Here is a 69,201-nt window from a genome sequence, read left to right on the forward strand (position 1 = left end):
CCAGGGAGGAAACTCTTGGGGTGCGCCCTCCAGCTCCACGATTTCAGTCTTTGGCGAGGAGCCATGGGATGGGGGAGCAGGCGACAAGCCAACTGAGGAGAGACGCCTGCTCCCCAGCGAAGGCACCGGGGCGGGGCTTCCTCGGTGGGGCGCGGGCCTCTCTGGGTTTCTCCCTCCGAAGAGCGCCCCTCCCCTATCCTGGCCCCAACTTGCATAAGAGCCGAAGAGAGAGGCTGCGCACGCGCCTCTGCAGCCACAGTGGAGGCTCCCATCCGCTGGGAGGCGAGTCCACGGGAAGCTGGCCGCGTCTCACTTCGTCTCCGAAAAGAACTGGAGGGAAGGGAAGGGAGCCAAGGGCTCGCGCAAAGGACGAGGAGGCGAGAGCGGACGGAGCGAGGGTGTCGAGGGACCAGGACCAGGACCACGACCCCCGCCTGGGCCTCAAGCACTTTCGCTCTCAAACTCTCGAACGTCAAGGAAAACTCGGCTTCCCAGGCCCCCGCCTCCCCGGCGCCCCAGCGGGAGGGCTGGACCGTGGCGAGGAGTCCGTTGCGCTTCTAGTTACATAAATATGGGGACTTTAAAAATACACGCGATGTCTCCTGTACACTATGTATAGGCTCGGCCGCCCGCGCCCCGGGCTGGCTGGGCGGGGAGGGCGGTGGGGACTTGGGGCGCCGCCTGCCCAGCCGCGCCTCGGGGCCGCTGGCAGCGAGCCGCAGCGCGGAGGAGCGCAGCGCCAGGACCGCGGCGGCGTGGGAAGGGGAAGGGGCCGCGTGGATGCCGGGGGTCCTCCGGGCCCCAGGTCCTCTGCTTTCCGCACCTGCTCCCGACCCTTACTGCAGCGTCTCTCCGGCCGGGCGAGGCCGCGCTTAGAAAAGGGCAGCGCAGCCGGGACGACAGGGCGCTCGGGCGCCCTCTCCGAGTCAGCCCCGACGGGCGTGGCCTCCAGGCTTCAGGCAGCGGGGAAAGGGGCCAGGGCACGGGCACAGGGTCTGTGTGTAAACGGTGACAGCGGCGGGGGGCGCGGCGAGGGCTCCGGGGCCGCGGCCGGGCGCGCTGGGGCCCGGGTGGCAGGTCCTGGCCCTCAGGAGTAGATGGTGATGACCTCGCGGCCGCCGCCGCGGACCAGCATCACCCGATCCAGGTGTTCTGTGAGGACCTCGAGGAACTCCATGTCTGAGAGCCCGTCAAGGAGAAAGACTCGCCCCTCCCCTCCCGGCAGAGCCGGGGTCTCCGGGGACCTCGCGCTCCTGCGTCCCTGTCCGAGGTGCTGATCCTGAAGCAGGACCGACTCGGACCTTCCATCCCGGGACTAGGACCAGGTTCCCGGAGGTCACCCCCCCCGCCCACCCCCGCCATCTTCAGTCCAGGATACAGTTTTCGTCACCGTTGCGGTTGCGGGGGGGCCCGGGCATGTTGAGCAAAACGAGCTTGGCGTCCCGGGATTTCTTGACGATGACCTCGTTCAGCCGCACGGCCGTGTGCATGCGCCGCACGTTGGACTGGTTCCTGCGGAGCCAGGGGAGCAGAGCGTGGGCTGCGGAGGACTCGGTGCCCTCCCGGCAGACCGCGCTGCTGGGGCTGGCCCTGGCAAGCCCGTGACACCCACCCCAGGCCTCTCCAACTGAGCAATTAGAGACTCCGGAGGCCAGAGGCACCCCTGGGGGTCACGAGAGAGCAAGGAGAGGGGAGACCTGGCCGGCGGGAGGTAACAGGAAACATGCTGAAGCACTTACAAGTTCTCCCACTCCCTTCAGGAAACAGAAGCAACGAGAGAAAGAGGGAAAGGTGTCAGAAAAGGAAGAGGCCGGGTCCTGAGATGCCATCACCTGCTCTCTCGCCCGCATCCTTCACCTCCCCATTTCCTGAACCTGGAAGTCCCCGCCTCAGCATCAGGCCAAACCCTGTGAGTTCTCAGGTGGGAAGGGAGCCGCCCCTGGGGCTTCAGGCAGGACCCTGCTGGTTCTCTGCCAGGCTGAGCAGGGCCCCCCCCACCCCAGCCCTGGGCCCCAGCCCATACGGCTTCATGCTGAAGAAGTCCTTGATGCCCTCCGAGGAGACGGGACTGGGGCCCTTATTCTTCTCTGCCACGGACTTGTCCTTGGTCCAGGTGAGATGCACCTTCTCGGGATCTGTCTCGCCCTCCCCCTCAGGCTCCTCCCCTGGGGACGGGGAGCTGCTGGGGCAGCTGGGAGCACTCTGGTCGTGGATCAGCTGCACCTGGGGGTGAAGGAAAGGCGAGGGGGTGACTCCTTTGGCAGCCAGAGGTCTTGCTCCCACTGGCTGAGGCCGGACCACTGCCGCTGCCCACCTCCTCCTCGGGCTTCTCCTCGCTGTCACCAGCCGTCTCTTCCGGGACATTGAGGCGCAGCCGAGTGTTGGCTGGATTCTTTCTCCGGATGGAGCCTCGAGACTCATCTGTGATACTCTGGATCTAGGGAGTGACACAAGTTGGTGCCAGCTCTGCTGGGAGTCACCACTCATGCCCTGCCAAGAGCTACCACCAGTGCCAACATTCAGCCAGGAACCAACCAGCAGTTCAAACAGCGCCGGACTTCCCGTCCAAGAGGACTGCACACTGACCTGGCCACTCCTCCAGAGCCCCGACCTCCCGCCATCCCACAACCAAAGTGCAGCACTGCCACAGCAAGGCTCTGCCACGCACTGTGGCCCACATCAGTTCTGGCTGGTACGAGCAAATGCCATCTCTTATCATTTTTACTGCCACCCCTGGGTAACACCCCCATCCTTGGAGGTCCCTCCTTATCTGATAAAGGGGTACCCGTTACTCATTTCCCTGAGGATCCATCAACCACAGTCTTTCTGGGGGGAGGGGGTACTGGGGATTAAACCCAGGGACAACTTTACCACTGAGCCACATCCCCAGACCTTTTTATTGTTTATTTTGAGACAGGGTCTCACTGAGCGGCTTAAGGCCTTGCTAAGTTGTGGAAACTGGCCTCAAACTTGCAATCCTCCTGCCTCAGCCTCTCACGTTGCTGGAATTACAGTCGTGCACCATGTGCCTGGCCATCAGCCCCATTCTGAGAAATGTATTAACCACACCTGGGAGACTCATAACCCATGGTTCTGTCACCTTCTCCTATAAGATCTGCCCCGATTCCCCAAGCAACCTAGCCCCACCTCCAGGAGTTTGTCCCCAGTCCTGGGTATCATCGCTCATGACCCTAAGGACTCCACTCCCTGGGGAGGGTCTTTCATCCACAGTCCTGGGACCAGTGATCCACACCTGGGAGGTCTCACATGCACACTCTTTGGGAGACCCATCACCCTTAGCCCTGGGAATATGGACCACACCCATGGCTACATCTGTGAACAGCCACCTGCCACCCACTTTCTGAGAGTCTATTACATGAACCCTTGTCTCCCACCCTGGCAGCCCACACCCCTGAGGACTCATCACTGTTCCTATTTAGCATCCATTACTCTCCCTTGGGCCCCCAAAGTCACATGCAGAGGACAATCCACGCTGCATGCCAAGGCTCCTCTGCCCTGTGGCTCGGGGTGGTAGTGTGTCCTCCCGCTGCCCTGCCAGGGAGCCCGGTGCCAAGAGGTGGAGTTGGGGGAGTAAGGGTGATAGGGTGAAGGCAGCAATGCTGGTGGCCAGACCCAGGCCACCCTGTGCCTGGGCAGACCCAGACCCGCAGCAGGCTCACCTCCCGCTCGCGCTCGTTCTTGGTCAGGTGCATCTGCTTGAGGATCTGGGAGCGCTGCTCCATCACCAGGGTCTTCTCGTAGGTGTAGGCGGAGATGTCGCTCTCGTGCTGTGGGCAGGGGCAGGTGCAGTGAGAAGGGCAGGGGGAAGCCGGCGCCCGGGCAGCTGCAAGGCCCAGGGAGGGAGGCCCAGGGAGGGAAGCCCAGGGTGTCCCTGCCCAGGCCCAGGACAGTGGGAGGCAGGGCTGGAGCAGAGAGGGCAGCAACCTGGACACTGGGCAGCTCAGCACCAGGCGTGTGAATGATGAGCTAATGAAGGAGTTGAAATGAGTGACCTGGTGAGTGAGGAGGCCGTGGAAAAGAATGAAGGGTGAGTGGACACACAGGAATGAGCGCACCAGGAGCAGGTGAGTCCGCCAGCGGCCATGTGGGTAAACCAGGGGACACAAGGGGGACAGGCGCAGAAAGTCACTGCGAGGATGGATGAACAAGAGGCTGGGCCGTGTCACCACAGGAACACAGGCTCTAAAGCCAGCCTGCCTGGGTTTGAATCCTGGCTCTGCCATTTACTGTGGGTTGTGGGAGAAATTACTTAACCTTTCTGTGCCTCGATGTTCTAATCTGTAAAAAGGAAATCCTGATAATCACATTAATAATTCTGATAATTACATCCATCTCGTGGTGGCTGGGGAATGACTGAACATGCAACGCAGGAGCGAGTCCTGCCAGAGGGCGCGCACGATCAGCCTGTGGTTACCAAGGGGCGCGGGTCGAGGTGGAAGGAGGGCGGACACCAGGATAAATGCGCGAGGCTAAGAGGTGGGCAGAGGGCCAAGCCGGCATCACGTGCTGTGGGTGCTGGGTGGCCCTGGATGGTGCTGGGGCCCAGGGAGAGGCCCCGGAGCCTCCAGAACCTCCAGGAGCTCCGGGACTCACCATCTCCACCACCTCCACCTCCGCGGTGATGCGCAAATGGTACAGAAACGTGGTCAGGTCCTTCTTCATCTGGATGCTGTTGTCGTCCATCTGGGCCACAGTGAAGATTCGCATCTTGCACTTCCGCCAGACCTGCACGGGGACCCAGAGAGGTCGGGCGGGGATGTGTCCCCAACCTTCCCACCCCTCCTCGCACACACGCGCGGGCCTCGGGGGCCAATGCTGCAGCGTCTCCTGCCCAGCTCTGAGGCTCCCGGTGAAAACGTCACCGCTGTCCTTTACAGCAATGCGCTCACCTCCGGCCTGAAGCGGGGAGCAGGGCCCCTCCCCGGGAGTCCACAGGAGAGGCCAGATGTGGAGGCCGGCCGCCCCCGGAGGTGCCCACGCGCACGCGCACTGACCTTGTGGTGGCGCAGCAGGAAGGGCAGCAGCATGAGCATGCCGCCGTCGTGCACGATCCACCAGACGTCGATGCTGCCCTCGGAGAAGCGCTCGGGGTTCCCAGGGAACATGGACACGTTCTTGGTGACCAGCAGGGCCAGATGGCCAGCTGTGGTTTCCCGGACCAGTTCTGATGGAGCCCAGGGAAGGAAGGAGACCGGCAAACGTGACTCTGGCCCCCCAGGGCTAGTAGCAGCCAGGGGGCTCCTGGCACCCAGCACCTTCCCCGAACCAGCATCCACCCGGCCTCCTCACGTTCCGTTTGGATCCGAAGAAGTCCCCCAACCTCTCTGGACTTCAGCCGTCCCATCTGTCAGATCACAGTGAGGCCACGTGCCCTTTCTGATTATCAAGAACCCACCACCACACGTGGCCTCCCTGAATCCTTAAGGGAGACAGAGCCCCTTGGAGTTGGAGTATGTGCAGGCTCTGGGGTTGTTGTTAAACTGTGTGACCTGAGGCAAATTCCTTAATCTCTCTGTGCCGCAGTCTCACCAATAAAAGAGAGAGAAATGCCTAGTGCTCAGAGGACCCTGATGAGATTAGAGAAAGCCTCCGCTTGTCTGGCACACAGAACGTATTCTTAAATGTTAGTTATCCTATTGCTATTTCCAACTGTCACCAAGGAGTCAGATGCTCAGAGAAGGCGAGTCACTTAGGCACTATCACACAGCTAGGAAGGTCACTGTGGCTTCAAAGCTGGAGCTCTTTCCCCTGCTCTGCCCTGTCTTTCCCTCAGGCCTTGAGGGCCATGAAGGAGCCTGGACGGTCTCATTCACATCTGAGTCCACAGCACATAGCAGTGCTGGCACGTGGCCAGCCTTGGCCTGTCATCTGCGGGTGCCGAGCGCACACATGTGCTGGGCCTGGGAAACTCCTCGGGCCCACGGAAGCAGAACCCACCCCTGCCTGGCCCAGCCGCCTGCAGGGTTACCGATGAAGTTCCGCCACGTCTGATGGTCCTCCTTCTGCCTCCAGTTTCGGGGCCAGCCCACGAGCACCGTGTTGTGCTGCAGGCCCCCGAGGCCCCCAGACTGAATCAGGTGGGACACGCCGTCGCGCAGGTTGGAGGAGATCACCACCTGGCAGAAGCCTTTCACCTTCTCTGCCTCCATCAGGCGTCGGATAGACTGGGGGTTGGGGGGACCAGCCTCAGGCCTTCCTGGCCCTGGCTGAGGCCCCTGCAGCCCCCTGGCTCCGTCCCCCTCTCCGCTCGTCCCCGTCCTGCTGAAGCTCAGCCCTGAGCATGTCAGGACCGTGCCTCCCTCCTGTCACCTAGGAACCCCATTCCTGCAGATGAGTCACAATTTGCCCAGCCTTCCCACCACCCAGCACATCCCCTGCCCCCGCTGGACACCACAGCCTGCCCTCCCTCCTGAGTGCCACCTTCTCCAGACACCTCCCTCCACCCAGGCTGAGATCAGACTCTCTGATGGGTGGACCACCTGTTTTAAGAACTGGGGGGATATTGGGGATTGAGCCCAGGGGCTCTACCACTGAGCCACACCCCAGAGTCTTTATTTATTCTCTATTTCCAGAGTCTCACTCAGTTGCTTAGGGCCTCGCTAAGTTGCTGAGATTGGCCTCAAACTTGCAATCCTCCTGCCTCAGGCTCATGTGTTGCTGGGATTACAGGCGTGAGCCAGGGCACCGCCTGGCAGGGACCTTTTTTAACGCAGTGTAACAATAAGCATCTTAACTGCACAGTTGATGGGCACCATACGGGAAAGTTCTTCTCACCCCCATCTTGTCAGTGAGGAAACTGAGGCTTGAGAGACTAAGACTGGCTCAAGGACACAGCTGATGCCCGCGTGGGCATGTTGTTGGCACAGCCTCCCTGCAGAGCCCACCCCCCCCCCAGCGGCTGTCCTGGTGATGTCCACCTCCGCCACCCTGGCACGACCTCGGCGAGCCATCTCACCTCCACTTCTACCTGTCAACGGGGGCCGACAGCCACCTCATCTGGGGGCAGGGAGCACTTCGTGCCACGCAGCGTGAGGGGCTGGGCCCTGCCTGGCGTGCTGGGACCCTGGCCCTGTCTCCCTCCACTGTTCTTGCCCTAACAGCCCTCACTGACCGCTGAGGGTCTGAGGCCTGCTGGACGTCCCGTCTCCCAGCCCTGACCTCCTCGAGGGCGGCCACGTGCTCTTTAGCAGCTGACCCGCCTGCGCCCGGCCCGGCGCTCAGCACACAGCTCGCCTCAGCCGATGCACATTGCGCTGGACCGGCCAGCTGAAGCCTCCAGCCCTGGCCCTGACAGATCGGTGTGAACGGCTCAGTGAGGCGGAAACAGAACTGTCACAAGGCATTAGGGGTGTCCTGCCTGCCCCCCTTCCTGGAGCCCTTTCCTTCCTCCAATGCAGCCACGGCCTGGGGAGAATGGCCCCATCATGGGCCGAAGGTTCTTCCTCCGGTCCCCACTGCCCACCAGGCTCCACCCGGCTCGTCCTGCACCTCGCGCGCACCCAGTGGCCCCGGCCCACACTGGACGCTGCTCTGAGGACATGGGCCAGTGGATGGAGACGAGCCCATGAGGAGGAGCCACGGACCCATTCCCAGTCCTGACAGCATCTGTGTGACTTCCACCAAGCTGCTTTCCCTCTCTGGGCCTCAGTTTCTTCCTGGGCCGGAGGTGAGTACGACACATGCCGAGTTCATGCAGAGTGGGACGAAAATGGCCCACGAATGTGAAGACAGTTTGGAATGTTTGTAGTTTGGCAGGAAAATGTCTGAGGTAGGAGTCAAGTATCCGAATTTGAATCTCTTTTTCTGTCCTTAGACCTGGCTTCTCTATGCCTCAGTTTCCTTATCCACCACACAGGCCCTTCTGTTTCGGATGGGCTTCGGTTCAGTGGGTTGAATTCTAAGGGACTGGCTACCTGGGCCCTCAGGCTCCTCTTCTAAGGAAGAAGATGGGAAAAGCCGAGGCCACTTGATCCCAGAGGTTTCAGGATGGGGGGCAAACACTGTCTTCCTGAGCACCCTGGCCCGCCCCCACTCACCTCCTCTGCCCGCTGGGCCTGGGGGTGGTTGTCCAGAAAGGTGCCCTCGAGGACCGAGCCCACGATGGTCAGGCCCTTCCCCGCCTTGAGCTGAGAGGTCAGGGAGAGCAGCTGGGGGTGCACCACGTTCTGGTCCTGGTCCACGCGCACCAGCACCAGCAGCTGAGGCCTGGCGGGGGGACAGTCACATGACCCCCGTGTCCGCTCCCCGGCCACTCACCGCACACCCATGACCAGTTCCCTTACCATCTCCTCGGTCCCCACCGCCTGTGCCCATCACCTGTCCCTCTGAACAGTCAACCATCCTTTCTCCAGCCATCCCCCCATGTCCATCCCTCCACCCCCGCCCAGCTCGCCGTCCACCGCTCCGCTCTGCCTGTGCCGCCACCCACTCACCGTCTTCCCCTTCAGTCCCCCGCACACCCAGGCCGTCCACCTCTGGGTGCACCCTCACCCCACGCCCCCCACCACCATCCATTCCCACTCCCACCCTTCACCACCGCCCTCCGCCCGCAGGGCACCCTCAGCCTTCACGTGTGTGCTTCTCTCTCCGTCCACCTCCGGCCAGTCCCCCAAGCCCTGCTCTCCACCAGACCCTGTGCTGATCGTCTGAGGATTCAAATAACGCCAAGCCCTGGGTCCGGAGCTCGCGGCTGGACCGGCCCGCACGTCTTGGCAGAGGGGCCTGGGGTGAGCCAGGGTCTGGGCCTGCAGAGCAGCCAGGCAGAGGGCAGCTGGCCGAGAGGCTCGGGGACAGCTCTGGTTGGGTTTTGCCTTCTGTGACCCCCAGGACCTCTCTGACCCCTGACCTTCATGTGAATGAAAAGGAGGGACTGTCACTAGTCCAGAGTCCGGAGAGCTCCGTGCTCTCTAAGTGAGAGAGCAACCCCACCTGTCTCCGTGGCCTTCCCCGCAGAAGCGTGAGCGCGCTATATCCCAGAGACTGGGAGGCCCGGCCGCGCGTTCACCAAGTGTTTGAACCCACAGCTGAACCCGCGGTCGGGAGGCCAGCAAGCTCAAACCGAGTGATCAGAGGAGGCCACGGAGCAAAACCAGGTGAGCGGGGAGAGTCGGCCCTGCGCCCTTCCAGTCCCCCCAGCACTCACCAGGCGCCCCCCGCACTGACCTCCAGTTCTTGGTGTGCGGGGGCCCTTCCTCCAGGCGCAAGAGGGCATAGCGAGCGGCGCTGAGGGACAGGCCCCGGATCCCATCGCCCCATTCCTTCTCTGCCCTGGGGGCAGGAGGGGACCACGTGAGGCCAGAAATCCCGGAAATGGCAGCGAAAACCTTGCACACAGAACTGGCTGCCCCAGGGCACAGACATCCCTCCCTCTTCTCCCCGGCTCAGGAAGGGCTCCGTCACCCAGCCACCGAGCCGAGCCGCTGCTCCCTTGGAAACACTGCTGTCACCACCCATTTCTCAAAGCCTCCACCCATCTCCCGTCTCCCAGCCCCACCCCATCACTGCGCCCTCCACTCCAGCCCTCCCCCCATCCCCCACCGGCCAGCCCCCACCACCCCGCGGGCCTCCGGCTCACCCGCGGTACTCAATGTACTTGTAGATGAGCCCCGCAATGAGCATGGCCACCAGTGCGTAATACCAGGAGCAGATGAACATGAGGGCCAGGCAGAGGCTCATGCCCAGGAAGGAGAGGGTCCTGCACGTGGAGAGAGACCGGCGTGGACAGTGAGAGTCCGTGGAGCAGGGCCTGACCAGACCTGGGTGACTGCGGCCAGGTCTGGGAGCTCACTAGTTGTCACCGTGAGCACCCTGGAGATCCGAGGCCGTCTGGAGGGAGAAGCAGCCACAGACAGGCACCACCCATGTCCCCGTCAACTCCAGAGTCACCTTAGCCCAGGCTGGACAGCCCCAGCTACCTGGGCTCTGAGATGGGGTCCCTGAAGAGGCCACCAGCAAAGGGGAACAAGGGAGTGGAGGTGGCAGCCCCGGTACAAGCCCCATGATGCCACAGTCTTCCCGGTGGCCTTGGGCCAGTCCCTTCCCTTGTTTGAACTCAGTGTCCTCTTTCTAGAGTGAACAGGGTCATCCCTGCGGTCCTACTGTGAGCATGAAAAGCCATAAAGTAAAAGAATAAGAGGAACTGCGGGCTCCTGGAAGGGGGGTCCCCCTCTGCTGGGCAGGACGGCTCTCCAGAGCCCAGGAGAGGGGCAGCGAGCAAGCCCCTCTTACAGCAGGGGACAGGTTCAGATTGCCACGTGCTCAGCCGGGAGCTCACAGCCAGAGTCACATTTTGGATTTGCATCGGCTGCATCTGACCCGTCCTTAAGAAGCTGAGCACCCTGGACTGGGCGGGGTGATGCCCAGGCTGCTGCTGACTAGGCTTCACGCCTCTCCAGGATCGGCCTCCCACCAGCTGGGCCGCGGGAGGGGGGACAACGGGACGTGGCATTCAGGTTTGGGGTCCTTAGACCTGAAGGAGCTGGCCTTTGGGGTTGGGTGGGGTAAGACATGGGTGGGGCGGGCTGGTGGACAGGGCACCCACCAGTGGTAGTATCGAAAGCGCGGCCTCCAGTTGGGCGTCCTCAGCAGCGTCTGCACGGCACAGGCCAGGTTCACGAACATGTAGCACATCAGGAAGAACCTAGAGCACACAGAGCCCCGGACAGACAGATGCACAGGGAGCAGAAACCGAAATGGAGACATGGGGAGGGGGGCAGGGGAGAGACCACGGGCGCCTAAGGGGTCCCAAGGCCAAATCCCCTTCTCACACACTCTGATATTACGGGGTGGATCTCTAGATAACAAAGGACGAGCTTCCATGACTGACAGGAAGTCCCCGGGTGACCAAAGTGCTCAGGGCTGGTCCTGGGCCACGGCTGGAGGACCCAGGGAGAGGCACGCACATGGACAGGATGGGGGCCACCTCGTCGAGGGAGGCAATGAGGATGCCGATCTCGCAGATGCAGGCCGTCAGCAGCAGTGCCCACGTCGGCTCTCCGTTGGCTTTGCCATGGCCAAAGACCTGGGGACAGAGCAACCATCTTGGGGAACTGAGACCGGGCGGTCTTCTGGTCTCTGTCCTCCAGTCTTAGAAAACAGGAGGAGAGGCGGGCATCCTATAGACAGGAGCCGTGGGAGAGGGGCTGCATTTTTCATCCTCTGGGGCACCCGAGGGAACGGCAGATTTTGCCAGGTCTTGCCCACCCTGACATTGGCACCCTAGTGCCATGAAGTTCCAATGACCGCTGATGGGAAAGGAAGTTCCAGTCAGATGGGCAGATGGGAGAGGAGCTGACCGGAGGCCAGCAAGTGACCGTGGCATGTGCTCCATACTGGTTTTTAAGCACCCTGGAGAGCTCCCCACGCCACCCCCACCCCCGCCTTTTCTTGCCATTTTTCTGCTTCTCTGAGTCCTTGGCCAACAAATGGAGCCAGGGAAGGGCCATTTATTTTCCCCTGAGAGCAGAAAATTCTCAAAATGATGGCACTGACCACAATCCAAATCCCAAATGAGATCCGCCCATCCCTCTTCATGCAGTGTCAAGCCGAAGGGCCCAGGAGCAGCCCAGGGTGGCCCCAGAGGCTCCGCAATCTCCTCGGCAGCCCCCAGGCAGGGGCCTGGCTGGCTGACCCGCTGGGTGGGGCTGCTCTCCTGCCCACACTGACCTGCAGGAAGGGCACTATGCCATCCCGGGAGATGGCCTGTAACAGGCGTGGGGCCCCGGTGAGGCTCTGAAGCCCAGCCCCACAGGTGGAGAAGAAGGAGCCGATGACAATGACCCAGGGAGATGGCCAGGCCAGTGTGCCCACCACCAGGTTTCCATTCACAGCTTCACCAAACCTGGAATAAAGCAGTAGGGGAACAGACGACGCAGAGTGAGCCACGTCACCTGGATTTCCAGGCTGGGGTCTCCCACGCCAACCGCTGGGCTGACCAACGCATTAGGCTCTGCAGGCGACTCCTAAATATCCTGGGCACCTCCTGCCCTGTGTGACCTTGAGCAGATCACTTCACCTCTCTGAGCCTCAGTTTCCTCAGCAATGGGAACAATCATGAGCCTATTCCCTATAATGGGTGAGAGAATCCATATGTAAAATGCTCACTATGGTGCACAGAGCACGGCACTAACAAATCGGGGGTTGTCGGTACTCAGTCATCCTGAGAAAGTCTCTCAGCTTGCTAGGATCTCAGGGCCTCCGTGTGAAAAATGGGTTTCTGGCTGCATCATGTGGTGATGGTGTAAGAATCAAAGACAAAAATCTTCTTAAAATAGAAGGGCAGGCTGGGTGTGGTGGCGGCGCCTTCAGACCCAGTTACTCTGGAGGTTAAGGCACGGGAATCACTGGATCTCAGGAGCCCAGGAATTCAAGACCAGCCTGGGCAACACAGAGAGACCCCAACTCAAAATGGGAGGCATTGTTGAAGGACTCCAAGGCCCTGGGTGGAGCACTGTGGGGTGATCTGCTGGGATCCTGCAGTCCTGGCGAGGTCTGTGAGTAAGTGAGATGGACGGAGGTCAAGCTGCCCTGAAACTAATTGGTGTGATATGTGCAAATCGCCCACTTGGCCAGGTCGCTCCCCTGCTTAACATTTTCAAGGTTTCCTCCATTAAAAAAAAAAAAAGTAAAGAAAGCTTCAGTTTCCTGGTATGAAAGTCAGGCCTTGATCCTGGCTCCCGCCGGTCTCCAGCCCCGGGGACCCCATTGCATTACCTTCGAGAGGCCAGGTGCTGGGGGAAAGTGACTCTGTGGTAGGACCTCCTCCCCGCCCCCCCGTAGTGCTCCAGGGACATGGAACCACCCACAGCCACAGGTACGCACACACGCAAGCCATTTCTCCCCCTCCCCTGTTCATGCCGTCCCATGTCTCCGCTGCTGGCATGTCCTTCCCCCTCCTAGCCACCTAATTAATCTCTACTCAACGTGGACGTGGGAAGGATGAATGAGACACAGCCCCCAGGACACCAAACTCCGAGATGCTCACGTCTTACATAAAACGACACAGGGTTTGCACGTGACCTAGGCACATTCTCCCGAATATTTTAGAACCTCTCTAGGTCACTTCTAATACCTAATGCAGCGGAGTCCTGGGTAAGCTGTGTGGCGGAGGGGAGGATGCCGGGGAGAGGGCTCCTGTGCTCTGTGGTTGGGGAGGACTGAACAGCCCAGAACCCATTTGCAGCCCCAGTGCCCTGAGGACTGGTCCCAGCCCCTCCTGCACATTCCCGCAGCCCTGGGCTCTCTTTCAGGCCAGTCTGACCGCTGGGCACTTGAAGTTGCTGACAAGTTGGCCACCACCCCCAAAGAGCCTTCTAGGATAAAACTGTGAGCTCTTTATGTGTGCTCACCCAAGAACCCCGGACAGTGACCTCCCACAGATACATAAATATCAGGTGATTTAATGAGGCGTGTTTCTTAAAAAAAAAAAAAAAAAAAAAAAAGAGAGAGAGAGAGAGAGACTATCACTGTCCTAAAGGAAATGATTCACCGTCCAAGCTTCCCGAACGGGCACGAGAAAGACAAATATGACAAGAAGGTCGGGGGGCACACCGCTGGCCCCCCACGGAGGCCTGCACCCTGATCGGTGTGTTTCCAGATCCAGCCTCCTGCGCCCACGCTCCCCCACACAGGTCCCACTGACCCCTCACTTACTTGTCCCGCAGGACGACCCCCTCGATGCAGGCCCCGAACAGGACGACGGAGCTGATGTCTACACAGAGGGTGAAGGAGAGCCTCACAGTGCAGGTGGCCCACACCCCCACCCCGGACCAGCCGCCTCCCCCAGCACCCCCCCCCCCGTGGTCCCCGTCCAGCAAGGCAGGATACAGACCGCAGAGGTGGTGGCGATGGCCAGGATGGTGCCCGTGGGGATGGACTTCTGGGCATCCCGGAGGTCCCCAGAGCGGTTGGAGCCCGCCATGATCCCTGCAGAAGGAGAATACCTCAGGCAAGCGCCAGGCACACGGGAGACCAGACTGACCAGGAAGAAAGGACACCACTTGCGGTTGGGAACCCGGGGCCCGGTCCTGGCAGGTGGACTCGGGTGAGGTCTGGCCTTCACGCCTCGTCGTCCACTCATGGTGGCTCTGCTGATGTGACGGGGTCGCCAGACTAAGCGTCCTGAGGAGCCCCCTCTGGCCTGGCCTGCTTGTCCCTCCCAGGCGGACAGGCCCTCCAGAGCGCCCTTCACCTGTGACTGACGGGAAGTAGATGCCGACCAGCAGGGTGAAGTAGGAGGTCATATCGCTGAAGACGTAGGGGTGGTCCATGTCGACGGGAGTGCCATCCGCCAGGCCCACCGAGGGCATCCCACGCTTCTCCACAATCACCCCCTTGGTGAGGTAGGAGCTCCACAGGTTCTCTGTGGGGAGAGGGGAGGCTCAGGGGAGTCCAGGGGTCGGGAGACCAGGTTTCTGGGGCCAGGAGGTGGGGCGGGACCACCCCGTCTTGCTCCCTGGTCTGGGCTACGTTTTATTCCCACCAACATCCCCTCTGTCCGCCTGCTGCTAGGCCATGGGCACAGATTTCACAGGTGAACGGGACCCAGTCCCGGCCCTCAGACAGCCCCATCTGGTGGGGAAGACACACAAGCTGACTCAGACTGACCTGTCCCTGCCCCACGCCATTCTGCCTCTTATCTCAGAATGGCACCACGACCTTGGCCTCGCCCTCCACCGCTCCCCTCCCCTCCCCCACCTCAAAACATGGCCAACCTCTGCCCACCCCCTCCTCAGCGTTTCTCAGATGCCCTTGTCTTCATTCCAGGTTCCTCTGCCTGGCCCAAGTGACCCGTCGGCCAGGTGACTCTTTGCTGTGGAGGGCTACCCACAGCCAGCAGGATGTTAGCCGCACCCTGGCCTCTACCCAAGGATAACAACCAAGCAATATCTCCAGAGAGGCCAGATACCTGGCGGGTGGCAAGAGCACCCTGAGAAGGACCCTGTCCCACTTCTGCCGTCACTCCTCCTCTAGCTCAGAAACTGTCATCTCTGGGGGTTCCGTGTACCTCCCCGTGGACCCCACTGCCTTCAGGACACAGCCCAGCCTCTCCGGCTTCCGAGGCGGCCACAGCTGGCCCCTGCCTCTCCAGCGCCACTCCTTGCCCTCTGTCCTTTGCACTTTACGCCCCAGTCAGGCCAGACGGCTCGTGGTTGGGAGGACACACTATGCCCGTCTGTGTCTGCGAGCGCTAAGCAGCTGTTCCTCGGTTTGAGATCCCCTGATGCCCTGAGAGAACTCCAGGCTCACCTCTGTCCTTCAAAACCTGCCTAAGGTGGGTGTAAGAATCTCATCTTGTCACCTGATACACCTGAAGCCTCCCTCCCCTGAGAGTTCTCCATTCACCGAATACACATCTACGTGTAATGGAGTTTACTTGCTAATGTCTCTCTCTGTCACTAACTCCTTGGGGACAAGGACTGTGACTTATTTATTTTGTGTTACTAGTACTTAGCACAGAGGCACTTGGCAGGTATTTAGTGAACATCTGTTAAAGTGGTGGCTTTCTTTCCTTCTACTGGCGAGATTCTTGGCTCCTTTTCATCCCCACCCCTCCATGAGGCTAGGCCCAGAGTAGGTGCTCAACTAAAGCTGATTGAGTTTAACTGAATCCCCAGGAGGGCCTCTCCATCTGACCGCGTGACCTACAATCCCCGCAGTGCTCCCTGGACACAGCCTCTTCCCTCCCCAGACCTTTGATGAGGCCGCTGGCAGCGCCAGGAATGCCCTGGATCTCCGTGACATTGTTTCGGGTGAAGTACTCATCACAGGTGGCGTTGAGAAAACGTGAAGAGCAGAACAGGCCCCAGAGCCGCGTGGTCACCGTCTCATTTCCTTCCCAGGCCAGCTTGGCGCAGACATCAAAGCCATGGCGCGACAGCGTGCGGTTCCCCAGGAGGCAGATCCTAGGGAGAGGAACGAGCTGGGAAGATGGGGACAAGGCCTCGCCCTGGCTTCACAACGGAACCCCAGGGGACCCAGGGCCCGAACCAGGGGGATCTGGTCTCATTTACATGGAGCCTGTGCACCGGGTTTGGGGGGTTTGGTTGGGTTTGTTTTTTTCCGAAGCTCCTCAAGCGATTCTCATTTCAGCACCATGGACAACAGTCTCCGTTCAGAGACCTGAGGCGGGGCCCCTCTGTTCTGCGTCCTCTCCCATCCTGGAGGGCTGTCCACACTAAGGCTGTCCAGGGAAGTTCCCCCACCGCAGTGTGGACCCTTCAGAGGTCAGTCCCATTCCCTGCTTCCTAAGCCCACGCACCAGCCGGCGGCTGACCCTCACCAGGGACCCTGTTCCCACCCTGGGGAAGCAGCCCAGACAGGGAGCGGCCTTCCTCCCACAGAGTGGCTCCCCACCCACACCCCTTCTGCCAGGCAGGGAGAGGGGCTTGGCAGGGGCCTGAGCCAGGGGCGGGCAGAGGGGATGGCCGTGCCTTGGGCAGCACTCACGGAAAGTTGGGTGGGTCGAAGGCAGACTTGATGACCCCGGCGTAGATGGCCAGGATGGACAGGATGACACAGCCCAGGAAGACCAGGGCGAACTTGTTGACATACTTGACGCCCACAAACACCACAGTGGCCATGCAGGTGAGCACGCAGGTGCCGTAGACACGCATGTTGTTCAGCATGGCCGCCGCCTCTCCACTGGCATCCTCTGCCTTGAAGATGGCCATGGCCGGGAAGAGGTACGCCTGCAGGAAGCCGGCCAGGGGTCAGGCAGGGGACCCAGAGAGGACCCGCTGAGGCTCACCCCAGGGAAGTCATCGGAAGCATGGGCACGGCTGTGGGGGCCCATGACGCCCGCCACGGCACAGCGAGTGGGGCCAAGAGCCCTGGTCCTGCGGGTGGCCGAGGAAGGGCGGCCCACCCTGCAGGACGAGGCCGCAGCCGTCAATCACAATGATGAGCGGCTGGTGGTTTCGTACTTCTAGTAGGAAGGTGGAAGGAAATGGGTGTTCATCACCAGAGGTTGGGCAAATGAATCACATCCCGACATAAACTACGGGGTTGTTAGAAAAGGAGGCACAGGGTCACCGACAGCCCGCAGCACAGCGTGTGCTCGGCTCGCACACAAGGCCCGGGCTTCGGCTCCCAGAGCACACACACCCACACACACCCCCACACAAACCATGGGTTTATATAGGCTGACTAAAAAAACTACACGTGTGATATTGGTGGACTTAATCAGGTTTAAAATAAGGATGCTGTATGATCTCACTGTTGTAAATTGATCTGTGAAGACAGAGATATGTGTATGTCTGCAGCATGTCTGCAGATACATCAAAATGTTAACCGCGGTTTCCCCTGAATCATTAAATTGTGCATAATATTTATTCTTGTTGCACATCTGCACTTTCTAAAGTTTCTGTGCTAAACATTAGTATGTTTATATTCTCACAAAGTTATCTTCCCTTTATAAGAGTTTCCAGTTATTCAGGGAGATGCTTATAGCGTGAAGGTGTATTTACAAAGGTGGAATACCATATCATTTAGAAAAGCAAAAACTAGAAGAAAATGCACCAAAAAGATCCTGAGGATTTTCTCTAGATGATATTTTTCCCTTTTTTCAACATTTTTTTATTTAATATTTTTCCTGTTTTATGTAGTGGGCAGTTGGGGGTGGCGCTGAGGACCAAGCCCAGGGCCTCATACACGCTGGGCAAGCACTTTACCACTGAGCTTCATCCCCAGCCCAGAATTTATTATAATACACATTTTAAAATCTTTAATTTTAAAAAAAGTTGTAGTTGTATATGGACATGATGCCTTTATTTTTTAACTTTATCTTTTTTATGTGGTGCTGAGGATCAACCCTAGCGCCTCACAGTGCTAGGCAAGGGCTCTACCGCTGAGCCACAGCCCCAGGCCACAATATTTGATTTTTAAAAGTCACAAACGTCTGTTCTTCTTCTCTCCCCATTGGTCTCCTGGGGTCTTCCGGTCCCCATGCATCCTCTCCAACCCTGATTCCTCCTGTCCTGCCCCCAAACTGGAGCTGTGGCACCTTGAGCAATAGCTCTCCCAGGAGTGCGGTGGGGACAGGGGCAAGCACAGACTCTGGAAGCCCAAGGACACAGGTCCACGTCCTCCCCATGTCCCTTAGGCTCCCTGAGACTTGCTTTCCCCATGGTCAAGTGGTCATCTTCCAGCTCGCGAACGAGTCAGGAGGGTAAAACCAAATGACACGCGGCGAGCCTCGGAGCCTGCGTGGGACAGGCGTGGGCACTGTCAGCTCTGCCCTCCATAAACCAGGACCCTCACTGGCACCCACCTGGGCGAGGAGGGTCTAGCAGCCCTGTCCTTCAAACATGGCCCAGGGCCTGCCTTCTGCCCATTTGCCACTGCTCCTAACAGACCTCTTTCCAGGGGTGCCCACGTGCTTCTTATCTCTTGTCATTCAGCAGCCACAGGCCCTTTAGAATGACCATTCCCGGAGTCCTTGACACAGTTCCTGGCACGTGGGAGGAACCACATGGTAGCTATTGTGTGGCTTCACTGCTTTTATTATTATTATTATTATTTAGTTATAGTTGGACACCGTACCTCCATTTTATTTATTTATTTTTACATGGTGCTGAGGATCGAACCCAGGGCTTCGAACGTGCTAGGCGAGCGCTCTACGCTGAGCCCCAGCCCCAGCCCCTTCACTATTATTAATTCTACTCTGATTTTAACTCTTATCAACCCATCTCTGCCACCTTCCTGAAAACTGAGTGACCTTGGGCACGTTATCTTACCTCTCTGAACTTCTCATTTGTAAAATGGGCGTCATAATATCTAACCCTCGGGAGGATTCAAGCTCAGGGCTGCACAGCACTTGGAAGGGTGCTGAGAGCTCGGTGGGGGCCTGACGAACGGCAGCTGTCGGTGTTGCATGATTATCGTATCTCGTCCCCCCAGCTAGGCTGGGGACGCTTTCGAGACACAACACCGATTCCTCTGGGCCTGGCTGAGCAGCCTGGCCGCCGGGAGTCTCAGGGAGCACTGGTCCCCGGCTGACCGCCTGGGACCCCACGTCTCCTCCTCAGACCCTCTTTTTTAAAAAAGATTTTTAGCTGTAGATGGACACAACATCTTTATTTTATTTATCTTGTATGTGGTGCTGAGGATGGAACCCAGGGCCTCCCTCATGCCAGCAAGCACTCCACCCCTGAGCCCCTGCCCCAGCCCTCCTCAGCCCCTCTCACCAGCAGGATCTCGATGGTGCCCAGGATGTACATGGCCCCAGCAAAGGTAGTGCCGAGGTAGAAGCAGAGGCCCACGGCGCCCCCAAACTCTGGGCCCAGAGACCTGGAGATCATGTAGTAGGAGCCACCAGCTGCAGAGAAAGCCAAGTATCAGCAAGAGGGTCCAGGGGCACTGGGCTGCCCTAGGGGACGAGGAGGGCTCAGTGACAGAGGGCAGAAAGGGTTGCTCTGCCGTAGGCTGCAGCCCCCAGCAAGGGGACTGGGGGAGATCCAGCCAACCATTCTGTGCGGATCTTGCAGCACTAATTAGCAGCATGTTGCTAATTACCCCTGTAAGGAGGTCATGGCCCAGAAGCTACGATGTCACCACCCTAGGAGGGTCTCAGGCTGAGGGGGGAGGGCTGTCACTGCTGGATTCAACCCCCACCATGGCCTCCCTCTTCCACTCCCAAAAAGGCTGCTCCTGGCCTAGCCCGTAAGCAGACAGAGCCCAGGCCCCCGGTCTGCCATAGTGCCTCTCTCAGGTCCTGACGATCCCCAGAGCCCAGGGTTCCGTCCCTCCTTCTGACCATCAGCCCCTCCCGCTCCCTGGAGTCCCCTCCACATACCAGGCACAACACCATTGGTCGCAATGGCACTCATGGAGATGGCCGTGAGCATCGTCTGTAGAAGAGAGATCATCAGAGTGGCGGCTGCCTGGGGCCGCAGTGGCCTGGGTGGAGGCCAAGCCGTTTACCCCGTAAACACCCGCCAAACCCACAGGTTCTCTTCTGCTGAGCTTCTCCCTGGGCCTGTTCCAACTTCTCTCTGTGCCAAGTCCTTCTCAAGAAAAACTCTTATTCACCATGCGAGGGGACGTTCGGGAGCGTCAGTACCAGAGGGCTCTGGAAACCCCAGTTTGGCCCCCAACCAGCCACGTGACCTGGGACAGCTCCCTTTGCTTCTCTGGCCTCAGCTTCTTCGTCTATAAAATAGGTGCCATGACTTCCGCCCTGGGTACGTCGCATGCAGAGCTGTCTCAAGGTTATATTTGAGGACACAGAAACGTGTCAAGAATTTGGGTTCATTGAATAGTTGACTTTTTAGAGAGAATGAGAAGAATCCAGTTGCGATGTCGTTTGTGATACATCATCTCAATCTAGCACAACGTCAACTTTTGTGGGATTATCGGAGAACTCTAATTTCTTTGCTATGCTTACCATTTTATCAATGAATCTGCATTTAATTACTTGTGTGGTTAAACACACTCCCAGATCCACGTGAAACCTGGTCAACAGCCATCAGGGACGAGCCCATGAGAGGCGGAAGGGCCAGTCAGACCTAATCTACTCTCAAAAGTCACCAGCAGTGGCTCCTAGGGACAGCCCAGGCCCGGAGCCTCCACCTCCCGCCTCCCACCCCCGGGCCTCTGCCAAGCCCCAGCTGTCACCGGGGCAGTGCCACTCACACAGGAGCAGCAGATGAAGACCATGCAGAAGGACTCCATGATGCCCGCTATGCCCACCACCCAAGTGAGTCTCAGGAAGAGGATGACGCCAAAGATGTTCTGCAGACACGGGAGGTACACGCCCATAAAGGTGCCCATGCGCGGGGCCTGCAGGGAAGCCAGCGTCAGTGTCCGGAGCCCCCATCACCAGCACCCGCCCGCTACTCCTCTGGGTCCCACTCCTGGTCCTGCCCTCTCCTTCCCCAGCCCTCATCCTGCTCCTCTGACTGGGGGTGTGCTGCTGGGGACCAAACCCACAGCCTCACGCGTGCGAGGCCAGCGCCTGTCCACTCTGAACTGCATTCCCGGCCCTTTGCATTTTTTTCTTTTGAGACAGGATCTTATTAAGCCGCTTAGGGTCTCACTGAGTTGCTGAGACTGTCCTCAAACTTGCCATCCTCCTGCCTCAGCCTCCCAAGTTGCTGGGATCACAGGCGTGGGCCTCCTGCTCAGCCTCCTTCGGGTTTCGCCTCCTCTTTCCTTTCTCTCCTCCATCCCCCACTCCACCCCACCATCCGTCCTTGCAGCCACCTCCTCCCTCCTCCCTCCCATCTCCATCCTTCACCTCTTTGCCCTCCCTCCCAGCCCTGCCTCCTACACCTCGGCCTCTACCATCCACCCTCCATCCTTATCCGCCTCCTCCCAGCCTCCCGCCAGGCCCCACCTGCACCGGCTTCTTTTTCCCGCCCTCGTTGTTTTCTGCCTCCTCGTGCTCCCTGCTTCCCTGGGGCAGGTTGGTGTAGTTGGCCAGGCCACTGAGCAGGGAGGACACCATGGGGCTGGTGTCCATCTCCTCCTACGAGGAAGGGTGTCGGTGTCAGGAGCCTGGAGGCCCAGGGGGGGGCTGGGGGGAGCTGAGGGTGGGAGCAGAGGGCCCAGGACAGGGAGAGCCCTGGGTGGGGTGACAGGCCCAGGGAAGGAGGATGGGGGCAGAGAGCGGAGAGGGTGAAGCTGGGGGGAGGGCGACCCAGGCGGAAGGCGGCCCAAGGGAGGGGTGGAGAGGAGGGTCGCAAGCAGCCCACCTCAAACAGGGCCATGTTCTTGCCGTCATACTCCTTGCCCCTCTCCGTGTCGGTGCTGTTGATGAAGGGGCTGCTTTCCTTGGGGTTGCCATCACCTGAGGAGGCAGAGAGTCAGGGGTCTACCACCAACTGTTTGTCCTCCGTCCACCTGGGCACACAGTTGGGCGGCCACTTGGACTCTGAGCCTTGGTCTGCACGTTAGAGAAACAGGGCTCATGCTCTCTTCTCTGTAGAATGGACCAAGAGCCTGTGGCACTGCCCGGCAGAGGGTGGACCTTGCTCTGGGGGGCGCTACGTCATTCACCAGAGTACCCCAAGACCCTCCAGAGACCCCATTTTTTCCTAAGGTCTAGAGATCAAACCCAGGGCTTCACACATGCTAGGGAAGCACTCTGCTGCTGAACCACAGCCTCAGCCCCTTTATGTTCTATTTTGAGGCAGGGTCTCACTAAGTGGCCTGGGCTGGCCTCAAACCTGCAATCGTCCTGCCTCAGCCTCCCAAGGAGCTCAGATTACAGGTTTGTGCCCCATGCCACTTAGAGTTCCTTCTTGATCATAACCAGGACCGTCCTGGTGCTTTGGGGTGGACGCCTGTTCCTTCCTGGGGAGAAAGGAGAACAGTGCGGTCTGAAGCCCCAAGGATACTCCGTGTCCTGGAGGGCAGACCTCCCACTGCCCCCCTTCACTGCCAGTCAACCGGATGTCTACCAGGTACCCACATGGGGAAGTAAACACACAGAACGAGATGCCGTCCTTGTCCTTCAGGAACCAAGCCAAGGGAGATGAAGCAGTGATCAGGAATTTCCAGCAGATGCTGAATTTAGTTGTGGTGAAGCAATATTGGGAGCTCAGGCTGTGTGGGAACCCAGGAGGGCACTCAGCCCAGCCTGGGAGGTTACGGAAGGCTTCCCAGAGGAAGTGACGTGTCAGCTCAGAACTGAAGGATGAGTAAGAGCTAGACTGGGAGGGAGGCGGGGAGGGTGTCCCAGGCAGAGAGAATAGCAGAACAGCACATTCAAAGGCCCAGAGGTGAGAGTGAACCGAGTGGGTTAGAGAAGCTCAACAAAGTATGGTCTGCTGGAGTTGGAGGAAGGGGCATGTTGGGGCTGAAGAATAAGAACTGGCCAAGATGAGCCTAGAAGTGTACATGTGGGGCGAGCCTTTAACCAAGTAGCAGATGATCTTACAGAATTTGGAGGACAGTGGGCAATCATGAAGAGTTTAACACAAAGAAATGTCACAAACAGGCGAGTGTGTTTCAGAGCCATCACTCTGGCCTTTAGGTGAGGAATACAGGCCAGGGCTGAGGAGGACCCAGACCAGGGCAATGGAGGCAGTGGACAGACTCGGGAATTACTGGCAGATTTCTATGTCAGATGATTGGGAAAGGGGGAGAGGAAAAGAATCCAAGATAATGCCTGGGGTTCTACCATGGTGAACGGTGGGTGATGGTGCCACCTTAATAACTTGGGAGACAAGAAAAGGGGTTTGGGGTGGGGCAGATGCTGAATTTAGTTGTGGTGAAGCACTATTGGGAGCACTACCTGGAAGCCACCGGGATATATGGATCAGATACACCAAGGACAGAAGCTGGGCCAGAGAAAGGAGAGCAGGGTCCCACATAAAGATGCGCAGGCAGAGAGCTGAGCCATATGCCTCAATGATATCACTCAAGGAGAGAATCCCTGGCATCAGGAGAGGGGTCCCTTCAGAGAGACCCGAGGTCTCTGCAGGTACCTTCCCTCCAGTCACCAGTCTTCCCCAGATGCAGGGCTGAGTCTCAGCAGTCACCATCTCTCTGGACCCTAGAGAGACTCCCCAAGTCCCCAGTGAAGTTGAGGCCCTGTGCACCCTTGAATCTCCGTCCCCTCCTCTCTTGGTTTCCCTCTCTTCCCATCCCCATCTGTTCAAATGCTCTGCATCCTGCTCCTGACCTCCTGGACACCTTCCTAGTAGTCCATACAGGGCCCTTTTCCAGAGCATTGCCTGGCCCTCTTTTAAACCCACTTCCATCCTGACTAAAAACTGGGGCACAGGAAAGAAGTGACATCTTACCTATTCCAGGGAAGCCCACCACCACCCAGCCTCCTGCCTCCACTTCCACTCACTCATCAAGACGAGGTGCCTAACAGAGGAACATCACCAGCTCTTTCTGCTCACACATGAGAAAGACAGACCCTTCCTCCCCATGGGAGCCCAGCACCGGAGAGAGGTGCACTAGAGAGGAGCACTAGAGAGGCCGAGGGAGGGGCATGGCATGAGAGGAATTTCCTGAGGGTTCGGGAAAAGGGCTGGAGTTGGAGATCCAGGTTGCAGCCCCAGTGTCATGGCTTTGGCTTCACCTCTGCAAGTCACTCTCAGCTCGGTTTGCAAAGGGAGAACGCCCAGTGTTTGATTCATGGGTGGCGGGGGTTAACTGGAATAGTGCGGGTTGGGTGTGCCCACACAAGTTAGCTATGCGCTACTATCACACCCCTGGGGCCTGCCAGTTGGGGCTTCTCATCCCACAGCCTCCCTCAGCCTCAACATTTAGGGGTTGCTCTGTCTCCTGTCAGACTAGGTCCCTCCCCAGAACTGTCCCTTTTAGGATCAGGACTAGACGCGACAGACCCTCCAATCTGCCCTTTTACACCCCCTTCCTAGCCCTTCTTCCTTTACGGGGGGGTACGGAGGGAGCAGGGACCCAGAAAAGACCGGAAGGGGGCAAGCTGGCCGGAGACCCCGTAACGAGGCGGCCCTGCGCCGGTCTCCATGGTGACCGCGCGGGCCAAGAGCGCCGCGCCAAGCCGAGCAGGCCACGCGCCCGCAGCCGCTTATGTAACGCGGCGCGCAACGCAGACCTGACTCCAGGCCGGATCCCGGCCAGTAGGAGGGGGCAGGGGAGGGGGCGCCTCGGCCAGCCCCAGTCCCACGTTTCAGCCGCCGCCGGGGCGGGACGCCAGGCTACTGGCCTGTCAGCCAGGCCGGTGGGTCCCCTCCCCGGAACGCCCAGCGCGCGGCCTGGGGGGTGGGGAGTGAGCTCCGAGTTCTCGAAGGAGCCGGACAGCTCAGGGGAACTGCCCTGACCCCCGAGCCAGAGTCGGGGTGACGGGGAGCCCTGGGCGGCGCGCGAGGCAGGCCAGACCAAGGCTCAGCCTCCCGCCCCCGCCCCCGCCCCCTGGGAGCTCTCAGCCCGAATCGGCTTTCAATTAAGCTGCGGCGGCCAGAGCTCCCGGGGAGGACGCGGCGAGCCGGCAAGGGAGCCTCCCGGGCCTGGGGCCCGGCCTGCGGGAATCCCCAGCCAGCCTGGGGGCGAGGGGGCGTAGACCCCACGGGAGAGGACAATACCCTTGCATTTTCCTTTAGTCCAGAGGAGCCCTCTTTTCCGGGCCATTCTCGCCTCCCCGAGGTCAGCAGCCAGCTCCTTCCATTCAGCCCCAAGAATCCAGAATCTGACCTGCCAGGGGTTCTTGGACCCACTTTCCTCCAGTCCAGAAAGTCCTTAGCTCCTCCTACCACCTTTCCAGCGTCCCTGGGAGGCCTTCTCTCGTTGGGACCCAGAACCTGGCCTGACACAGGTTCTGGCCACTCTAGTCCAGGTCCTGGACCATGTATGGTCTCTAGATGGGCCGGCTATAACAGCATGTAGAAACTGACGGGGAGGGGCAGGACTATATAGAGTTCCTAGTTCCACTCCTGCTTCAAACACAAAGATGCCTCTTTACTAGGCCTCCCAAGACCCCATGAAAACCCCGAGGCCCAAAGAAGCCTTGGTAAAGAAAGTGGGTGCTGAGGGACTGGGCCATATCCCACACCTGGGGAAGAAAAGAGATTACCTTGCAAGCTGAGCCCCTGTCACAGAGTGGAAGCATCTGAAGGGGATCCCGAATGGAAATGAAGTCTCCCCCACCCTGACTTTGCTCCCTGAGCGGGGAGTCCGCATGCCAGGCGCTGCCGCAGACTCAACTTTGCCAAACCCCCTCTCCCTGCAGCCAAAGCCCGCGGGGGAGGGGGCAGTTGCCCAATGAGGTGACCCCAGGGTCCCTGGGGAGATGGATGAGTTGGTCAGCTGGTAGCTCTGGTTCCCGTATGCCACTCAGCCCCCAAGAAAAAATGGGGAAGGGGTGTCTCAGACAAAGGATCAGGAACCCTGGTGTCCCCAGCCTTCCCTGTGGCCACTTGGCCCTGAATGGAATCCAGGATACAGGACCTCAGAATCGAAGCTGCTAGAGTCTGGAAGACCCCACTCTTTCAGCTCTTGAGGCCTTTCGGTCCACCCCCAGAGAGGTCCACGGGAGTCTCAGCCCAGAGGGTCAAGCAATGCAGGGGGTGGGGGGAGCGTTTAAAGGCGCTGAGCGCAGACAGCAGGCGCGGGAGGCGCGCTAGTGCGCAGGGGACGCTGCGCCGCTGGAGGGTGGGGGGTGGGGGCGGCTGACAGCCGTGATGGATGGCTGAGACCGCTGGGGGGCGGCGGGGGGCCTGCGAGCCCGAGGGGGTGGCTGGCCCCAAGACCTCGGAGCAGGAAGACCGCGGAGGAGGGCTGGGGGAGAGCGGGAGCAGCAAAAGGACTTGCTCGGAGCCCCTCTGCTCCTGGCCATCTCCGCACCCACCGCAGCGCGTCCGCAGTGTCCGCGCCGTGGCGCCTGGGATTCAGTTGCTGGGACCCCATTTCTAAGGCCTCACTAGGAAAGCTATCAGAGCTAACTAAAAAGACTACCCCCCTGCCCCGCCCTGGAAACCACACTGTCGCCCCAGGTTACCAAGGGGAGGGGGGAAGGGAAGAAAGGAGGGTGATCTTGCTTCCCGTCCTAAACGGGAACCCATAGGGAAGCTAGAGGGAGAGGGAGATTCCGCAAAGTAAAACTGAAAAATCCACGGAAAAGACAGCTTCAGTCTGAGGTCAGAGCTCGGGAAGCCTTGGGGGAGGGGGTCCGGATTGCACCAAGTGTCCCCTTAAGGGAATGCCGCAGACCAGACGGGGGCTGTCATATGCCCCCAAATCCCCAGAGCTACCTTTCCCCCCACCTTCCAGCTAGAAGTCTCAGAGCAAGAGACTGCAGCAGACTGCGCCCCCCGGCACCACCAGCCCCTGCTCTGCGCCAGGACGCCAGGGTCCCCTCTCGGGGAAAGGAGCCTTCCCGCCCGTCGAGCTGCATGTCAGCCCATTCTGGCTCTTCCATTCCCTTCCCACCTCCTTCTCGGCTTAGCTAACCTAAGTCTGTCCCCAGGCCGCGGGGAACGACAGCCCTTCGGCCCCAGCTCTGCCCCCCGGGCGCGGCGCATTCCAGCACCTCGGACAGCGCGTAGCGCATTCCAATGGAGCTGAGCTCCAGGCCGCCGCCGGCGTCCACCGCCCGGTCAGTCCTAAGCTCTTCCCTAAAGGAAGCCGCCCCCGCTCCGCCTCTCACCCAGCCCTGACTCCCTTCCTCGCCGCCCCCTCCCCCGCCGCCCCCGGACCACTGCTCACCCGGGTTGGCGCCCCCGTCGCCGTCCTCGCAGTCCGTCAGGTTGTTTAGCATGGTGGCGGCGCGGCGCCGGGCCGGGGATGGCTGCGCCGCTTCGCTCGCGCCCCTCTGCCCGCCTTCGCCGCTCTCTGGCTCGCTCTAGCTCGCTCGCTCGCTCTCCGCTCCACAGAGGAAGGAGCTGCAGTGCCCGCCCGCCCGCCCGGCGCACACACACTCGCACACGGACACACGCTCACACCCGCGCGCGCCCCCTCTCAGCAGCGGCGCTGCTCACCTCATCCCGTATGCAGGAGGCGTGAGCCACTGGCGGGGTTTTTTGGGGGGGAAGCTGGAGGGAGGGAGAAGAGGGGACGTGGGGGGCGGGCAGAGCGCGCCTGTTGGCCCCCTTACGGGAAAACGGGGGCGTGAGCGGTGGGATAAAGGGGTTGCGGCGGGGGACCGGCCCTCTCCTCCCCTGAGCAGCCGCAGCTCCCCCCACTCTCCAGCGCAGGCGGGGCCCGGCACGTGGGCAGGTGCCATCCCGCGCCCTAAAAATAACGGCAGGGAACTAGGTCGCGGCCGCCGGGAGGCGGCCCCGCAGCGGCTGCCTGACTGGGGGTCTGAGGTGACCCCCAGAGGGAAGATGAGGTGGCGGGGTGGGGGAGCGCCATGGAATATGGGGCCCTGGGGAGCCTGTCTGCAAAGCTGAAGAGGCCGGCCCTGAAGGGAGGAGGAGAAGCAGACTCTCATATCGCTATTCAAGAGGTTGGAGGTGGAGACATGCAGAACCCAGGCCCCAAAGTGAAGCACTGTGCTGCACCCCGGAAGGGGCTTGGGTCACTGATTGTCTGACCCATCCTATCTTAAAATGGATGGGGTGGAGCCCTACTAGTTACAGTGCACTCTCATTATGACAGGAGTCTCAGCACCCTCACCCACGCGCCCACCCAGGACAAGTCTCTGGAGTCTGCAGACTGGGACTTTCTGATGGTAGAATGATCTGGGGATGAGAATGATCAGGAGAACAGACAGCAGTGATGTTCCAGGGAGCACTGACTTTCCACCAGGGATGGTGCAGCCTCTAGGGAGGGCACTCTGGCCTGAGGCTGGCCAGAGACAGGGTGGGGGAGGGGGGAATGAGGCCGCCAGTCAGTTGGGGACCAGATTTTTCTCCTGGGGCAGGAGTGTCTAATCCCCTAATCCAGGATTGCTTTCTGAGGCTTCCACAGCTAACATGCTCTCTGTGTTTCTCCCCCCTCTCCTGAGATCAGGTCCCAGAAGCTTGATCAACCTGGAACCCCTAGAACACAGGTTTGAGTCAGTGTTGGAGAAATCTCAGAAACTGGCCCCAGAGCTTTAAACCCTTTAAGTGTCTGGAAGTTCTAAACATGTGAGGGAATGAACAAATTCAGGAAAAATATTTTCAAACTCACCTTCACAGCAAATACTAGTCCTGTAAATTCCAGGAGAGTTACAGGACCAGAGAAGTATTATTTTTCTTATCTAATACACAGCTTTCATTTTTACAGATGAAAACAGTAAGGACCAAAGAGGGGCAATGATTGCCTCGTTCACTTGCCAGTGAATGGGCAGAACTCAGTCTAGAATACAGTTCCCTTCACTCCAATTTAGGGCTTTTATCCTTGGAAGAACTTTCTTTGAACTGATCTTTCCTTCAATAGAAGAGACAGCATATAGCATCTCTAACTTAGTGGCCTCTGGCTGCTGGCTCCTAAAAACAGATATTGGGTCTGATGAGCCCTTTCCTTTTCATGCTCAGGCTTCATGGATTCCAAGCTGGAATGGACTCTTGATTTTCAATGGAAAAGAGACCCAGAAGACCTTCAGGGGTCCTAAAGAGCCTTCCATATCCACAGAGACCCCTTTCTAAGACAGGACCATTCAGAACCATGGACAAGGCTCACTGCTCCAAATCTGATACAAATTTGTCCAGGACTTCAGACAAGTCAGTGTTCAGTTGCTGACTCAAAGATGCTTCCGAGGGACCCTCCAACAACATATTGCTGCCACTTGGTTCTGAAGGGTCTGATGTTGACACTAACCCTTTAGGGTGGAGAGTTAGCTATTCAGTCGAGGTGTGCACATTGGTATTCTGGGTTGGAAGGAGGACACAAAAAAAAAGTGAGATGATTTAGGATTGTGAGAGGGATTAAAAGGGTAGTAGGTGGGAAGGCCAGTGTTCAAGAATTTCCCAGTGCTCCACTACTACTGCCACCAGCAGTAGTACACTATGGTATTCCATTACTCTGCGGAGATGTGTGACATACTAAAAACATGTCAAGTGTAGTTTTCAGCATTTCAGGTCTGCAACATTCCCCTGGGATTATTTCCTTTAATTTGTGGCCCAGAGCTAGGGTAGCTCTGACCACATGGAGCCAAACCATGGGGACACCCAGGTCCCTGGGGAGTTCAGGTGAAGGCAGAAGTGATTCCTCTCCCCTGGCCACCCCATCTGTCCACCCTCACCAGAATTCTGATCTCAAGAGCCATATGGAATTCAGGAGGTAGTGGAATTCTGTGTATTTCTGAGAAAAACCAAATTCTTTTCTCTGAGCCTCAATATCTCATTTGTAAAACAAAAGGGCTAGGCTGCATAATCCTATTTCCTCCTGCTCCATATTAGCCTCCGACTAAAGCCACAGAGCCCAGACCTGAAAGGGACATGCCAAGGAGAGACCTCAATCCTTCAGTTTATATCCCTTACCTCCCAGGGAGACTGGGCCCTCACCTAGCCTCATGCCAACCGTCTGTGGTGAGGGTTTGAGAAAACGCTTGCAGGCACCTCCTACACTGCCAGCCTGGCACTGGCCGGTAAGAAGTAGCCCTCATCTCTGAACCCCAGGGACTCAGCTGCCCGCTCAGCAACGCTTCCTCCCCCAGAGGAAGGTCTGATGCTGAGGAACCCCTCATTAAAGCAACACAAGATGCAGAGCTGGGTAGGGTCCTATTTTTGAACTCTGAATCTAAAACTCATACCCCCTCCCACCTTATGTTTCCCAGAGGTGGGGGAAGCTCAGAGAAGCTGCCCCCTGGGTATCAGGATTTGGGAACTGGAAGAGACTTTTAAGAATATTCTCCCCACCACCACTTACAGTGAAATGGGAGTCTGGGAATGGAAATGGAACGGAAAGAATTTTCTTCATGGGGTGAACTTGTGACAGTGGGGACTAGTGCAGCTCTCTGACCTCTATCCCAGGCTCCATCCATTGAACCAGGACAGGGAGCTGTCAGGAGGAACCTGGAACCACCTGACTGGGTCCTTTCCCTCAGAAAGCAGACAGTGTTCCCCGCAGGGCTCAGTTCCTATCCTTCCTTGTCTCATGACATCACCCCGTGACCTACCTACCTCCCCTCAGCTGTGGCCTCATGGAGCCCAGGTCCTGAGCCCCCTCCTTCACGCTTCTTCTCTCCCACCTGCATTGCCCGTCTTCCAGACCCGGAAGCCCAGCAGTGACTCGGTGAGTCCAGCACCCCGCACGCCCCACACGGGGCTCGCCGCAGAGCACGTCAACCACCACTGTCTCCGTGGCAACCGGGGGCTTAATTAACAGGCTGCAGCCCCGTCGCCATAGAAACAGCACCCCCAACAGCCCCCCACTACACTGCAGATTCAACCCGTCTTCCCTGATTCCCAATCTGAACCCCTTCATGCACCCACCCTGACTCCCACCCCACCAGGAAAGCTAAGGCCTGCAGATCTCTCTGGTTCATTGAGAAGAGAGGAGGGGGATGAGAGAGGAGAGAGAGAGAGAGAGAAAGAGAGAGAGACCTGTCACCATGGCAACTGCAGCCCGTTCATAACCAGTTTGTTGCCATGGAGATTCCCAGGGCTCACCTTGGGCTGAGGTACTGGGCAATGAGGCTCTGAGTCCTGGCTTAGGATGAACAACTAGAGAACTCCTTGGACAGAGAAGATCTCTCTCTCTCTCTCTCTCTCTCTCTCTCTCCTCTCTCACACACACACACACACACACACACACACACCAGTAATAGTAACAGCATCATTTTTCCCAATTTACAGTTGGAGAGAGTGAAACATGAGGTTTGGGTCTGGAGGAGGCAGATGGCTCTGCCCTTCTAGATCCTTAAAACCTCTTGGCATCTTTTTGGCTAGAGGGGTGCTCAGAAAGCTTGTGTCATGCTTTACACTACAGGTAAGTGACCCGAGACCCAGAGGGGAAATGCCAAAGCCAGAGCACAGAGCCGAGCTGGAGATGGCTGGGCTGTCTTGTAGTCTTGCCCTCTCCCCCTGTCTCCATCCGTGGGCACACATCCCAACTCCTGTAGTCTCCCCAGGTCCTGAGTTCTTTCTGGGAGGTATAAAAGGGCCGGGGAATAGCTCAGCATTGGAACAACCTGTCCCAAGTCCAATTCTCTCCAGCCAGATCCCATCAGTCTTCCCATGGTGCAGGTGGGGCAACTGAGACACGCAGGCCCAGCCTTCAACTTGCTTCTTCACCACCTGTAGGTCAAACTGCTGACACCTGATCCCCTGGAAGCCAGAAGCACGACGCAGGGAAACCCTGCCCCCTTGAACCAGAGTAATCGACACACACATGGGCTCTGCAAGATCTCCTCCAAACCTCCCACACCTGTAGTGCTGCCACCTCTCCCTTTGTGCCCAGGGACAAGAGTAGGGAGAGCATCTCTCTGGGACCAGAGGGCTGATGCAAGAACAACTGTGGAAAAGATACCACCAGATGCTCTTTCCCCTGAGGAGCCTCCTCTAGTTCCCACTGAGTGACCTTCAAGCCGGCGTGCGAGGCTGCAGAGATTAAGAGGTTAAAAGTCACCCACTCTCAAGATAGAACTTTTCATACACTCAGGTCCCTCCCCCCAAGAAAGACACAGAAATATACACACCAACATGCCAATCAGCACACTGGCAATGCAGTAACACACATAAGCCCTGACTCACCAAGCACCACAGGGATCTCCCTTTTCAGGACACACACACACACACACACACACAGCCTCTACCACAAGCACACGGCATCCAAGAATCACATCCATTTTGTATGCACATCTGCACACCAGAAACCTGAGGAGTGTGTCTCACTTCCATAGTACAGAAGCTTGGGAATGTGAATGAGAAGACTAAGCTGTCACCTTAGAGAGGGTCATCTTATTCCCAGGTCAGGGATACAGATGGAGGTAATAAGGTAGGAGAAGTATGAGACTAGAGTCTCAATCTCTCACCCACAGGCATCAAACACCTACTAAATGCCAAGCTCTGGGCCTGAAACCAAAGATAAAAAGATATGGCCCCTGTCCTTGAGATGCTCCAATGGAGGAGACACATAAGAAAATAACTGCCATCCACTGAGATTTGTGCTCCAGTGGGTGGGTCAAAGAGGGGGGAGCACCTCTGACTGGGAAGAAGGGACATTGAAAAGGGTTTTCAGAAGACGTGAAATGAGCTATGACTTACAAAATGAGGAGGAAAGTTGTCCTGGTTTACAGAAGTGGGGGATGAACACTGATAAATATACCAGGAAAGGTTGTAGAAAGAGTTTGAATGACAGATTAGAAGATTTGGCTTTTATCCTACAGTGACAGGCACCTTACATGGGGGATGGTTGGAGCAGAACTGGAGGCAGGGACACCACATGAGAAACATTGGAGGCTTGGACCAGGGTGATGACAGAGAGAGATCTAATCAAATTCAGGATCAGTTTTGGAGGTCAGTGGCAAACGCACGAGGACAGATTGGATTGGGTGGGAAGAGAAAAGGAGGCATTAAGAACTGGCTCCAGGTTTCTGATGTTTGGATCTGGGAGGCTGGTAAAAGGGGGCAAACAATATGGGAAAGGTGGCCAGCGGAAGAATCTCGAGAAATGAAATGGAGTGGTCACGTCCAGAGCGGATCAGCTTACGGGACCAGAATTCAGAGGAAGTTCAGGCCTCCATATATTAGTCTATACAACGAGGAGTTTTGCTCAAGAACCATCTGCCTACCACTCAAGGGTTTTGCGCCAGTCAGGGCAGGATCACCTGCGGCTCAGCAGCGACCCCTGGTGGCCCGGGGAAGTTCTTTCTGCTCCCCTCACTAGGGCCACTCCAAGCCGACTGGCCTCGTTCCTCCCAGACTTAAGGGGCGCAGAGCTAGGGAAAGGATACCTGATAAATGCCCCCTGCAGGGAGGTTCTGCTTGCGACCAGGTTGCTAATTGTGTGTATGGCGGGGGAGAAGGGGCTCGTGCATGTAGGCAAGTGCTCTGTCACTTGTCTACACCCCCGCACAGGATGCTACTTCTTTAGGGAAGACCGGAAATACCCTAACCCCTCGCGTCTCCTCTGTATCTTGACCAAGACGATCGTACAGGGCCCGTGAAAAAGATGCCCCCGACCCAGCATAAGCTGGCTCCTCCCAATCCTGCGGGAGCTGGAACCCAGAAGAAGCGGTGACCCCGAGGGTCCGGACTGAAGTCCCTTTGGGATCCTCCTCCGATGTAGCTGGCCAGGATTCAAACCAACTTTCCTGTCTCCATCTCCTGGGGAGCCCCAGGGTTCCGCGACGCCTCCAGGGAGGCAGCTGGTCGGCGGATACTCCCTACCGCGATAACCCGCAGACCTGGCCCCGGTCCCAGCGACCCTGACTCTCTCTCCCTCCCGCCCTCAACCCCGCCCCACTCCTTCCCTTTCCTGCCCCCAAGGGACCTGATCCCGCCTCCTCCCCTTGGCTCCGGACCTTGATCACACAGCAGTCCCCTTTCCTCTGGTCCCGCACCCAACCCAAGTTCTCGGACCCCTTTAGTGCTCTGGGCTAGCCCTGCACTAGCCGCGGCCCCTGCGGCACCAGATCGCCCCCCTGCGCCCGGGGCCGCGCCCCTCCCGAGGCCACGCCCCTCCGGCCACGCCCCCGTCTGGCCACGCCCCTTCGCACTTCCCCCGCGCGCTCCGCAGGCCTCGCGCCCCACTCCTCGGGGCTCGGCGGCCTCTCGGGCCCTGCGCCCCGTCCAGGCCCCGCCCCCAGCGCCCCAGGCCCCGCCCCCAGGCCCCGCCCCGCAGGCCTCTACCTTTGACGTCTTCCCCGGGGAGGTGGCGGGGGTCGGCGGCCGAGGGCCGGCGGGACTCCGGGTCCGCGGCTCGGGCGGGCGCCGCGGGGGGCAGCGAGGTGACAGTGAACCTGCGGCTCATGGCGCGGAAGGGGCCGGGCGGCGCGGAGCGGCCCGGGTCGCACAAGTGGCCGCAGCCGGCCTCCAGGACAGAGCAGAGGCGCTTCCCCGCGCCCGCCGCCCCCCGCCCCCCGCCCGCCGCGCGCCGCTCCGGGTCCTAGTGCCCGCTGCGCCGGGCTCCCCGAGTCTGGCCTCTTCGCTCGGAGGCCCTGGGCTCTCGATTCCACCCGACGTTCCTGAGGAGCCCACCCGGCTGAGAGTCATCCCTCGAGGAGGGCCCCGGTGTGTGACCCTTGGAGCCCAGGCCTAAACCAACCGAGTACACTCATTCACCGAGCACATGTCAATGGCGCTCCTGTGTTTCAGACCATGGTGCAGGGCTAGGCCCCTGGGGACACACCAGAGAATGAGAGGGACTGGCTTCTGGTCCTCCTGGGGCTTATTTTCTAATGAGGAGACAGGGGAGAAAGAGTATAAGTAAACAGACATACCTAAGATCACTTGAGACTGTGGTATATGTTAAGGAAAAAAGAGGGCCATGGGAAGTGGGCAGAACAACTTTAAGGGGTGGCCTGAGAAGGCTTCCCAGACCATTGATATTTGAGAAGAGCCAGCTTTTCAAAGATTTGGGGGAAGAATTCTCTGGCGGAAGAAATAGCAAATGCAAAGGCCCTGGGGTGGAAGGAACCTGGACTGTTGCAGAAGCAGCAAGATGCCAATGTGTCTAAAATAGAGTGAGCGAAGAAGAGAAGGATGACAGATGAAGAAGAGAGGAAAGCAGTTCAAATGGTCTTTTGAAGTCTCTGGATTCTTTTCTAATCCACAAAGGAAACCATTGAAGGGTTCTGAACAGAGGAATGCTGTGATCTGATTTATACTGTAATGGATCACTCTGGCTGTGAGTGAACACTCTGCTAAAGAAGGGCAGGCTGGAAGCTAGGAATCTAATTAGGAGTCTCCTGCAGGACCCCCACCCCCACCCCAGGTGGGAAGTGATGGTGACCAGGCTAAAGTGGTGGCCATCATCTGCTTTCAGGTAAGTTATGGAAGAGGAACCAGCAGGACCTGCTGATGGTGGGGCCTGGTGGATGATGGTAGGAGTCCAAGAGGAACTCTGTTTGGTCACTCCATGCATATATCCTAGGTATACACACCCAAGAAATGGCTGCCCATGGGTACCAAAAGGCATTTCTAAGAATCTTCATATGACATTACTCATAACTCACTGGAACCCACCCAAGTGTCTATCAGTAATAAAATACATAAATTGTAGTACATTCACAGAATGGAACACTACACAATACTAAAGAATAAACAAGGTACAATTTACAGAATAGTATGGATGAGTCTCACAAATATAACATTGAGCAAAAGAATCCAGACACAAAGAAGTACATCCCTTATAACATTTAAGTAAAGTTTAAGATATGGTCAGCGTCTACCTAAGCTGTTAGAAGCCATGATAGTGGTAACTTTTACAGAGAAGAATTGGTTGCAAGGGAGGCTGAGGGGGCTTCTGACCGTGTTTTGTTTCTGGTTCTAGGTGCTGGTCGCCTTCAGTTTGTGAAGATGTATTGAAACATACACTGTAATAAGTGCACTTGTCTACATTTATTAAAGCAAAATTCTTGTCCTGGGTCCATGTTGCCCATCAGGGGATATTTAACAATGTTTGGAAAAATATTCAGTTGTCACAGCAGGAGGAGGGCAGTACTGATACCTTGGATTTGCACCAAATCTGCTGGCTCATGAATCGCAGGTCCACCATCACCTCACTGTACCTTGTCCGTACAATGGGGCCTGTCATAGGAGAAGGGCTGACACTGAATGGGCCTAGCATCTGGCCATGGATCATGCTACTTCCCGTAGGAAGACACCAAACATCCTATCATGGATGGAATGGTTCCCACAGCAAAGAATTGTACAGCCTGAAAAGTCAGTCATGCTGAGGTTGAGATTCCCCATACTAGAATCAGAAGCTTAGATAACTTGTTCCTAGGTTTTAGGATGATCAGGTTTTAGGCTTGATTGCGGGTAGATGAGATTGTCTTTGATTAATGTAGTCATGACTGGAGGAGGAGCAGTTTTGGAAGATGGTGCCCAAGAGTAGGGTTTGACCTGATTGGTTGAAATGCCTGGTAAGTCAACAAGGAGTGGGCAGTTGAGCATATGCATCTGGAGCTCAGGGGAGAGGTTAAGACTGGGGATATAAATCGTGGAGTCTTTAGCAGAGAGTTGCTATTTAAAGCTCTGACTAGAGCACAGGGAATAAGGGAACACAGAAGAGAGAAGTCCAGCATTGAGCGCAAGGGCGCCATCATTCAAAGGTTGCCAAGTGGAGGATCCAGCCAGTGAGTGGGAGGAGAACCCGGACCAAGGGAAGAAGGAATTTCAGGAGGGAGGGCAGTTCAACCCCACCACGTGCGTGATGCACTGGCAGCTGGAGCCCGTGGTGGCTTAGAGAGGGAGACTCGTGGCTTAGTGGGGCTGACAGGAGGCGGGATTAGTGAGAGGAGGATGGGAACCGAGAAGGGGAGCTGGGGAATGGAGACATATGGGGGGAGTTTTCCCGTGATGAGGATGAAAGCAGAGAAACGGAATCGTGTCTAGAGGCAGAGGGAGGTGAGCGGGATTTTAAAGGTGGGTCACTCCTGGGCCAGAAACAGAGGACTTTGGAGAGTGGGTTCCCCCAGAAGAAACCTGGGGGCAGTTCTCTGAACTCCTCTTTAAATTCCCACTTAGGCTTCCGGTCCAGGAGATGATCTGATCTAATGAGACCCAGCACCTCCACTCACCCACCCCACTCTTCAGTCGAGGTCCCCCACTGTCCTGTGAGGTCAAACCCACACACCTCAGCTTGGCCTCTGGGTCTTCTCTCAGCTGGCCCTTGCCCCTTCTCCCATCTCAACCATTCCAGAATCCTTTTTGTCCTCTCCTATCCACATGCCACCACTGCACCGTTGAGTTCACCAACCCCCCTGCTTTTTCTCTTCTCCCACTGTTTGCACCAAGAGCGCACATTCCAATGCCACTGTCACTGCTCACTAGCTGTGAGGCCTGGGGTGAATTGGGTCACTTGGCCTTAGCTTCTCATATGTAAAACAGGGGGCTGGTGATGACTATAATAGTTCCTGGAAGGCGACAGTAGTACCTGTCTCACGGGATGGTTTTAACTCACACAAAGACTTGGAACAGGGCCTGGCACATGATGATGTACAAGAGGTAGCTACTGTCATGTTTGTGTGCATATTTGACTTACTCACTGCCTCATCCCAGGCTCCTAGGCTGTTGCCATATGAAAAACGCTGCGAGCACCATCCGAGTATCTGTTGCTGCATGCACACGTGTGTGAGGGGCACAGAACAGTTCACAGTTCTTAGCAGATTCCCTCTATGAAGATGGGCCCGTTGGCACAGGAAGATGCCCTTGTTCATCCTCCCCAACCAGTTCCAGGTGTGAGGTGGCTGGGAAATGTTCTCCTACTTCAACCGCGATGCACAGAATCAATCTCTCTCTCTCTCTCTCTCTCTCTCTCTCTCTCTCTCTCTCTCTCTCTCTCACACACACACACACACACACACACACACACAAGGATGACAGGCTCTGCACCTTCCCAGCATAACCCCACCCCACCAGCCACAGAGTCTGCCTCTGAGAATGAAGCTTGGGTCTATGTGCTAAGCAAGCTCTGAGGACACTGTCATTCCCTCTAAGGTCTGAGGACCACTGGGAGGTCCTTGAGAGAAGGATTAGACCAATTCATTCCTCTGTCTCCAGTGCCCAGCACAGAGCCTCCTTCCATGAAGAGGCTCCATAAATGTTTGGTGGATGAATAAATAGGTCATTTCCTCAGCTGTGAAACAGAAGCAACCACAAACATTTCTAAGAGGAAGGACTGGGTACGTTAATATTTATGAGAATCCCAGAACCCTGCCTGGCACCTAGTAAGCACTCTGTCAGTGAAATATATACATCCGTCCATATGACGGAGGAGAATCCAAGATAAAAAAAAATGAATATGATAAAAATTACTGAGTACCTACTGTGTGCCAAGACTGTTGGAGGTCTCAATTCTTTGGATGCTTATACTCTAGTGGGGCAAGACAGAGGACTAATAAGCAAATATGAAAACACCCGTAAAATGCGAACACACACAAAGGAAAGCTGCTCCTAGAGGTTAGAGAATCCAAGTTTATTAGAAACATTCGGACAAAAAAGAAAGCTGTGAAGAGAGGGCCCAGCCCACCCCCACTCCTCTCTGTGTTTAGAAGACTTCACCAGTTTGTATCCTGCAAACTGGCCTCTTTCCCGTGGGGAGGTCCCGTGGGGACCTGCACTGCGCCGCTGGAGCCTGACGGGAGCCCTAGTCCTCAGGGCACTGCAGGAGGTCATAGGTCACGTAGCCCACTTGGTCCACCTGGTTCACCTCCTTCCTGGAACTCACTCGCCAGAAGAAGCGGTCCTGACAGAAGTAGGCTTTCTCTGCAGGGGATAGTCAGGCATGAGAGGGGTGACTCCCACCCCACCAACACAGACATCTGCAGACACAGGAGCAAGAGCTTTACAATCATCCCTCCTGGCTCTCTAGATTTTTCCAAGATTTTTACATGACACTTCCATCTCCACCACCTGCCTGTGAGATGCTGGAAGGCACTGGCACACAGTAGGTGCTCCCTACACATTTTGTGAATGAACTAGAAAATAAATGAATGGATGGCCTATCTTAATACTCAAAGCAATTCACTCAATATTATTCATTGAGCAAATTCATGTATTCATTCAAAAAATTTTTACTGGAGCTGGAGGTGTGGCTCAGAGGTATACAACTTGACTAGCATGAACAAGACCCTAGCACTGCAAAAAAAAAAAATTACTGACTCTAATTTTCTTAAAAAATATGAATATGGTTAAAATTATTGAGTACCTACTATGTGCCAAGACTGTTGGAGGTATTAGAGATATAGCAAAAAACAAAACCAAAAAAATACATATGTATAGGCATGATCTGAATTCTTTTGGTGCTTATACTCTAGTGGCACAAGTCAGAGGACTAATAAACAAATATGAAGACAAATGAAATTGGTTCTGACAATGTAGAAAGCTATGGAGGAAATACAAACTCCTGGGCTGGGATTGTGGCTCAGCGGTAGAGTGCTTGCCTAGCACAGGCGGGACCCAGGTTCGAGCCTCAGCACCATATAAAAATAAAGGCATTGTGTTGTGTCCATCTACACCTAAAAAAAATAAATATTAAAAAAAGAAATATAAACTCCTAAGTGAAAAGATAACGAGAGTTCTCTGAGATGGCCTTAACACTGAGATCTGAAGGATGAGAGAGAGGCAGCCTGGTGACAATGTAGGGAAAGAGACTTCCAGACAGAGGGAACAGAAGGCACAAAGGCCCTAAGACAAGAATGACCTTGATCTGTTTAAAGAGCAGCAGGCGGAGGTGGAGTACAGGGAATCACAGGAGCAGCAGAGAGGATGGGAACACAGAGGTTTGGAGGGGTAGGGGTCAGATCGTGTAAGTTTCCTTGACCTTGGAATAGGCTGGGGGTCATGCCTGGACCATTCCCCTCCCTACTCTCAGGGAATACACCAAAGGTTATTGGAAACCAATATGGCTTGGATTAAAGTGTTTGTAAAGGAGATAGTAAAAAAAAAATGCTAGATTCAAAAATGATTTTGTCTGTAAAGAGAACAGATCTTGTCAACTGATGGCATATGAGAAGAAGAAGGAGAAGGAGAAGGAGAAGGAGAAGAAGAAGAAAGAAGAAAGAAGAAGAAAGTACAGTAACTCTAGCTCTACTCGTCCCCAACTCACAGATGGGAACGCGGAGGCTCCAAGAGCGGCAGTGGCTTGCCCAGAGACGCCCAGCTAGGAGCTGCCTTTTCTCTCACTGTATCCCAGTGGCTGCATAGCTCTGGCATAATTTGGCACCTGATGGTTGCTGTGTGACAAGGGAACATGCCCCCTTGCAAAGCTTACATCCTGTGCTAAAGGGGAAACAGCTTCCTGTTGGGGACGTGGTTATTCTGGGTCCTGGTCCTGACTCTGCTGCTGACTCCCTGAAAGACTTGGGGACGTCTCTGCCTCTACAGAGAGTTAGTCGGTCAGTGCTGGGGCACTTCCCCAATCTCCAGGGAGATTGTTGAGAATTTGTCCAGTCGCCATCGCAGTGGGGCGACTGGGGGTGGTGTCTCCTAAAGGGACCCTCCGTGGCTCGCACCGCAGCCTCACCTCGGTATTGAAAGATGTCGTGCGTGTTCAAGGGCACCCCGGGGAACATCTGATCCACCGGAGAGGGGCTCCGGGAATCCACTCTCTGCGTCTTCACGTCGAACCTGCAGCCGGGAGGCGAAGGGACGGTGCTGAGCCCGCGGGCGGGCGACGGCGCCCGGGCTCCCCCTGCCGGCGGCCGCGTGGCTCTCACCTCCAGAAGAGATGCCTGCTGAACAGCAGCGCCTTGCCCCCGCCACGCGGGAGGACCCCGGTGACTTGGGTCACCTCAGAGCCCAGACCCAGCTTGTCCAGACGCCGCGGGCCCAGCACCGACGCTCCCGTGTACACCCACACTTGGCGCCCTGCAGGGGAGAAGGGTCATGTCGGACTGGGCATGCGGGGCAGGGGCGGACGTCCTCCTTGAATGTCCGAGGGGAGAAGCGGGCCAGCCTTTCCTAGCCCGGAGAGCCCGGAGTCTCGGTAGCCAAGAGGCCCAACAGCTGGGTACCAGTGTGCAAGGGGTGGCGAGCCGCCGGACCCAAATGCAACCCCAGAAAATATGACAATTTGCGGGTACCGGAAGGGGGAGCCCTTTTCCAATCGTGTAATTTTTTATTTAATTAAATTAATTTATTTATTTAGGTGCTAGGAATTAAACTCAAGGGAGCTGTAACTCTGAGCTACATCTCCAGCCTTTTCTTATTTTTTTTTTATTTTTAATTTGAGACAGAGTCTCACTAAATTGCTTAGGGCCTCGCTAAATTGCTGAGACTGGCCTGGAACTAGGCCTCCTCCTGCCTCAGCCTCCCCGAGTTGCTGGGATCACAGGGTGCACCTTGGCACCTGGCACTGATGCATGCTTCACCGGCCACAGTGGGTCTCTTGATCCTCCCTGCTGGCGCGGGATGAGAGGTGGCGGAGCAAGAGAGCAGAAAACTCACCCGAGAAGAAGAAAATCTTCTTGGAGAGTGGCTCCTCGAAGGCAGAGTCCAGTCGGGCGGGCAACGCGGGCCACGTGTCGGCGATAAGGAAGGGGCCCTGCAGCCGGGGCCCTCTGCCCTCAGAGAATCGCCAATACCGTCTGAGGACGTGAAAAGGGCAGGACAGGGCGCTGAGCATGGAGCCTGGGGCCAGCGGGCGAGGGGACGGTCCCTCCTCTGCACATCTGTCATCCCAGCATCCCTCGTCCGCACACCCCCGCCCACTCACCCATCCTTGAAGACGTGCAGATAGTTCCCGATCTCCGCAATGGCGTCGAAAACGTCCACATTGCAGGGACTGTCCACAGGATCCAAAGTCACTGGGGCCTCAGAAGGACCAGCCGTGGGAGGACCTGTAGGGCCAGCTGAAGGGGGGCCTGTAGGGCCCTTTGTGGGGAGCTCTGAGGGGCGGGCGGTGGGGGGTGCGGTGGGGCAGACCGTCGGGGGAGCGGTGGGCTGCGGCTCAGGTGTGGTGGTGGACGGAGGTCTTGGGTCAGGTTCAGGCCGAGAACCTAAAGAGAGACCCTGACTGAGACTCCCCTCCACTCCCGCAGCCCCGCGGAGCCCCGCGCAGGCGCAGCTCTCCTCGCTCGCCTGAGCCGGCCTTCCCCAGCCGCAGGCAGGCGCTCCCCACGCCCTGGGCTTTCATTCAAGTCATACTTTTCCTGGCCTGGGCCCTGTGCACAGAGGACAGAGGGCTCACCAACCCAAACAGTGCTGAGGGCTTTAGAAACTCACAGGTTAGCCTTTGATCTTAGAAAAACAAAAAAACAAAAAACTATGACTTAGATTCTTTTACACCCTCACCTGTTTTTGCTCCTTTCTGTGTGTGTATGTGTGTGTGTGTGTGTATGTGTGTGTGTGTGTGTGTGTGTGTGTGTAGTGCTGGGAACTGAACCCAGGTCTTTGCACATGACACTCAGCACTGAGCTATACCCCAACCCTCCATATCCCCAATTTTTTTAATGAGGAACTAACACTAGATCACGACAAAGAAAATATCAAAAACACGATGCTTCCTATATGCCACACATCATTCTAACTCATTAAATTTCATGACAGCCCTTTGAGGCAAGTACTAAAATTAACACTTTACAGACAGGAAACTGAGGGGTGAACTGATATACCCAAGGTCACCTGGCTATGAAGTGGCTTGTCTGGCTTTTGAACCATATCTACCTCTCCCTAGAGTGTGGGTTCCTTAGCACCATCTCCAAGCATTGACCAGGCAGTGACTGCTCCCAGGCCCCACCCCAACGGATGTTGAGGTCCTCCCCCTCTGGCATTCCCTGGTCCTGCGGCTGAGCTACCCCATTTCCTCTGCTGCGTCCACCCCTGTCCCGCAGCCTCACCATAGAGATGCTGGATACCCTTCACGTCGTCCTCGTGCAGCGGGGAGCCCTCCAGGAAGCGATACATGGGGTACATGAGCGCCTCTGGCACGGAAGAGTGATCCAGACCCAGCGCATGACCGAACTCGTGCGCCGCCACAAGGAACAGGCTGTATCCTGGAGGGAAGGAACCTGAGATGTAGCTCCGGGCAGAGCCCCCAGCACTGGCCACCCGACCTCCGCTACCGCCTAGGCCACAGCCCCCAGCCTGGAAGCCCCTGAACCATCCCGCTCACCTTGGTCTGGGCAGAAGCCCCACTTCTTGTCATTGTCGAAGTTGGAAGTGGTGGCGCACCAGAGGCGCCCATCATTGCGGCCATCGCTGGTACAGGTGGAGTACTCCTTGCCCAGGAAGATAAAGGGGAAGACGCACAGCTCCCCGGCGGAGTTGCCCCCAATCACAGTTGCGTCAGCTGGAGAGACCCAGAGTGTTGGTGAGCCAGGGGAGGGGGTCCAATAAAGTGCCAGAGGGGGGCCAAGCAAGGAGCTAGAGGATCTTGGTGGCCTTTTTCTAAAGCCTATGGGCGCTATGGAGCACAGCAGAGACCCGCGTCCCCAATGGTCAGGGCCTAGGTCACCAAACCAAGGAAGAGGCCTCAGTCCAAGCCCTGGACTTTTGGCTGGGCAACTGGAAGTTAGGGCGAGGGGACATAGTCATGGTGTGTGGATGAGGAAGGAGTAGAGACAGAATAATGAGTGAAGGAGCCACATTTGAGGAACCGATGCAGGATGGCAGAGGAAGGCTGAATCAGGTAGGCAGATCGGTACCTCGAGTTGGGCAGAAGCCATATAGCTTGTCCTGGTCATAGTTGTCGGTGGTGGCACACCAGCGGTAGCCATCAGAGCGACCTTGGGTGGTGCAGGCAGAGTAGGAATTGCCCTCGAAGATGAATGGAAACACGCAGGGTTTGCCATCTGCATTGCCATGCTGGGTGTAGAGTTCTGGGGAGGTGAGAACCATTTACCTTCTCGTGCAGCACAGCAAATGCTTTGACCCACCGACCACTTGCCGTCCAACCCTCCTCCCTTCAGTTCAGGAAATTGGGCCCAGAGAGCAGGAGAATGACTTGCAGGCCACACAGCACTGGTGGCAAAGATGGGATTAGAATATAAGATTCTGGACCTTCAAGGGTAGTGACACCCACATCCCTCGCCGTGACCCCTCACTCACTCTCACTGGGGCAGAAGCCGAACTTGCGGTCCCTGTCATAGTTGGCGGTCGTGCTGCACCAAGGAGCGCCGTCGGTGCGGCCGTCTGTGGTGCAGGCGGAGTAGGAGCGGCCCTCAAAGGTGAAGGGGAAGTGACAGGGGGCTCCATTTGCGTTTCCAAAGTGGGTAGGAACCACTGCGGGAAGAGGACTAGCGTCAGGAAGGCTGCTTATGGGCGTGGGAGAAGGGAATGGAGGAGGCGTGTAGGGACACCGGGGCGGCTCCAGATCTCACCGACGCCCTTGCCCAGCGACCACAACTCTTCATCATCGAAGTGGGCATCTCCCTGAATACCGGGGCCAGGAGGAAAGGCGTGTGCCAGAAGCCCGTCCTTCCCGTCGAAGGGATACCCGTCTCCGTGCTCTAAAGACGCAGAAGGAACCGGAGTCAGCCAAGTATCGCTGGGCAGGTTGTGCGCTGTGCAAGGGCGCGGGACCCAGCGCGGCCCGGAAACCTCCCGGCGCACCGCTTTCCAAGCCTGGCGCGCGCTCTGCACTCCCGCAGGAGGGGGGCGCCCTGCGCGCAAGTGGCGGTCAAGGCCACCAGGAAAGCGGGTCCACCGCGGCTCTGCTCTCCTTGGCCCTCCCTCCCATGCCTGGTCCGGGAGTCCTGATTTGCCCCTTCTCACCAGCGACACCAAACTGGATGACGATGTCTGCCTCCCGGCCATACACGCGAGTGAAGGTGAGCGGCGTCACTTTGCTCCACACGGCGAAGGCACGGGCAAAGGCATCGTCGATGACGTCGCGTGGCAAATCTTCTGAGTAGTTTTGGATCCTGTAGGGGAAGGTGGGAGGAAAGAGGCCAGAAGTGAGAGGCTGGAGCAGGACAGCAGCGACACCCCACGTTTCAGAGTCTTCAACATATGCCTCGTTCCCCGAGGGCATCCCCCTCAGATATCCCCCACCGGCCGTTTGGGTCCCCACAGTGGACCTGACAGAAGTTCCACTCAGAAAGGGAAACTGAGGCTCAGAGGTGGAGCCTTTTGCCCCAGGCCCTACAAGTAGTGGATCCAGGACCTAAGACAGGATGTGATCACCCCAGTACAAACCCGGATCCCGACCCCACCCTGGTCACCCACTCTGATCCCAACCACTCACCAGTATGTGATGTTGTGGTGGTGCCACTTGAGATCACCCTCAAACGTTTGAAATTTGCCCAGATCTGGGACACCGCAGCGTGGGGTTCGCATGGCCTTCAGGGTGGCGCTGTCCAGCTGACCAGTCTGGGGCAGGGACAGCCGCTTCTGCAGAAGCAGCAGTGCTGGGCGCAGGGACAGTGCATCCGTATGCATCTCAGCCACACGAGTGTAACCGTAGCGGAACAGGTAGTCCTGAGGATGGAGAGCAGAGACATCCCAGAGCCCAGCCCCTTTCTCTGCTCTTCTGGCCCAGGACTTGTCTCTCAGGTGCTCAGGGGTGATCAGTAAGGCATTATATCCAGGACACTAGTGCTGCCCATTCAAGAATCCACCTCCTGCAGACACCCTCAGCTCCTTCCCACCCCTGGGCACTGCTCTCCCTAGGACCCCTGGGGCTTACCCTTGTTCACTCCCAATTCTTGACCACTCCAGAATCCTCCAGTGTCCCATCCCCCACACCATCTTCCATTGCCCACCTAGCAACCCCCATTTTCTGTTATCTGCTCTGAACATCGCAGACCCCAGTGCCTCACCCCGGACACCTCTGTTCCCCATCATCCCAAGACGTCCCTGAACATCTCTGAGGCCCTGTGCCCCTTTTGGTCCACTGCATACCTTCCTGGCCAGCCCTCCCCCACTCTCCGTGGGGGTGTTTGCTTACCTGTGCCAGCTGCATATCAGTGAGATTGGTGGTTCTCAGGTCTCTGGGGAAGACCACAAAGGCGGGCTGGCGCTGTGCAGGTGCGGCAGAGCAACATCCCAGCACCAGGAGTGCCAGGACCAGGGGCTGCCAGGATCTCATGGTGAGGGTAGCCGTGTCTGGCTGCAGCTGTCCTAGCAGGGGCTTTAAAGAGTTGCCACTAACTGAATCAGTGACCCTGCCCCGCCCCTCCAGGCAAGTGCTGACTCAGGGTGTGTGTGTGGGTGTGTGTGTGTGTGTGTGTGTCCGCTGAGCAGCCCCAGCTCTAGAAGGCAAAGAAAGGTCTTACACCACTCCTCCTGTCCCCCCCTGCCACAGCTCCACTGCAGAGTCAGGCAGGACCCCAGACCCGCAGGAAACCGCAGGCGCTCTGGGGAGGGGTTGGTTTTGCAAACTGCAGAGTTTGTGGGAAAGGGAGGGAGGGGGTGGACTCCCCCAGCCCTCAATCTAAAGGCCTCAAGTGGTCAGCCACAGAACCTCCTTCCCCAGGCTCCTTGTCCAGACTCCTTGAGATCCCCAGCCCACCTCTGTCCATCTGCTGCCTCCCCTCCTTGGATTTCAGTCCCACCTCTGCCATTTTCCAACCATGTGGCCTTGGCCAGAGTCCCATCTTAGCCCCTCCCCACACTCCGGGCTCTGTGCTCTCATCTCCTCCCTGAAAACCTGTCTGGACTGGCTTCCTCTCCCATCTGGGGGCGGAAGGTCTGGGTTCTGGAGGCACGACCTGGGGGGATTTCTCCTGGGGAACCCCGGGTGCTCAGGATAGTAAAGGAAGCCTTTATGCTTCTGCAAACCTGCAGAGTTGGCTGTATTCTTCTTTCAGGGCCTCCGGCAAATGTCCTCACCACACTGAGTCTGTTTCCTCAGCGGTAAAAAATGGACTTTTGGTCCCTAAACTGACGTGCAGATAAATAAGATCAAATACATACAATGCTTAGTACCGAGTGCATTTTAAGTCCCCAGTAGATGGTGGTGATTTTTAATTACAGAGGCCAAGACCAGGACTGTGACCGGGAATGAGAACACTATGGTCTTTGGGTCTGTGCCCACCCTGTGACCTGGGTAAGTGCCTTCCCACTTCTGGCTTTGGATTCTGACTGCCCTTTCTCCTGGCAGCTCTGCTCCATCCAGGGAAGGCTTCCTCACCAATGATCACTTCTCCAGTAACCAGAGCCTCCCTCCCTCCCTCCCTTCCAGCCAGCCAGCCAATGTGGGGCAGGGCCCATATTTTTTGCCTTCTCCAAGGCCTTATTTGGGAAAAACAACAATAACAATTCAAATGGGCTAACCAGGCAGGCATGGGTGGTATGATGCCAGCGACTTGGGGAGCTGAGGCAGAAAGATAGCAAGTTTGAGGTCAGCTTGGGCAATTCAGCAAGACCCTTCTCAAAATAAAAAATAAAAAGGGCTGGGGTGTAGCTCAGTGGTAGAGTGCCCCTAGGTTCAATTCTCAGTACCAATCTGTTCATTAATTCATAAAAGTGTCTAGTAGCCAGGTGTGGGGGCACACACCTATAATCTTAGCCACTCAGGAGGCTGGGGCAAATTCAAGCCCAGCCTTGGCAACCTATTGAGACCCCGTCTCCCAATAAAAAAATTAAAAAATGGCTGGGGGTATACTCAGTGGCAGAGCCCCTCTGGGTTCAGTCTCTAGTACCACAAATACATTACCTAGCAGGTGTCAGGCATTTTACATACACCCAATAAATGAGGTTGTGAGACAGGAAAACAGAAGCTCTGAAGTTTCCTATTTAATGAGAATTTGCTTTGGAGTCATGCAGTCCTGGACTTCAGCGGCAGCTCTGCCACTTTGCAGCTCTGTGATCTTGGGCAAGTCACTTGACCTCCATGACATATCAATGCATTCTTTGAGGCTGACTGTGTTGAGCACAGTGGTAAGCTCTCTGCGGGCTTCTCTGTTCATCCCCACAGTCCATGAGGTAGGTTTGATGAGCAACCCTCTCCTATTCAGAGGAGGGAACTGAGGCTCGGACAGTTAAGGAACTTGCTTGTGGCCACACAGCAAGTTAATACCCAGAGTCAGGACTCAAGCCATGGGCCGCCTCCTTCAGAGGCTTTGCATCTGTAGTAGGAGTAGTAGGGATCGTACCCCCAGAGGTATCTCGCCACTGAACCACATTCCCAGATCCTTGTTTTTCTTTTCTTTTCCTTGGTACTAGGGATTGAACTCAGAGTCACTTGATCACTGAGCCACTTCCCCAGCCCTATTTTGTATTTTATTTAGGGACAGAGTCTCAATGAATTGCTCAGCACCTTGCTCTTGCTGAGGCTGGCTTTGAACTTGCTTCCTCAGCCTCCTAAGCCATTGGGATTATAGGCATGCACCACATGCCCAGCCCCAGCCCCTTAAAAAAAAAAAAAGTTTTTTTTTTTTTTTTCTTTTCCAATTCTGAGACAGGGTCTTGTCTTGTTAAGCTGCTTAAGGCCTCACTGAATTGCTGAGGCTGATCTTGAACTTGTGGACCCTCCTGCCTCGGCCTCAGTTGCTGGGATCACAGACGTAGACCACTGCACTTGGCTCGTGTTTATTATCATTTACAGGGAACTGAGATGACCAGAATGCAGACAGGGGCAAAGGGTGGACTAGTGGGGTGCCTTCAGCCTGGGCCCTTCTCCTTTGATAATCTGCTGCCCATTGAAGACAACAGAGGGGCCTCCAGCATCTGAGAGATGGGAAGACGGAGGACCCAGGGGAACTATAGTTTTAACTTGGGGGTATGAAGTCAAAGACCAGCATGATTTTTGGAGATGGAAACACAGTGAAAGATCCTCCAATGCGAAGGGTCTTCCCCTGGGTCGTAGGCATAGGCTTTAGAAGAAGTCATGAGCTACAGCCAATTTGCCATCGATTGCACAAAATATGTCCTATGTATGCGTGCACGCCATATTTCTCAAACTTGGCTCTCTTTTTTTTTTTTTTTTTTTTTAAGAGAGAGAGAGTGAGGGGGGTGGAGAGAGAGAGAGAATTTTTTTTTTAATATTTATTTTTTAGTTCTCGGCGGACACAACATCTTTGTTGGTATGTGGTGCTGAGGATCGAACCCGGGCCGCACGCATGCCAGGGGAGCGCGCTACCGCTTGAGCCACATCCCCAGCCCCAAACTTGGCTCTCTTGATGTTTGGGGCTGGATCATTCTGCTTTGAGGGGCTGCCCTGTGCGCTGTAGGACGTGGACCAGCATCCTCAGCCCCTCTTCCTACTAGATGCCAGTAGCACCTCCCCCTGCCAGTTGTGACAACCAGAAATGTTGCCAAACATTGCCAAATGTCCCCTGGGTAAGAGGGAGGGGCCGAACCACTGGTATAAATTGATTTTTGAAATAAAGAATCCAAAAATTTTCATTAGATACTCAAACTATTGGTGATGACCCTCAAACCCTTAAATACTATTCACACGATAAACACTTGTTGAGTTTTATGGGCCAGACATTGTTCTAAAAATTGGGACTACAGTAGTGACCAAGCTCGCCTCCGTCCCTTACTTATGGAGATGAGAGTCCAGTGGAGGAGAATTTGAATGAGTAACTATCAGAGAGACAAGCATCCTAAAGGGTTGTGACTTTACCTACTCCAATTACCTGTGCAGATGAGGAAACTGAGGGCTAAGTGGTCGCAGAGCAAGCAGGGGACAGTATGTAGGACAGTAAGGAGCAGAGGGCAAGAGCCCACACTGTAGAGCTGCGTTGCCTAAATCCAAACCTCAGCTCTCCCACGAACGTGCCGCATGACCTGAGCGACTGGCAGAACTTAGCAGTGCCCCTCAGTCCCCATCTGTTAAGGGGGTAATAATAGTACTGCCCTCATGGGTCTGCCGTAAGGATCAAGGGTTAACACTTACAAAGTGCCTGGCACGGGGTACTAAGTGCCTGCTGCCACTCTGATTGTGACTGCCTTCAGGACAGTCACAACTGGGCAGCAAGGGCAGAGTCCAGCCAGGACCCCAGAGCTCGATTCCTGGAGTTGGTCCAAGCAGGAGCCCGCTTCTCCTCATCCCCCAACTTCCTCCTTACCCCCCTCCCAGTTCTCCAGCCCCCATCAAGGGGAACTTGGGGGAAGCTTGGCTTTCAACACAGCAATGGCAGGAAGTGGTTCTGGTTACCACATCCCCTTCCCCACTTCCCCAGCCCCTCCTTCCAGAACCACAACAGAGTTTAGCCAAGGCCCCAGGAGAGGAGGCAGAGAGCAGGATGCACCCCTGAGCGGCCCCCAACTATCCTGACCCCCTGTCCGGACTCCTAAGTTGCACTTTAAACCCCTCCCTCAGGTGGAGGCCCCACCAGGATGGGGAGGGGGCTGATCCTGGATCCCTGAGTCACCAGCTGGATGACACAGCGCTGCAGGCAGCTATTAATAACTCAAGGCCCCCAGACGGGGCTCAGCCATGGGATGAGGCATCTCTGCCCCTGCCGAGGATGGGGAACTCCAAGCCTGTCTCTCCTGAGCCTGACAGAGAAGGGGGGCTATGCCCCACAGGCCTTGGCAGGATGTAGGGGAGACACTCCCCCTGTCTGGGATGAAACATAGAGGTGTGGATCTACAGGCTCTGCTCCAGGGGAAAGATCACTCAATACCTGCCTCCCCAGAGCCACAGTCGCACCTACCCCCTCTAGCCCCAGGGTGGTGGCCATTCCCAGGCTGACTCTTAGAGTCCCTACTGATACCAAGTCATGCTCCTACTTACCTGTGAGCACCTTCAGTAGAGAAGTCAGAGCACAGACTTAAAAATCAGACTCCTTGGGTTCAAATTCTGGCTTCTGCCATTAACTGGCTGTGTGACCTTAGGCAAGTCACTTTGCCTCACTCTGCCTCCATTTCCTCATCTGTAAAGTCAGGGTGAAGCATGTGCACAGTATATGCACACACACATGGCCCTGGGTTCATTCCCCAGCACCAAAAATAATAAATCAAATGAGGGAAACAGTCCTCACTTGAAAGGATTGGAATGGGGATTAAATGAGATTATGCATTACAGGTTTTTAGCATACTCCCAAGCACAGAATAGGTATGCATGGAAGAAAAAAGCAAACCGCAGGCAAGCTTTGGCGATTCTTTAGCCTAGGGTGCTCGCTTTGACTTCACAAATTAGCTTTCAGGCTTCCACCTTACTGGTGAGGAGACCGAGGCTCAGGGACTTGCTGAAGTGCACACACCTAGCAAGGGACAAACTTGGGACTCCACCCAGATCTGACAACAGCCTCCTGATCCTCCCACCACAGATTCTGTGTATGTCCTTAGCTATCTCAGTCTGCGGTAATTCTAAATCAATGGATCTGGCTGACAGTGACAGATTTTTCCGGAGTTGTCATGTGCCCCATAACATCTGGTTTGTCCCCGTGGTAGATCCTCTCAAGGTCCTGTTTGAATCTGAACTTTTAGAACCCTTGGAATTCACAGAAGGCTGTGACTGTGAACCATTTTCAAGGTGATAGAGGCTCAGAGAAGTGCTGTAAGTTGCTCATTGTCACACAGCTGTGAGTGACAGAGCTCTGCCTAGGCCTTCTGACTCCAAATCCCGTGCTAAGATCAGGTCACTGGCTCTGGCAAGAAGGAAGTCAGTGGGGGAAGCGACGTGGGGGCCAGGGGGGTGTTGCTCAGAAGCCAGGCTGGGGGACTGGGCCTAGGAACCAACAGAGGGAACCCAGCATTGTCGGGGCTCAGAAGAAAAGAAAGAAAGGGGGTAAAACAGGTGGGCGAACTAGAAGAGTCAGGTAGCGGAAGGGGCAGGGAACAGTCGGTGCCGTGGAGTCCCGTTAAGGCCAGAGGATCTTTCCCCTGGAGAGAGCTGAAGGGCCTGGGGGGAGGCAGAGGAGGCGCCACTGGATTGCCCACCAGCAGGTAGGAAGATGTCTGGAGCCCCAGCCAAGCAGGTGCCACCCCAAAACCACATTTACATAGTTGATTTTGATATTTGAAAAAAAAAAATCTTCAATGTGACCAGAGTCCAAAATCAACCGCCAGCTGGACTTCCCCACAGGGTCATTGTTTCACTCTGGATGACACCTGGGGAAGGACACCGTATTGCCAGTGACCACAGCCCCTAAAGGTCTGAATCTAGTCCTTTAGATTTATCCTCCCAACACCCAAGGCCGAACATTCAGGGTGGCTGGTCCCTGCTGGGGGAGTGAATGGGCAGAGCCTGGCAGAAGGTTCAGGAAGGTGGGTGCACACGAGCGATGGGAACAGCTCACCCCTTTGACCAGCCCAAGGGACCGCCTGCTCTTGGCAGGGCACGCTTCCCTGTGTTCCTGCAGCTGGGTGTTGTCCTAGGTGGACTCTGGACCCCAGCAGCAGCAGTACTTGGGAACCTGTGAAAATGCAGGTCTTGCTAATGGGATGGCTCAGGCTTTGGCTCAGGGAGGCTGAGGCTAGTTTGAGGCCAGCTTCAGCAACTTAGTGAGACCCTGTCTCAAAATTACAAATAAAAAGTGGGGCTGGGATTGTGGCTCAGAGGTAGAGCACTGGCCTAGCACTGGTGGGACCCGGGTTCGATCCTCAGCACCACATAAAAATAAAGGCATTGTGTTGTGTCCATCTACACCAAGAAATAATATTTTAAAAAATAATAATAAAAAAATAAATTAAAAGTGCTGGGGAGTTAACTCAGTGGTAAAGCACCTCTGGTTTCAATCCTTTCAATCCCCGGTACAAAAGAAAGAAAGGGGGAGGGAGGGAGGGGAAGGAAGGAAGGAAGGAAGGAAGGAAGGAAGAGAGAGAAGGAAATAAAGAAAAGAAATGCAAATCTCCAGCTCCCACCCCAGAAGGATTGCATCGGAAGCTCTGGGGTGGCACCAGCAATCTTTCCAAGCCTGCCAAGTGACTCTGATGCGGGCTCACGTTGAGACCTCTGTTTGAAACCTCTCAGTTTCACCCCTACACTGAGAGAGAGGGTTTCTTAACCCATTGGTTACTCAATTTCCAGATGAGGAAACTGAGGCTCAGAGAGACAAAGTCACATAACAGTGAAAAATTCAGGGGGCCTTTCTGACTATAAAGCAGAGACGCCTTACCACAACATTAGAACTGGGAGTGACATTCTAATATTTAACACCCAGAACCTCAGGAGTCCTGACCACTCAGAACTGATGCGGTGCAGGGGTTCAGGGACAGGGCACAGGGCTAGAGCACTGGGCACTCTAAAGTTCAAAGCAGCACCTATTGCAGATGAGTAGGGCAACAGTACTCTATTATATAATGGCTGCTGCTGTACTCCAGTGTGCCAGATGCACGCTAGTGCTGACTATAGAAGCTTCGGAAGCCTACACTGGCTAGTGGGCCTGGAGCTCAATATAACCCCAAACAGGGGACAGGTATAGCAAGGGTCTTATGGGACACATTAACTGTTCAGCAAGCCTTCTCAGATTTGGCTGTACATTGGAATTACCTGGGATTTTTTCTTTCTTTCTTTTCTTTTTTTTTTTTTTTTTTTTTTTTTTTTTTTTTTTTGCAGTGCTGAGGCTGGGACCGGGGACCATGCGGGTGAATGTACTAGGCGACGCTCTATTACTGAACTGCGTTCCCAGCACCCAACCTGGGGTTCTCCCTTGTCTAGTGGGCCTGGGTTTGGGACTACGTTGGTCTGGGGTGCAGCCTGAGCCTTGGGATTTTCTCAAGAAGCTTCACTGATTCTGACAGGGAGCCAGGGTTGAGAACACAGCTCTACGGAGACCCCTGGATCGTGAAAGAGACTCCCCATTAGGAGCCTCTGGGGGCTGCAGTAATAGCTCAGTGGGAGCACTTGCCTGGCATGCATGAGTGCTCAGCACCACATAAAAACAGATAAATAAAACAAAGATACTGTGTCCATCTACAACTAAAAAAGAGAGGTTTGTCTCAGTATTTGTCAAGGCTGGGGACTTTGGGGAAAAAAAAAAGAGAGAGATTCTCAATAGATTCTGATTCAGCCGTCAGTGGGGTCCGGAAGAGGCTGTTAGCAAGATCCCTGGTTTAGAAACCCCAACAGCGACAGCTCCCAGAGAGGTTCAGAGATTCACACCCTCTCCCGCCCCACCCCCTGCAGAGCTGAAGCAGTTGGAAACATTTGGCCAGGAAGTATCCAGAACCAATTTCCGCTGCTCTTCCTTCCCCTGTGCTGCAGAGACTTGCTTCAGAGAGCACGGTCCGAAGGGCCCAGGACGCCCTCCCGGGAGAGCCGTCTCGCGGCTGCTGCAGAGCCGGGCTGTGGCCGGCTGGGCCCGCTCTGACGGTCGCTCTGCCCATTCATCCCGGGACTCCCTCCTGGAGCTGCGACCTGCACACATTTGCATACTGGGTTCCAGCGCCCCCCCACCCCTGGGGCAGGTTAGGACAAAATAAAACGAACGTACTCCCACAGCCTGCTGAGATGGGCCCGGCCTGCGCTTCCCACAGCCCAGGACTGGATGCACCTGAGGCCGGGGCGGGATGAAGGGAGGGTGGCACAGGCCCTGCTTGGGGGCAGCAGGAGGGCGGGCAGGAGGGAGGCACTGAAACCTGCGCGGGGTCGGGGACAGGCCTGGAAGCTGCAGTCGTAGCCCAGCTCCTGCGGAGGGGCAGCCCGACTTCTCCAGGGGAGAAAGACTGGGAAGGGCCGCAGAGGGCATGGGACTTCCCCTCTCGGGGCTGTGGGTGGGATTCCTCACAGCCACCTAAAGCCTGCCCTGGGACCACCAGGCGGCTCTCCCAGCTCCAGCTGGGGGTTCCAGGAGGACGCCAGTCAAGTGACCCCTGGGGCTGTGAAGGCGCTGGGCTGTGGGTCTGGCAGACCTGGATTTGAATGGTGTGGCCCTAGGTCAATAATTTGCCCTCTCTAAGCCTCTGTTTCTTCATCTTTATAAAAGAGTAGTAAGCCAAGCGCCGTGGCGCACACCTGTAACCCCAGCAGCTTGGGAGGGAGTCTGAGGCAGGAGGAGCACAAGTTCAAGGCCAGCCTGCAACTTAGAGACACCCTGACTCAAGATAAGAAATAAAAGGGGCTGTGGATGGAGCCTGGTGTCAGAGTGCTCCTGGGTTCAAAACCCAGCACCGAAATAAATAAGTAAAGTAATAGCTCATTACATGGTGAGGGGAGCCATAACTTCATTTGGTTACTCAATAACTGAACATCCTCCCCAGGCCTCTCTGAGGCTGGGAGGGAATAGGAACAGGTGCTCCTATAAACTTTAAGGGCTCTGGCCCCACGTGGTGGCACACATCTGTAATCCCAGCAATTTGGTAGGGAAGTTTGAGGCGGGAGAGTTCAAAGCCCGCCTCAGCAACAGCGAGGCGCTAAGCAACTCAGTGAGACCCTGTCTCTAAATAAAATACAAAATAGGGCTGGGGGCCTGGCTCAGGGGTTGAGTCCCCTGAGTTCAATTCCTTGTATATAAAAAAGAAAAAAAAACTTTAATAGCTCTAAGCAGTGGCATGAGTCTGTATTCTCAGCTTCTTCAGAGGCTGAGGCAAGAGGGTGGCTTGGGCACAAGACTTTGAGACCAGCCTGGGCAACACAGCAAGACCCCAGCTCAACATCCAAGAAAAAGGAGAAGAAACAAAGCAAGCTCAATGGCTCCAAAACGATCATTTCTTGTGACTGTGCCCACTGTCCTACATGTCAGGGTTGAGTAGACCACAGCACACCCGTGGGCGTCAATCGGTGGCTGGGGGTTGGCTGGGGGTTGGCTGGGGGTTGGCTGGGAGGTCCCTGGCTTCCATTCCTATTCTGGGTGTGGTCATCACTTTCTATTTTCTCTAGTACATGATGCTGTGATAACTTGGGGCCTGGCAGACGGAGGGGAGGACTAGGGGTTAGAATGACCCAGGGTTGCTAGTTCCCGGAGAGAGCAACAACTTGCCTGTGAGCACCCCTTTGATACGCCAGCCTCCAGTCCTGAGCCCACGGCCTCCAGGCCTCCTTTTTTTTTGGAAATATTTATTTTTTAGTTGTAGTCGGGCACAACGTCTTTATTTATTCATCTTTATGTGGTGCTGAGGACCAAAACCAGGGCCTCGCACGTGCTAGGCAAGCGCTCTGCCGCTGAGCCCCAGCCCCAGCCCCCCAGGCCTTCTCAGTCATCCAGGCCAGCGGCTGGGGATGTGGCTCAAGCGGTGGCGCGCTCGCCTGGCATGCATGCGGCCCGGTTCGATCCTCAGCACCACATACCAACAAAGATGTTGTGTCTACCGAAAACTAAAAATAAATATTAAAAATTCTCTCTCTCCCTCTCTTCTCTCACTCTTAAAAAAAAAGAATCATCCAGGCCAGGTACTGGACAACTAGGTCCACTACTATAATCAGAGCCCCGTGAAGTTGATCAAGTGTGCCAGTCCTAACCTGCCTTGCCTACCTGTTCCGTTCCACCAAAAGCACACTAAAGGCTCGGAGCCCTGTTGTCCTCTCCCATCTCTGCCTCCTGACTCACCTTGGTACCATGTGGCCCTGGGTGGTATGGCACCCCCTCCCACTTGAGAACTATGGGTAACAATCTGGCCAGGACAGTCTTCTTGAGCTACTGCCTAACCATACCTGAAGAAAACCAAAATCCCAGGAATATTTTCCAGCACTGGGGTCTGGCGGGACCAACGGGAAGGTCCCCTGGACCTCCGCGTGCTCTCAGGCTCTGTGTGAGCTCTCAGACCAAGGCAGAAGCTGCCAGTTCCCTTAAAGTCTGGACCTGGAGCTGGCACAGGGTCATTGCCACTGCATTTCATTGGCCAAAGCAGTCATAGGCACCAGGAGAAAAGTAGAGCCCAATTCTCTATGGGAAGAGTGTCCTGGACCTGCAGCCATCTTACTCAGCCAAGGAGGAGCGGTGACCTTCCATCAGACATGTGTGGTCCTCTGGATGCGGACATGTGACGAGTTTTGGCTTTAGTATGCTCCCACCTAGAACCTTGAATCCCAGGAGACTCACAAGCAGGAGGTGGCACCGAGAGAGAGCCCAGCAGCCCTGAGAGTCCTCCCAGGCGCCCTGCAGCATGTTCCCGACATGCTCGCTGTCGACCAGCCGGCCTGGATTCCAGCTCACTTTCCAAGTCTAGCCTGGAGCCTTCACATCACGGCTAGGAGACCCCAAAATCTCTTTAGTACATTACATTTTACTTAAGTTAGTTGGAACCAGTTTTGATTGCTGTACCCCAGGGCCCCAATTGACAACCTGGAAGGCCTGGCTGCATTGCTAGTCCCACCAGCCTCACCTCCTCCAGCCTCAGTGAGAGCACCTCCCAGAGGTCCTAGAGGTACTTCCACTGCAGCCTGGCCCAAGTCCACTCTTCCACAGCCCTGCTGCTCTGTCTGGGTCACCCCTTCTGCTGTCTACTCACAGTACCTTTGTTTCCTAAGTCATCCTGACTTCAAACTACCTGCATTTAGCCAGTTGCAATGGTGCACACCTTCAATCCTAGTGACCCAGGAGGTGGAGGCAGGAGGAAGGAAAGTTCCAGACCATCCTCTGCAACTTAGCAAGACCCTGTCTCAAGAAAGAAGAAGGACTGGGGATGGGATATAGCTCAATGGTAGGGCACCCCTGGGTTCAATCCCCAGTACAAACAAACAAAAAGGAGCTGAACTCTGTGCATGTAACCCCACACATCCCTCCCCCTCCACATCATTTAAGTAGTTGATAACCTGGACAATTTCATAAATGCATCCCCTCTGAAGGTGTTAGTTAGCTAGGACCGCAGTAACAACAACAACCCCCCCCCCCAAAGACTGGGGGATTTCAGCAGCAGAAATTTATTTCCTCAGCATTCTGGAGAGTTGAAGTCCAAGACCACGGTGCTGGCCTGGGTCTGCTTCTTCTACAGCCTCCCTCCTTATTTGGTAGACAGCAATCTCCTCCCTGTGTCTCATGTTGTCTTCCTTGTGTGCATCTGTCTGTGTCCTAATTTCCTCCTCTTAGGACATCAGTCATATTGGATTAGTGACCAGCCTAGTGACTTCCTTTTAACTTAATTACCTATTTAAAGACCCTATCTCTAGATGCAGCCCTGTTCTGAGGTGCTGGGGGTTAAGCCTTTAACATTTGAATTTGGTCCAGCTTATTACACTTCCTTCCTCTGTGCTCTTGCGGCCTCTGTCTGAGCACCCTCCCTACCACCCCTCTCCTGTTACTGCAATAGCTCAGGCCCACAGCACCCATCACCCACACTCCCAGATTCATCTCCTTGGTCAGCTCTTCCTGACCATCCTCTGAAAGTCCCGTAGCTCCCCAGTACCTCCAGAATAATGTCTGAACTCCTGCCTGGTGCAGTGCACGCCTGTAATCCCAGCGATTCAGGAGGCTGAGACAGTTCAAGGCCAGCCTCAGCAATTTAGGGAAGCCCTAAGCAACTTAGTGAGACTCTGTCTCAAAAAAAAAATTTTTTTTTTGAAAACTTTAAAGGTCTGAATGCTTTAGACTGCCTTTCAAGGCCCTTCAGGACAGGCTCCAAACTACTTTTGCAATCATCATTGTCATCAAGGCCAGGAAAAATGGCCATGTTGTGTAGTGCCTTGCTGCTCCAAGTGTAGTTCATGGACCTGCAGCCCAGTGTCACCTGGGAGCTCATTAGAAATGTAGAATCTTGGGCCAGACCTGCTGCTTTGGAATCTTCATCACCAGCATGGAATCCCCAGGTGATGGGTACCTGCATGGAAGTTTGATTTTGGAGGGGTGGGGGGTACTAGGGATTGAACCCAGGGGCACTTTACCCATAAGCCACATCCCCAGCCTTTTCAAAAATTCTTTTTCTTAATATTTATTTTTTAGGTGTAGTTAGACACAATACCTTTATTTTATTTACTTATTTTTATGTGGTGCTGAGGATCAAACCCAGGGCCTTGCACGTGCTAGGCGAGCGCTCTACTGCTGAGCCACAACCCCAGCCCCTCAAAAATTCTTACTTTGAAAAAAATCATTAAAAAAAAAAAAAAGCTTTTTCTTTGAGGCAGAGTCTCCCTACATTGCAGGGCTGGTCTTGAATTCGCCGTCCTCCTGCCTCGGCCTCCTGAGCTGCTGGGATTGCAGGTAGGCGCCACCCTGCCAGGACCTACATGGGAGTTTGAGTGTTCACAGGCCTCAGAGGTTCCAGAGAGGGACTCTGAGGAGCAGGACTGAACTTGCTGGCCCAGGAACTTGACTTGCCCTGAAGGAATCACTATTCCCAGGAGTCTGGTAAGCACAGCAAATAATTGCAAACACAGGGACCTAACTTCCCAGGCTATTAAGAATTCTAAATGGGGGGGAGGGGGTTGTGGCTCGGTGGCAGAGCACTTGCCTAGCACACTGAGGCGCTGGGTTCCATCCTCAGCACCACATAAATAAATAAATAAAGGTATGTGTCCCTCTACAACTAAAAAATATTAAAAAAAAAAGGATTCTAACTCACAAGGAAAAGACTGCCTGAGACGACTCCCTGATGGGCAGGGCATTCCCATTTCTCATTTCCTTTGTGAGGCCATGCTGAGTGTGCTGAATCAAAGGACGTGGGAGCTGGGTGCTGTGACGCAGGCCTGCGATTCCAGTGACTCCCGAGGCTGAGGCAGGAGGATCACGAGTTTGAGACCAACCTCAACAACTCAAGATTGGCCCTAAGCAATTTAGCAAGGCCCTGTCTCAAAATAAAAAGGGTTAGGGCACCTTGGGGAGGGAGCCTAAAAACCTGGAAGGAGACAGACCCTAAAGGGAGCACTGGACAACCGGGGACCCACACGTCCTCACTTAGCAGCCCCTCCCCTTCGAACACATCCTGACCTCAAGTCAAGGAGCCCTGGAAGTCTCCACCCGCTGCCTCCAACCCTTCCCACGCCCCCCTCACTGCCTCCCCCTTTGCCTGGTGAAATCTTATTTATCTTTTGGATTTCGGCTGAGACATCATTTCTTCTAGGAAAGTGTGCTGACCACCCCAACCTGGGAAGGGGGCCATGTCCGTGCTCCCATGACCCCCTCTGCCGACCACTTCCCTTATTGTTGCATCGTTCATCGTTCAAGTGGATTTCCTGTTTGTCTATCTCACCCCAGGATGAGAACATCCCAGGCAGGAACTTTATGTGCTGTGTTCACTGTATTCTCAGGTATTTTTAAAATATAGAAACATAATAGTGATAGCAGTCAGCTGTTTTTGAGCTCATACTATGTGCCAGGCACTGTCTTAAGCAAAACAAATTTGTTTTTGTGGTACTAGGAATGAACCCAAGGTCTACCACTGAGTTGAGCTACATTTCCAGGCCATTTTATTTTTTATTTTGAGACAGGGTCTCACTAAGTTTCCCTGGCTGGCTTCTAACTTGCAATCCTTCTGCCTTGGTCCCCCAAATCTCTGGGATTACAAGAGTGCACGACTGTGTCGGGCCTGTCTTAAGCATGTATATGTAATAATACACTTGATCCTCATGACTACCCATGAGGTGGGGGCTGCTATTTGTCTCATTTTCCAGATTTAGCAATAGAGGCACAGAGAAGGTAAATCACTTGCCACAGGTTGCACAGCTAGGGATTCAAAGTGGGGATTCAAACCCAGGCAGTCTGGCTTCAGTGCATTTGGAAGAAGGAGGTGATTAACTCCTTGTGGGAGAGGTTAGAGGTAAGAAAGCCGAGCCAGGTTCTGAAGAGTGAGTAGGGGTGTGCCCCATGGAAAAGGAGGAGCGGGATTGGGCCGCCCCTGGCAGTGCCCAGCATTTTCCTGGAAGGAGAAATGGAAGGCAATAGACAACACCCAGAGCTCCACACAGGAAGCTTAGGCTAGGCAGATGCCTCAGGGCACTCGCCTGGTGGTTTCAGCCTGAGTCATGGGGCAGGGTAGGGCACGTTACCACCCTGGGGCGAGAAGCCACCACCTTCCCTCTTGCCCCAAGCCTCAGGTTCACTCCTGGGCTGCCACGCCTTCCTCTCGGGGACCGCAGGGACTGTCACTCAGGTGTGGGTTCTCAGTTGACCTGGAGCCTGTGGGGACAGCCAGGAGTTTCCACTCTTCCCCACCAAGCCCCCAGCCCCACTCGGGTGTCCTCAGCCTGACGCCAGAGACTTTGGGAGTCCCCTCCAGCCTCTCCATGACCCCTTCACAAACTGGATCTCAGGGAACCCTGGTTCTGCATGTGAACCAGACGAACAGGAGGTTCTGTCCCACCGCCTGTCCCTGGGAGGACACACACATTCACAGACATTTACCATCCACTCTGACCCAGACCATATCTGAGTCCTTCGTCACGTAGGCCCAGGGCCTCGTCCCCATAGGAAATGCTGGGAAATTCACAGGCGCACCGAGGAGGGGGACATGGATGGCAGGCAGCCAGGCGGAAGGGCTTGCTGGACTTCAGGGCCATCCCCAGCCTCCCCATCTTCCCAGCACTCAGACCTCCTCCAGGGAGCTGAGGGCTTCTCCAGGCCCTGCCAGAGCCCCAGCCTGTGCCCTAGGACCTAGGCTGGGGATTCAGTGGCTGTGAAACCCGGTGGCCACTTAGATTGAAAGTTAAGTGAAATTAGGGATCCGATTCCGCAGTCTCACTAGCCATGTTTCTTTTTAAAACTATTTTACTGTTTTTTTTTAAAATGGCTCCAGAGATAGGAGAGCTGGGGAAGGGGGAGGGGGGAAGCCAGGCTCCAGCCCCACAAGCCCTCCCCACCCGCCCCTTTCCCCTTATATATTTGTAATCTATACACAGGCCCCTGGGGTGGGGTGGGGGGCAAGGGGAACTCCCTCAGCAAGGTGGGGGCAATTCAGGCTCCCTGTCCCCTTGGGACCCAGGCTCTTCTCAAGAAGGTGGCTCTATCTGCTACCCAGGCTTCGCATCCAGTGGGGAGGCCTGCTGGCAGGGGTCAGTGCATGGCAGGCTGCATCTCAAGTGCTCCAAAGCCATGTGTGGCTAGTGATGGCCCCAAGGGGCTGTATAAGTGTCAGAAAATCTGCATCTGGACAGGGCTGCTGGTCTAGACCAGAATTCCAGGTTTTCAATTTCCAGGACTACTGCGTTTTCAAAAATATTTGGGAATCAGTGTAATTTTGTCAATTGTTCATTTTTGCCAGGAAAGTTTAAAAGGACTAATAATGACCAGAGGGCACAGTGGTGTGCCTCTGTAATCCCAGAGACTTGGGAGGCTAAGGCAGGAGAATGGCAAGTTCAAGGCCAACCTCAGCAACTTAGTGGGACCCTGTCTTGAAATAAAAACTCAAAAGGGCTAGGGATATGGCTCAGTGGTGAAATGCCCCTGGTTCAATTCCCAGTACCAAAAACAAATAAGTAAATAAATAAATGGAGTGATAATGACGAGAGAGAGAGAGAGAGAGAGAGAGAGAGAGAAAGAGAGAGAGAGAGGGAGGGAGGGGGCGGGGGGGGAGGGAGAGAGAGAGAATATGAATGATCACTAAAAGTAGTATGAAATTCTGGGGTGTATGTGTTTGGCTGGGAAATGAACCCAGGGCCTTGCACATGCTTGTTAAGTGCTGTACCACTGTGATCTATGTACCCAGTTCAATATGAACTTCTTCACCAGGGCTTGGGTTGTTTTGTTTGTTTTTGGTACTGGAGACTGAACTAGGAGCACTTTACTATTGAACTATGTCCCAGCTCTTTTTATGTTTTTTTTTTTAATATTTATTTTTTTGGAATAGATGACACAACACAATGCCTTTATTTTTTATGTGGTGCTAAGGATCGAACCCAGGTCCCGCCTGTGCTACGCGAGCGCTCTACCACTCAGCCACAGTCCCAGCCCCATCTTTTTATGTTTTGAGACAGAGTCTTGTTAAGTTGTCCAGGCTGGCCTTGAACTTGCACTCCTCCTGGCTCAGCTTTTTGAGTTGCAGGGATTACAAGCGTGTGCCACAGCCCTCAGCTTTGGGCCTTGGGTTTAAAGTATGTATAGCCTTCATTATGGGATATTAGAGGGACAACTGGAGGAACTGCATATTGAATAATTGCACTGTGGTTTGTAAGAGACTGCTCTTGTTCTTTGGAAGCTTAAAGTGGAGGATTTACCTGTGAAATGTGAGGATATGTACCAACTTTCTGTATTTAGGAAAAAAGTTATAGTTTGGATTTGGAATGTCCCCCCAAATCTCATGTGTTGAAGGTTTGGTCCCCAATGCAGCAGTGTTCAGAGGTGGGAGGTGTTTGAACCACAAGGGCTCCAATCTCATTAATGGATTAATCCATTGGTGGATTCATAACTTAACAGGCTACTGGGGGGTGGTGGAAACAGGAGGTGGGGCCTAGTTGGAGAAGGCAGGTCTTGCGGGTGTGCCTAGGCCCTTTCCCTTTTGTCTCTTGCACTTTCTGTGCTGTGGCAGCCATGATGTGAGCAGCTTGACTGCCACGCCTTCCGCCATGATGTTCTGCCTCACCATGGCTCAGAAACAACCAAGTCATGGACTGAAACCTTTGAACACAGGAGCCAAAACAAATTCTTTTTCCTTTGAGTTGATTTTCTCAGGTATTTTTGTCACAGAGAAAGACAGCTCACTAAGGACACTCTATTTACACAAGTATTATTCTATGTATAAATATAAATAAATACATAGAGAGAAGAGTTTTGGAGCAAATCTGGCCGTATGTTAACTGGTGATTTAAGGTGATGGTTATAAGAGTGCTCATTGTATTATTTATGCAACTTCTCTGAAGGTCTGAGAATTTTTCAAAATAAAAAGTTGGAAGAAAAATAAGAAGTCAAGGCAGAAGTTACGCAGGTAGTGGGCAGAGCATGAGGGAATCTTCTGAGGCCTGTCATGTCCTAATTCTTGATATGGGATGTTGGTTACATGGGCAATGATATGGATTGAATTGTACCCCCACCTTGTCCTTACCCCTACCCCACACACCATAAGATACCCATCTGGAACCTGTGAATGTGACCTTTCTGGAAACAGGCTCTTTGCAGATGTAATTAAGTTAAGGATCTTGAGATGAGCTCATCCTGGATTATGGGAGACCCTAAATCCAATGACTTACTATCCTTATAAATCAAAGGCAGTGGGAGATTTGAGACAGAGATGAAGAAAAGAAGGTCATGTAAGGATGGTGACAGAGATGGTGTCAGGAACTTCCATGGGCCAAGGAACTCCCAGAACCACAAAATCTGGAGCCTAGGAAGGATTCTCCCATAGAGCTTTCAGAGGGAGCATGGACCTGCTGACACCTTGACTTTGGACTTCGGACCTCAGAACTATGAGAAAATACGTTTCTGTTGTTTTAAGCCACCAAGTTTGTGGTAATTTGTTATAGCAGCCCCAGGAAATTAATACAGGTGTGTTCAATCAGTGAAAGTTTATCAAGCTGCACACTTAAATTATTTATGAACATTTCTGTTACATGCTTCTTTTAAAATGTACTCAAAATAAACCAAGATGACCATCTACTATCAAAAGTTTAAATTTTTAAAATAAAAAGTATAGTGAGTACATTTTTTCAAAATAAAAGGTGTGCCCTTGAAATGTAAATGGTGCTCTTGCTTTTTTCCTTCATTGCTAAGAATCCACAAAAATATCTTGTCATGGATAAGCACCATCTGCAGACTGGCTGGATCCGAATCACCTGGGGAGCTTTAAAAAAGACAGAAGCCCAGACAGAGAGATCACCAGGACAGGATAGGGAGTCCAGAAATAGACCCAATACCTATGGGAATTTGGTATATGCTAAAGGTGGCATTTTGAATCAGTTGAGGGAAGACAGAATTTTCAATGTGGTGTTGGTCCAACTGGCTAGCCACTTGGAAAAAAATAAGGCTGTATCTCTACTTCATTCCAATCACCAAAATAAATTTCAGTGATTGAAAATATAATTAGGAAAAACTACTCTAAAATGATGACAAAAGAATATGAAATGCTTTTCTTCTATAATCTCTAGGCAGGAACTGTTTTAAAGCAACATTTGCCAAATACGGATGGTCTCCCTTACTCTGCTGGGGGAGAGTGGAGAGCACTTCAGGAACTCATGTTCTAGGGAGCTGTTCTAGAACACTGCTCCCAGGTCAAAGATTTCATTGACCATTCATAATACTTTTTAAATTCTTTGCTTCATAATACTCTTAGAGTAGGAAAAGCACTCCTATATACATATAAAATCTCAAAGACATATGAGAAAGATTAATAAATTTGACTACATAAAAATAAATGGCCAGCCAAGTGCAGCGGCAAGCATCTGTAATCCCAGAGGCTCAGGAGGCTGAGGCAGGAGGATCGCAGGTTCAAAGCCAGGCTCAGCAACTTAGTGAGGCTGTCAGTAACCTAGCAAGATCCTGTCTCAAATAATAAAAAGGGCTGGGCATGTGGCTCAGTGGTCAAGTACCTTTGGGTTCAATCCCTGGCACAACAACAACAAAAATGGCCAAAACAAAACCAGGAACTGGGTGCCTGCAGGACTCCCTCCACAGTCCATCCTCTTGAGGGGGGAAGACTGACCAAGAGCTATTTGCACAGAGTGGGGTAGTAGTAAACAGACCTGAAGCTGGAGGCTACAGCACCCCCACACAAGAGGCGGTTGAGAAGGGTCTCCGTTTGTTACTCCCCTCCCCAGTACTGAAGTTGGAACCCAGGTTTTCGAACATGCTAGGAAATTGCTCTACCAGGGGGGTGAACTACACCCCAACCTCTATATTTCTTATTTTATCCCAATTAAAATTTGAGACAGGATCTCACCAAGTTGCAGGTCTGGAACTTGTGATCCTCCTGCCTCCGCCTCTGGAGTCTTGGATTATGAGCTTGCGCAGGGTGGTGGCTCTCATTCGCATTCTTGCCTTCTTCCCACTCCATGGCAAATTCAGTGCATTTGGCAACTTGCTTTTCCACTTTGCATTACATTTTTGTTCAACGTTCCACTGTTAAGTGCTATTTATGTTTATAGGTTTAGCTCCGGCTTATTGATTTTCATTCCCATACAATATTTCATTAAAGTTTTCAAAGTTTCAGATTCCTGGCCCATACCCAGAAGATTCTGATGCCTGGAGGATTCAGATGGAGCTGAGCACCTGCTCTCTTGGAAGCCCGCACAAAGAAGCTGAGCAGCCCAGTTTGGGGGATAGGGGAGATAAACCCTTGGCTTTGCCTCTCTTTTCTGCTCCTCCCTGTGGTCCCAGGTCCTGGATGCCCCCTGCATGGGTCTCCAGCGCCACCTCCTGATTCGGTCCTCTTGGCTGCCCCCTGGTGGATGCCAACAGGAGCTGAGCAGACCCAACGGGCACTCCTTCACCCATTAGCACCCAGGCCTTTGGGGCTCATTTAATGAGACTCTACTTAGACACGAGTAATCGCCATCTCTTCTAGTTCTAAAAAACACCCCACATAACACAGACATTTCTAACAGCTCTCGTTTATCGAGGCTTTATTAGGGATGGAGTCGCTGGAGTCTGCAGGATCAAATCCAGGTCTGCCCACTGATCTGTGTGACCTCTGGCAAGGCAGTGGACCTCTGAGAAACTCAGTGCTCATGAAGAGAGTATCACCTGCCTCAGAGGACTGCTTTGAGGATTAGTCAGAGTGTGAAGCGCTCCAAGCAGCGCCCACCACACAGCAGCAAGTACTAGTTACTATGATGGGCCAGACCTGGGGCTAATGAGTTCTCAGGAATAGAGGGCTTACCTGTGCCAGACACAGGTCTACATTCTTTCTGTTGGTTCTATCATTTAACATCACAACTGAATGAAGTGAGTACACTACGTTCATCCCTGAGTACAGGGGAGGAAACTGAGGCCCAGAGAAACCAAGCTACATGGAACATAACCTGAACTCAGGAAAATGTACTCCAGGGACCACAGTCTAACCACTGCACCCCCGTAATGAACTGGTGAGACAGGAACTAACCTGCATTCGTTGATGGGACACTGAGATGCACAGAAGTGAAATGACTTGCCTTGGGTCATTTAACAAATTAGTACTGGAGCTCTGGCCTGGACTTGACCCAGTTCTGTCTCCCAGCATTGTCTCATGTAATACCTTGACAACCCAGCAGGGGGGATGACACTGTGTGACAAATGAGGACTCCGAAATGAGATGGTTGAATGACTTGCTCAAGGTCACAGAACAAGAAGGCAGGGAGCTTTTTGTTGAGGACCCAGCACCTCGTTGACGCCCTGCTATAGCTTCTGGCCATCTCTCGTCTTTGTGGTCCTGGCTCAACTTCCCAGGCATCTGACTTTAGCACCACCTGCCTCTGGGCCAGCCTCAGCTCAGCCACCAGAGCCTATCTCTGTCATTCAGCCTGAGCCTGACCTTAGCCTTGGCATTTGGGGCTCAGCTTCCACTCCCTACCTTCTGAGAGGGAGCTGGTACCATGGAAAGAAGACACAGGGGGTTGGAATTCAAATGCAGCTGTGCCCCTTCATTTCTGCACAGCCTTGGGTGAGCTTCCCCATCCCCTGGAACTCACAGTTCATCACCTCTAAAGTGGGGGCAGTGATCTGTGCCACACAGGCTACCGTGAGGATGAAATGCAATGTGTTAAACTTTGAGACATGTAGGTGTCCCAGACCCTACATTTCCCCCTGCCCCGAAGTACTTGCCTTCCCTTCCAAGATGGTCCCTTGACCTGTATAAAATGTCTCAGTGCCAGGGTTGGGCTGCAGTAGGACATATGTCCTCTGATACCTGGGACAGAAGAGGTCACAAAGCACTGGGCTTACAGGCAGAATAATGTTATGTGTAACTCAGTCACAGTTCAATGGCCCCACAAGATGGATGGAGCACCTGCTCTAGACCCGTGACCATGCTGGATAATGTGGCTACAGTGGTGACCAAGAAGGACAAGATCGCCCTTTGAGACATGTCACAAGAGCCTCCCTAGCCAGTGTTCAGCTGCTAAGATAGGCACTGTAGGAGCATATTTATTGAGTACCTGCACTGTTTGCCTCAGTGTTTCACTTCATCCTCAAGGATGCCACATGAAGCACTGATATCTTCCCTAATTCATAGGTTAGGAAACAAAGGAGTAGATGGAAGGTCTCAAGGTGGAGGTGGGAGAGATGCAGACACGGGTTCAGAGCCCACAAGCTCAGTTGAGTCCCTGCACGTCCTTTCATCCCTGTAAGTTCTATTGTCTTCCCATTTCTCAGATGAGGACACTGAGACTGGCAGGGAATGAAGCCCGACCAAGATCAGACAGCACACAAATGTAGGTGCTGGGATATTTGGATGCTCAGTTTGGCCTGACTCTGAGTACTTTACCCCATGTCATCGTACCAAGAGAAAACTCATTAACAACCAGCTTCTGCCCAGCAGAGAAACCTGGGTCTGGCTTTGGGAGGCTCAGTCCATTGAGGAACTGGGGATAACTGGCCACACTGCACCATGGCATCTGCTATGATAGAGGCATGCACAACTTATGCCTCACCGTAGGGAGATGGCAACTATACTGGGAAAGAGGTGATGCTTAAACAAGACACAGAAAAATGAGGACTTGAGAAAGATCACATGGACTTGGAAGGGGGCCCTTTCCTACAGCATGGAATCATTTGGATCAGTTAATTTTCTGTTCATCTCAGATCCATTCTCTCACATTCTCCTGATGGGCTCCATTTGGCAAAGGCTGAGCTCTGCAAACCATGTTTCCCAGGCTCCTTTGCCAACTGTCTTCCAGCTAGGGTCAGCCAATGGGAAGTCCTGATGACAGATTGGAAGGGAAGAACCAGGAAGAAAGAAACCAGGGTATCTCTCCCCATCTCTCAGTCCTGGGAAAGGTGGGCTATGGGAGGTGCTTGGGCAGCTTCGGAGACACCTCCAAGGATTTAGCTCCTGCGAGATGGGCCTTGAAGAGCCCCAATTCCTGGTCTCTAGTGATCCATCTGCTCTCTTTATACCTCCTGCTCCAGAGAGACTGGGGCTTCTTGAGGTTGCCATTGTCAGGTCTGCCTCGACCCCCAGGCTGCTGTTTTGCCATCAAACAGCTCTGTTGCTGATTCTCAGTATTAAATTCCTTTTTCTTTTCTTTTGGTGGTACTGGGGATTGAACCCAGGAAACTTCACCACTGAGCTAATTCCAGACTTCATCCCCAGCTCTTTCTTGTATTTTATTTAGAGACAGGGTCTCATTGAGTTGCTTAGGGCCTTCTTAAGTTGCTGAGGCTGGTTTTGAACTTGCAATCCTCTTGTCTCAGCCTCCTGAGCCACTGGGATTACAGGCACGTGCCACCACGTGGCTTACATTATCTCTTTTGAACCATCTGACATGATTCCTATTTTCCTGATTTATATCCCTCATCTTCTGTCTGTTACCTGTCTGTAAAATGAGGGATCATTCTTCATTCATACAGTAAAACTGGGCTAAATGTTGCAATACCATAGGAAATAGGCAGGGTAAAGGAGACAAAATCTAGGCCCTGCCTGTTCCTCGAGTCTCCGTATGATC

At 54.9% G+C, this 69,201-nt stretch overlaps 2 protein-coding genes across 4 annotated transcripts; both read right to left on the minus strand.

Annotated features, from left to right (window-relative positions):
- Nucleotides 1-1,087: 1,087 nt before the first annotated feature.
- On the minus strand, nucleotides 1,088-34,296 carry Slc12a5 (solute carrier family 12 member 5). Of its 3 annotated transcripts, none has more exons than XM_026408308.2 (26): nucleotides 34,176-34,296; nucleotides 21,714-21,808; nucleotides 21,356-21,487; nucleotides 20,653-20,799; nucleotides 19,814-19,868; nucleotides 19,206-19,336; nucleotides 16,468-16,709; nucleotides 15,712-15,923; nucleotides 14,210-14,380; nucleotides 13,846-13,944; nucleotides 13,672-13,729; nucleotides 11,686-11,860; nucleotides 10,923-11,041; nucleotides 10,562-10,660; nucleotides 9,596-9,715; nucleotides 9,184-9,288; nucleotides 8,058-8,226; nucleotides 5,990-6,185; nucleotides 5,016-5,185; nucleotides 4,615-4,746; nucleotides 3,681-3,788; nucleotides 2,315-2,437; nucleotides 2,024-2,223; nucleotides 1,740-1,754; nucleotides 1,379-1,512; nucleotides 1,088-1,179 (listed from the first exon to the last, which is right to left on the minus strand). In XM_026408308.2, the coding sequence occupies exons 1-26, from the start codon at nucleotides 34,294-34,296 to the stop codon at nucleotides 1,088-1,090; spliced, it is 3,420 nt and encodes a 1,139-aa protein (XP_026264093.2). The 3 variants fall into 3 exon arrangements, with proteins under 3 accessions (XP_026264093.2, XP_026264095.1, XP_026264094.2); XM_026408310.2 differs by lacking the exon at nucleotides 34,176-34,296 and adding an exon at nucleotides 27,160-27,226; XM_026408309.2 differs by lacking the exon at nucleotides 1,740-1,754.
- Nucleotides 34,297-38,533: 4,237 nt separating this feature from the next.
- Nucleotides 38,534-46,020, minus strand: Mmp9 (matrix metallopeptidase 9). The gene is made up of 13 exons (XM_026408334.2): nucleotides 45,880-46,020; nucleotides 45,178-45,410; nucleotides 44,706-44,854; nucleotides 44,312-44,440; nucleotides 44,040-44,213; nucleotides 43,637-43,810; nucleotides 43,105-43,281; nucleotides 42,830-42,985; nucleotides 41,707-41,989; nucleotides 41,439-41,578; nucleotides 40,709-40,859; nucleotides 40,516-40,619; nucleotides 38,534-38,756 (listed from the first exon to the last, which is right to left on the minus strand). Exons 1-13 carry the CDS (start codon nucleotides 46,018-46,020, stop codon nucleotides 38,638-38,640), a joined length of 2,130 nt encoding a protein of 709 aa, XP_026264119.2. The 3' UTR covers nucleotides 38,534-38,637.
- Nucleotides 46,021-69,201: the final 23,181 nt, after the last annotated feature.

This window comes from Urocitellus parryii, chromosome 6 (assembly GCF_045843805.1).
Source record: "Urocitellus parryii isolate mUroPar1 chromosome 6, mUroPar1.hap1, whole genome shotgun sequence".
Lineage (NCBI taxonomy): Eukaryota > Metazoa > Chordata > Mammalia > Rodentia > Sciuridae > Urocitellus > Urocitellus parryii.

What these genes read in the sequence shown, in the direction of transcription:
- Slc12a5 (XM_026408308.2), bottom strand. Translation starts at nt 34,296, where the DNA reads ATGAGCCGCAGGTTCACTGTCACCTCGCTGCCCCCCGCGGCGCCCGCC. An exon ending in CTACTTCCCGTCAGTCACAG is followed by an intron (nt 13,945 to 14,209) that starts GTGAAGGGCGCT and finishes CTCCTTCTGCAG; the next exon opens with GGATCATGGCGGGCTCCAAC. An exon ending in AGGCCCAGCGGGCAGAGGAG is followed by an intron (nt 6,186 to 8,057) that starts GTGAGTGGGGGC and finishes CCCAACCCCCAG; the next exon opens with TCTATCCGACGCCTGATGGA.
- Mmp9 (XM_026408334.2), bottom strand. Translation starts at nt 46,020, where the DNA reads ATGAGATCCTGGCAGCCCCTGGTCCTGGCACTCCTGGTGCTGGGATGT. An exon ending in CATCCAGTTTGGTGTCGCTG is followed by an intron (nt 44,441 to 44,705) that starts GTGAGAAGGGGC and finishes CTGCGTCTTTAG; the next exon opens with AGCACGGAGACGGGTATCCC. An exon ending in CGACATCTTTCAATACCGAG is followed by an intron (nt 38,757 to 40,515) that starts GTGAGGCTGCGG and finishes TATCCCCTGCAG; the next exon opens with AGAAAGCCTACTTCTGTCAG.